Source organism: Python bivittatus, unplaced genomic scaffold, assembly GCF_059951505.1.
Source record: "Python bivittatus isolate LINGU-HERP-01145 unplaced genomic scaffold, Pbiv_v1 ctg000080_np1212, whole genome shotgun sequence".
Lineage (NCBI taxonomy): Eukaryota > Metazoa > Chordata > Lepidosauria > Squamata > Pythonidae > Python > Python bivittatus.
The window spans coordinates 23,698,117-23,758,587 of record NW_028277035.1 but is presented as its reverse complement, the minus strand read 5'-3'; the positions used below and the strand labels follow the sequence as shown (position 1 = coordinate 23,758,587).

General features: G+C 39.2%; 1 protein-coding gene across 2 annotated transcripts; it reads left to right on the top strand.

Annotated features, from left to right (window-relative positions):
* Positions 1-27,050: 27,050 nt before the first annotated feature.
* Positions 27,051-48,032, top strand: STC2 (stanniocalcin 2). Of its 2 annotated transcripts, XM_088133683.1 has the most exons (5): positions 27,051-29,271; positions 29,751-30,690; positions 32,787-32,929; positions 37,808-38,019; positions 45,183-48,032. In XM_088133683.1, the coding sequence occupies exons 2-5, from the start codon at positions 30,540-30,542 to the stop codon at positions 45,574-45,576; spliced, it is 900 nt and encodes a 299-aa protein (XP_087989809.1). In that variant the 5' UTR covers positions 27,051-29,271; positions 29,751-30,539; the 3' UTR covers positions 45,577-48,032. The 2 variants fall into 2 exon arrangements, with proteins under 2 accessions (XP_087989809.1, XP_007425945.1); XM_007425883.3 differs by having other exon boundaries at positions 27,051-30,690.
* The last annotated feature ends 12,439 nt before the right edge of the window (positions 48,033-60,471 follow it).

The following is a 60,471-nucleotide window of genomic DNA, read 5'->3' as shown; positions in this document are numbered from 1 at the left end:
AGAACAAATAGTTTTAGAAGACTCCATTAAAAAAGTATCAATTCACATGCTACAAAAACACACTGCATTATCAACCAGTTTGACTAGAAAAATATACCTTCATTCTCTATCAAGTTTTCCTGATTAGCTCTTCACTCACTAGTCTTTTTTTTTCTCCTCATATTAATATTTTAGATTTTGAGCATAAGAAAAATTCATCAGCTAAGTATTCCACAATATATTTGACTGAAGTAAAGAATAAAGAAACATATTTATGTTCTCTAAAACAATGTCCATAGCTCTAACTGATGTTGACTGGAATGGGAAATCTTTTGTTGGGTGAGATACTTAGCATTTCTGGAGCAGTGCTGTGGGCTACAATGGGCAAAGCCATCTGTGTGGCAGTTTCTATTCAATGAGGATGGCAAAATATTTACAGGTGACAAAAGGAAAGTCAGGGAAACTCAATAGATTGAGCAGGAAGACGTGTTCCAGCAAGTTTTTGTAAAGGGTAAAATGAACAGGCAGGATTACAACTTCAGACTGATAGAAACATGGTCAGGGAAAACCTACTTACTTTGAATGAGTTTAAATCTAGAAGTCATTCTAGGGTATTGATGGAACTTGCTGATGGTCTGATTGAATCCTTATCTTTGAGAACTCCTTGAGAATGAGTAATTGATTACATGCTATCAAGTTGGTGTTGACTCTTAGCAATCACAAGACGGAACTTTTCCAGGATGATTTATCCCCCTCCTGGCCCTTCAGGTCTTCCAATGGTGCACCTATCACTACTGTAATCAAGTGCGTCCACCTTGCTGCTGGTCATCCTCTTCTTCCTTTTTCTTCACTTTCCCAGCATTATAGAGTTCTCAAGAAAGATTTGTCTTTGCATAATGTGTCCAAAATATGATAATTTGAGCCTGGTCATTTATGCCTCAAGTGCAAACTCTGGACTGGTTTGTTCTTTGATCTATTTGTTTTCTTAGCTTTCTATGATATTCTCAGTTTTCTTCAACACCAAAAGTTCAAAAGCATCAATATTCTTTCTGTACTTCAGAGTCTAACTTTCACTTCCATACAGTCTCACAAGAAAAAACGTTGGCTGTATGATTCTAATTATGATTTGTTGATATAGATCTGTGGAGTCCTTGGGGTTCTCTGAGCTTGGTTGTTTTCTTGCAGACATTTCATTATCTGTCTAGGTAATGAAACTGATGTTACCTAGAAGGGTAACAAAACATCTGCAAGAAAACAACCAAGCTTAGAGAACCCCAAGGACTCCATAGGTCCCTGAGCTACATATATTCTCTTCTATCGATATAGATCTTCATTGCTATCCTAATAAATGCTAATCAGCAATATATGTTACTTGACTGCTGGTTCCTTTTGATAGTTGGTCCTAAAAGGCAGTAATGATCCACCTGTTCAGTATCTTCATTGTCAGTTCTAAGGCTGGTTGCTGTACCTGTTGTCATTGCTTTAGTCTTATTTATATTCCATTTTTTCCTTGTGCTCCTTGACTTTCATTACTACAGTTTCCAGATCATTTGCATTTTCAATTCTCAGACTAGAATCATCAGCACTGATATTTTTTCCACCAGTTTTAAAGCCACATTCATCTTCTTCCAATACAGCTTCCGTCAACATATATTCAAAATATACAGTAGTTTGAATAAATAAGGGGAGAATTTCACTTTTTTGCTGACCTAAAAGCAGTTAGTTTTGCCATGCTCCACCCAAATTGTAGCTTCAAGACATTCTAGGATTCCCATTTTTCTAAGGGCATTCCACAGTTGGATATAGTCAACACAATCAAAGGCATTTCTATAGCCAATGAAACACATTAACTTCTTTTTGATATTCTTTGGCTTTCTCAATTATCCAGCATGAATCAGCATAAAAGTCTCTTGTTCTGTGGCCTTTTCTAAAGCCAGCTTGAACATTTGGCATTTCCTTCTCCATCCAGGGCTCTAATCTGTGTTGGATGACCCTAAGCATTGTTCTGCTAGCATGTGAAATTAAAGATATTGTGTGATATTGTACATATAATCTGTTAAGTCTCCTTTCTTTGGTAGTAGTATGTAGACTGCTGTTCCAATCTGTTGACCACAGGGTCAACCTCCAGATTTTCTGGTACAGTTGGGTTAGAACTTTTACTGATTCTTCTTCTATTGCTTGCCATATTTTTGAGGATATTCCATTAATTCCTGCAGCCTTCTGACTTGATAATGTGTGGAGTACTGATCTAACTCTGTCTTCTCACACAAGGAAGTCTTGTAGGAAATATCTTTTAAGTACAGTGGTACCTTGGGTCACAAATGCTTCTGTTCATGACCAATTCAGGTCACGAACAGCACCATTCGCAAAATCTTGCTTCCGTTCATGAACTCCGCATCAGGTGACGAACAGGATCCGCGGCCATTTTCCCTGCTGTGACACGTGGTCGTGGCTTCCTGTAGGGAGGGGGACTCTCCCTCCAAACAATAACTGCCTCCCCACCCGCCTTCCTGTCCTCCACGCCTCAAGCAAGGTTAGCGTTCTCTCTCTTCATAGTGTACTGTACTGTACTTTGTGTCATATTTTTGTGACCAAATTTGTAGGGGTCAGAACAGATTAACTGTATTTACATTGAACCTTATGGGAAAATTTGATTCGGGTCACAACCAATTCGGGTCACGACCAGAGTCGCGGAACGAATTAAGTTCGTGACCCAAGGTACCACTGTATTTTGGATGTTGACATCTTTACTGTACAGAATTTCAGTATACTCTTTTCATTTTTGATCTGTGAATCAGTTGCTATCTTTCCATTGATATCCTTTAGCATATCACATTGAGGTTAGAACCTTCTTCTGAGTGTGGAGAATGTCTGTAAAACTTTCCTCCTCCTCCCCCCCCCCCCACATGTCTGTTCCATCTTTTGTCTTTACAGATGTCAGGGTTACAGTGCTTCTTGTCTCTCCTAACAGCTCTCTGAAATTCTTTATTAAATTCATTTCTGAGATCTTTGTCTTCCTTGGCTTTGGCATGTCTTCTCTTCTTGTTCTGACATCCTTCCATTTGTTCTGACATCAAGTTTGCTTTCTTCTATTTCTTGGTCCTTGGCAGTCTCTTTTCACATTCATACTTAACAACTTCTTTGATTTCATTCACAGTTCCTATGGTTCTCTATCAATGAGTTCAAAGCACTTTAGCACATACACATCTTGAAAATGGAAACTAGTGGGCTTTGTTTTTCTCCTTTAGCTTGACTTGGAGCTTGCACATGAGCTGTTTGTAATCTGTTCCACAGTCAGCCCCTGGCCACATCTTTGCTGTTATAACTGAACTCTCCTACCACTTTGTACCAATAATATAATCAGTTTGATTCTGTACACTCCACCTGGTGATGTTCATATATATAAGCTTTGTTTTGATTGTTTGAATACTGTGTTAGCAATGAAGAAGTCATTGGACTGATAGAAATTGGTAAGTTGTTCTGCTTCATTTCTGTTTCTTAGGCCAGCTACATTTTCTTTCTTACTATTTCCAACTTTGGCATTCCAAGTCTCCAGCTATAAACAACACATCTTGGTTGCATGTTCTCTCAAGTTGAGACTGAATTTGATTGAATTTGACCATAAAATTCATCAACCTTCTCTTCTGCATCAGTGGTTGGAGCATAAACTTAGGTAACTGTCATATAAAGCGTAGTCAACGAAGACTAATAGATATTATATGATCACTGTCTGCATTATATAATTGCAATATAATTCCAATTATTTATGTTTATCGATGTCTATCTATTGATGTGTAGTCTGTTAATTTCATATTTCCCTGTGTTGAGTTTTCCCATGTTCATGCTTTTTATGTTCTGTATTAGCCCTCTAATCAAGTCACTGCAGCTTCAGATTTTCTTTTCCTGCGTGGCAATATCAGCAACTAGATGTTCCAATGGCTTTAATCTAGCCACCTCATAAGTACCATTAGTACTCTGAAAGATCCTCAGCAAATCTCAGTAGGCAATCCTACTCTAAGGGGCTCATCATCTGGCACTATATCATCATTTACTTTATATGTTATACTTTATATATCAAAAATGGGGCTGGCTGGCCCCTTAGCAGCCTGGTGTAGCCTCTATCGGCCTCTTGGATTTTTTAGCCTTTTTATCTTTCTCTTTGTACTTTGGTTTTATAATCTTTTAATTATGTATTGCTGATTTTAGTTTGTTGTAAGCCACCCAGAGTTCCCCGTTCTGGGGAGATGGGCGGGGACAAGTCAAATAAATAATAATAATAAATAATATTGTACGTATATGAATATGGTTTTCTTAGTAAAGTACAGGAGTGGCTTTCTCTGCTCAGTAATAAGTGATGACATTGCATTGTCACTAAAGTGATCATTCACCTCCAGCATCTTCCTATATCACTTCTGCCCAACATAGGTGCCTGTTTGCTTTAGCTGGGCAGTTGGGATGACCTTCCTGACCCGCTTGGAGTACACTTCCAGCATCCTTTGCTCCTCCCTCCCAGGAACATCCCATGATGAATTTTTGGCTTTTTAAAAAACTCCAGTTAGTTATACAATCATGGCAGGAGCTGCCTCTCTTCTCTCTAGATCTATTTTTGTAGTGGCATCTTTCCATATGTTTAATTCCAGTAATTTCTTAATTCTTTTACAATTGGAAGATGCCCAAATGGAACGTGAAAGGAGAATCCTGAAGAAGACAGGAAGAGTCCTAAAAGGAGACAATCATTCCTACCAAGGTGGCTCTTTGATAAATGTTTTCCTCGGCATTAAAGCCAGAGAAGAAAGTTGATCACCTTGCTTTTAATGACAGGAGTCCTCACAAATCATGATAACAGCATTTGGCAGTGACTCAGAACAGATGCAACTGAGGCAGGATAGTGATTGGCAGATCTTATGCAGGCATTGTTTTGTACCAATTTAAAAAAGGATGAATAACACTTTGGCACAATAGTGGGGAAAGGCCCTATGTCTCAGTATGGGTATGGCTGGAATAACCTTTCTTTCTGTCATGTTTGGGGAGGAGCAGGGGGTTGCCTTTGTTTTTAAACTACAATAAGATTATTTTTGGTCTTACAGTACAGGTTTTTGTTTGTTCCCTCCCTCAAAATGCCAGAGAAGCACAAAACTTATTTTTGACAATCATGCTGTGGGTACTTAGCCTCACAGATGAGGGGTTCTAGAGTCAGAAAAAAAGGGTTTTAGATTCAGATGTCCACCCTTATAGGTGTTCTCAGAACAGAAGAGAAAAACCTTATAAACATCCTAGTCCTGATGATCCACAACCAGAGCACCATAGCAAAACTGTTAATATTTATAAACAGCACCTGAGTAACAATCTTCTTTAGATAACTAGGGAAAAGATTAGTTGAATTGAATTGATTAACTAGAAAACAATTGCTTCCAGTTTTCATGTAAGCTATTGGCATGCCACAACTTATTTAATAATGTTTGGTCTAGAGATTTTGAATCTTGGAGGTTCAAATTAATTATGATTACTTGGAGCAGGAAAGTGTTTAGGCAAGGAAGATTTACATATTATAGGCCAAAATGTTCAAGCAGGAACAAACTGGAGCTAAGTGGCACTACCACACCTGGACTACAAAAAATTAGAAAACATCTAAGTGGCAGCAAAGACTTCAGGTTTTCTGAATCCCTTTACCACCATCTACTGGTTGTCTGGATTTTAGCAGTCTTGATCTGGTCATCCTAAGGATTAGAGAAAGAGAAGAAAAGTACAGAAAGCCACCTCTGTTCAGAAGAGAATGCTGTTGCAAACATTTTGACCATTATACCTCTTCTAGTGGTTCTAGTCAAACCCCACAACTCACATCATTCTCATGGCAATATGTAGGAGGCACAGCACCTGCTGAAAAGCACACAACTCATGATAGGAGAGATGGGCAATACCCAGGGCAGCAGTGCAGGAAAAGGAAATGTTTCCTGTTTGGGTAACATCCAGAGTTCTTCTCAGAAGTTCCCAGTTGCCCAGCCGGGCAATAGTCACCCCTTCCTTCCTTTTCCAAGAGATGCTGAGAAGTTGGTGCTGAGTAATTGGCACAATTAATAGCAGGAAACAACTGGGGATTTTTAAATTTTTATTTTGTTTTATTTTTGAATAAAAGGTAAATAAGAGAAACCCAATCTAATCATAGCAGGAAGAGCAGAGCTGAGGAGAAAAACTTACATTCATACTGGTATAAATTGTGTATACACACACACACTCAGGTCTTCTCACAAAGGCTGTTTCATTTTGCCTGAGTCTTCTCTAATATATCTGAGAGCCAGTTTGGTCTAGTGGTTAAGGCACCGGGCTAGAAAGCAGGAGAATGTGGGTTCTAGTCCTGCCTTAGGCATGAAAGCCAGCTGGGTGACTTTGGGCCAGTCCCTCTCGCTCAGCCCAACTCACCTCACAGGGTTGTTGTCCTGAGGAAAATAAGAGGAGGAAGGAGCATTAAGTACATCTGCCATCTTAAGTTATTTATAAAAATAATAAAGGCGGGACAAAAAAAAATCTAAATCTAAATCTAAAATTTATCAGCAGCTAAAGGATAATCTACTCCACGCAAAATGCAAAATCATCATCGAAAGGATGTCATGGGTGATGGGGCCTCACAGAGATAACATCAGCCATTTGAAGTGACCAAAACAGCGTTTCTGGCAGGTGAAGCTCCAGAACTTGGCACTGGTAGTGAAATCCTATCAGGGAAATGAGGAGGACTCAATATGTTACAGGCAAGGAAGAACTCAGAAGGGTGAGTTCTCCCTGAGTGAGGCCTTCTACTAAGAAAAGCAACGAAGTATATATCTTCAGTTATTATACATACACTTAGTTATTAGTGTTCAAGTCTCAGGCCAATTTATAGAGACATAGTGTAAGAAATCTAAATCAACTTGCAGAGATGATATATAGAGAGATATCAGAATATATTAGAGATACAGTATAAGCAGAACTCCCATCTGAAGGCCAGCAGTGCTGCACTTTTGAAGTCTAGCATGAAAAAAAATTCTCCCCACGGTTGTTTTCTCTGCTCCAGTAAGATGGTCTTCTGGAAGCAGAGGTTTTTCCACTCCAGACAGCTACCAAACTGAATCCAGAAAGAAAAATCCAGCTGCGTTTCCTCATTTATGCCATCAGGCACAAGTAGAGCAACTTTTAATATTTCTTCTTTGCTGTTGCTGTAGACAACAATGACCATCTCCTTCTCTTGGAAAAGTGTGATACATAATTTGTACCCAAGAGATTCCTGATGCATGAGAAGGCTTGCTTTCACCAAAGGACACTGAAGCCCAGGGAACCAGCTAACTAATCATCTATCTAACGTGGCTTCATGGAAAAACAAAAGACTGGTTTTGGAAACAGTAGAAATGAAGTTTGATGGTGGGCATTTTGGACAAGGTTTTATCTCAAAACCTACTGATGGTTTAAATCACAGTAGTGGCTATGCAGGTAATAAAAAATTCTGTACTAATCAAGGGGAGATTCAGAATGAAAGAAACCTGATAGAACTGCAGGAGGTTGCTAGGTTAGATAACCTTCCAACAGAAGAAAACAGCAAAATGTTTGTCAAGCAAGTTTTGCCCCACATTCAGTGCAATCTGCACCAACACAACCAAAGTTCCAAATGTACAGAATAAGAATATCCTGCTAAGGCTGTTGAATGTCTTGTCTTGTCTTGTCTTGTCTTGTCTTGTCTTGTCTTGTCTTGTCTTGTCTTGTCTTGTCCTTTCTTTTCCTTTCCTTTTTCCAGCTGTCATATTCAAGAAGTGAGAGCAATAGAAATATATGATAACACTGATGAGCGTTTTTTGGAGGGACCAACATTTTACCTTGATGATCCTGCCAATCACGGGAAGAGTCTTTGCAAATCAATGGCAGTGCTGTGCTTTAAAAATAATAAAAGAATGGATGTACCTGGTTTCAGAATCAGTCTACAGAAGCTTCCAAGCCCTGCCTAGTTTTTATCAGATTACTTGGAGGACTTCGCAACAGGCGTTTTCATTGTTTTAGGATACTTTATATAGCCAGTACAGAGAAAAAGATTATGAGTTTAAAGTATATACACTTCATAATCAGATAAACAGTCTCCTGGGCCAAAAGGCATATGTGGACCTAGTGGGATTGTTGTTATTTATTAAACGTATATGCCGCCCAACTCCCAGCAACTGTGGGCAGTTGCAAATTGTTTAAAACATTAAAAACAAGAAAAAAAAGAAAAAAAAGAGTAAAGATGGATGATAAAACCAGATGGGAACAAAGGAAAACAACCCAATATAGTGTATTATATAGAACTCTGCAGGGCCTCTCAAAGAGATAAGCACCTTTAAGGTACCTCCAATAAGTTAGGGTTTAAGAAAGGAGCTTGGTCCCTATACAGATAGTCCTCACTTAATGACAGTAATTGGGACCAGAATTTCCATTGCTAAGCACCCATGTGCCTATGCTGCTTAGCGACAGCAGTTCCGGCAGTCCCTGGTTATCATTGTTAAGCAAGGACCAGGTCAGTAAGCGAGGACTTCACATGATCATGACTTCTGACTTCCTGCTGGCTTCCCCATGGACTGTGCTTGTGAGAAGCCAGCACGGAATGTCACAAATCACACATGACCACGAGATGCTGTGACAGCTGGAACATCAAGGACCACTCATAACTACCACTCTTTCAGCGCCATTGCAAGTTCGAACAGTCGTGAACTAGAGGTCATTAAACAAGAACCACCTGTATAGTCCATTCAGCCAGATTGGATTCATCCCAGTACTCCCCCTATTTAAAGGAGAATGAGAAGAAATAACCCAAGATGAAAGATGATTGAAATTATCAGTCCTCAAGTTGGCACATACCAACGGCATAGTGCCTAATAAAAAATGGCATGATTTGCATATGCATGGACATGAGACAATTATGAAAAGAGAGGAAGAGACCTCCTTCCTACCATACAGGACATTCTTTCACAGTATGAAGGTATTCAAGTATTCTCAGTATGATGTTCCCAGTGGATCTTGGCAGAGCCAGTTAGATCCAGATTGAATTATTTACTACATTTACCACATTATTTGGTAGACTGTTCTTTAAAAGAACATATTTTGGGATTTCCAGTACTTCCTAATTTTTCCAAAGAGAAATTCTTGTTTTACAGCTGGAGTGTGTTTTGATTTTCATGGATGAGAACTTCACTTATGGGCTTACTAAGAATGTACATGATCAGATACCACATGAAGTCCTATAACCATAAAGACCTCAGGTCTAAAATTGAACAAAAGCAAATGGTTTCTAATCTGAAAGAGCTCACATATCTGGGATATCCTACAAATGAATATGGAGTGAACCCAGATCCAAAGGAAATGGAATCTATTTCAGGAATTAATTTCCCAGAATCCATAGCTGAACTAAGAAAATATCTTGAAACATTTGTACCATAATTGGCAAAGATACAATACTTTAAATGAATGGCTCAAACTGATATTTGGCAAAGGGGGCATAAAAGGGATAAAACTTAGGAATGTCAAACAACTCTTAACCAAAATTAAGTGCTGGGATACTATGTTGTCCAACCAATGTCCTGTTGTGAATTATGATACTAGGAGCTTTGGAATAGGTAAAACAATGCTTCAAGATCATAAAGAAGAACTAAAGCAAATAGCCTGTTCTCCAGATCACTCACAGATCCAGCAACTCAGCATGTCCCAATTGAGATAGAGTGTCTTGCAGCAGTGTGGGCATGTGAACAGTTCTCAAAGTATCTTAATGGACTGGAATCCTTCCAGCCATGTATTGATTGCAAACTATGGTTCCCCAAATAAGATTGAAAGATTTGGACTGGAAGCCAATGAGATGTTAGAGACTTCTCTGGATAGTAAGGTGTGAGCTTCATGTTGAAATTTATTTATTTATTTATTTATCATACTTCTATGCTGTCTCAGTCGAAAAGACTTGGCAGCTTACATAGAAAAAGTACAAGTTAAAGCATCCACTGTAAAAAGTAACTACTAAAACAGTACAAAAGTAAACAACAAAATAAGATAAAGACAGTAGGGATGGTAACATTCACATCAGGGGACAAGCTTTCCAGAACAGCTCAGTTGTCAAGAGTTTCTGAAAGACCAGCAAAGAGGGAGCTAGCCTGATCCCTGCAGTGAGGTTGTCGTGCTATACAGTGCTGCTACAAGAAAGCTGTGCCACCTGGTCTCAGCCCCTGAACCTCCCAAAGCCCAGGATTTGCAACAGTTTCCCTGGTCTCTCTAAGCAGTTGGGCTGATTCTGACTGCAGCAAAATTCTTGTAGTGGCACGTATGTTGTCCTGACATTCAGTAAAGTCCCCAAATCCAGACTCAATTCAACTTTTCTCAATATATCATTCTTTACTGCAGTCATCAACCATCACAAATCCAACTTTTAAAAGGGTGGAGAAATACAAAGCAGTATTAGATGCCTCAGAAGCTATTTCCAATATGCATATATATCACTTTATTGCTTTTGACCTATAGCTAGGAGCAATACTGAACTTCATACAATACAGTTGGCCATAGAGTACCTATGACATTCAATCTACTATTTGAAGAAGAGGTTATAGAATTATAGAAATTAAATGCCCCAATATGCAGTCTTTGTCCTGCTCTCCAATCAGCTATGGACATGCTCACCCACATGATATTGTCTCAAGATATGAGCAGACTTTTTTCCCCCCTTTGGTAATGCCAGAAGTTGTGGACAGTCAATTTTCCTGTTGGTTTTGTTCTTGCTTTTCCATACATCCCAGGTTCTACATATAAGCAAACCCTTGTTCTTCTGCAACCTAGCTATTCTAGGGAAGAAATACAGGCAACCTTATCAGTGATCCTGATCTTAATACTTCCAGGCAGTTTTTCGTAAACAATTTTACAAAGTCTGTAAATAACTGCTTGGCTGGATTATATTTATATAACTGCTTATATAAATAATATACTCCAGACTCTTGCTTCACCTTCTATCCCACCTTCTGGGCTAAATCATTATTCACTCTCCCTTTGCATATACACATAGAGGTCCATAATACAACCCCCATCTGCAATTAGAGCTATTGTAACAAGTGTCTGGTGCAAAAATGCTCCCATGCATGTTGGTCTTCCAGCATCACAGCCAGCAGAATTTTTTTTAACAGAAATGAAGGAACGGTGTTATTACTGAAGGCTGACTTGCCTGCTCTCTTGTTCATGTATGTACTGTATGAATGCACGCAATCAGCCAGGCAAATAGACCCAATTGGTGCTAAAAACATAGATAGTGGGGTTGTAGCGATTTATTCTCTCTCTCTCTCTCTCTCTCTCTTTCTCTTTCTCTGTGTGTGTGTGTGTGTGTGTGTGTGTGCACGCACGCACAAGTGTGTAATAGAGGCAAAGGGATTTTACTAGCAGCTCTGGGGGTTGGAAACCTGTTTGACTCCTGATTTTTTCATTCCCCACTTGATCAGCTAAAAAGACAGTTAATTAGCTCAAGGTGATCCCTGCCTGTTCTCAGTATTTCAAGGCCAGGAATTGATCAAAGGTCAAATTCAAGGAGATTGGGGGTTGGAAATAGTGTCCTCAGTAATTAAAATATCTATGTCTTGGTGCTCTTGTCTTTAAAATGCCAGAAGACACACACACACACACACACATACACACAAAATGTACTAAGAAAGTTTCATTTAAGCACCAATAAATTCAGAGAAAGGGCAAGACTGTGGTGACCATAGCTATGTGAGAGTCTTAAAACATTTGTAGTAGACTGTGACTTTTTTCAAAAGAATAAACATCAGCAAAAAAAAAAAAATCATGGTGATTACATCAATGCTAGACAGACCCTAGAAGAAAATTGGAGCTGATAGATGTTAACACTAGGATCATAAAGATTGAGTTGTTATAGACTATTTTTCCAGATAACAACTGATTGTAGTTGTTAGATCATACAAAATTGACTGGCATCAATTGCTGAAGAAACATATTTGCTAGATGGAGATATCTTGATGAATTCATAAAAGATCATGCCCCACAATTTACACAGTTCGCAGAGAAATATAATTTTACTTATACTACAGGCCTTCAATCCAACAAGAAAACAGAAATTGAAGTTTGAATTGCAAGCGAATTCCTCTATAAAAAGGATCCATTCTTAAGTTGTCCAGCACAGCTAATTTTTTGGAGGTTGAAGCATTCTGTGTGTGCAGGTGAGCATTTCTGAAGGTAGGAATCTGACCTAAGCAATGATTAGTGAGCCAGGTTTTATAACTATATAGCAGGACTTATTGGCAAGTAATACATTATAGGGCTAGACAAAGCCTATCATCTAACTAAACTACATCCTACCAGGAGGTGACTCTGAGAGCAAAATCTTTAAAACAACCCATTGCTAATAAGTTGTTCAGCCATATCTTCCAATAAAACATTTATCCCATGTTTAAATTAAGGTCATCCATAACATCATTTTTTTCATGGGCAATAAAGAGTTCTGGGTCAATCTCTGGGTAAAGGTTTAGTAAGTTCATCTGCCAGCATCTCTTCTGATGAGTAATGGATCTCTTTTCTTGAGCCTGTCACACATAGTGGTATTTGCTGTATACATGCTTCAATCTCCTCTTCTGCAGCCTTTCTCCATTTCTCTCCTTTAGTGGTAGACATTCTTTCAATGTCCTTGAAAGTTCTGGGTATGTGATGAGGACCTCCTTCAAAGCTTGGGGTCTCTGCTCACTGTTTGCCTGGCCATAGGGAACCTCTTAGTCTCTTTTCCCCTTTCATCAAATTAAACAATATAGCATACTTTAATGTCCCAGTATTTAGAATCCTATATCCCATGCAACTTGTAAGTATCCATCACTTCTTCCTCACATCTGCAGATCAGCTTAGTTCTCTTTTCTTTTGGCATATATGCATACCCTTTAGAAGTGAATAGTTTTATGTGCCATAGGCTGGGCTACTTTTGTGCCAAGGCTCATAGGGTGTAGCATCTGTGGCTTTTCTTCGGAGCCTGTTCTGCAAGTAGTTGGCTGTGTTAACTGCTTCTCCCCAGCATGCACTTCATCATTTCACCAGGGAACAATTGTTCCTTTCTGCCATCCTATTCTGTTCTGGGGTATAGGCCACTGTAGTTTTGCATATAATCCCTTCCTCTTTTAGGAATCTTCACAAGTTGCCTGCTATATATTCACCCCACTACCTATACACAATATCTGAGGCTTTCTCCCAAATTTTTGCTTACTGAAGTTGCATATTCTGTAGATTTTTCCAGTACTTCATCACTGAGCAAGTTGAAAATTTGAATTTTGTATCTTCACCTATCAATGTGTCTTCCCTGGTGTTATGTTATACATTGGCCCATCCCTTCTCTGTAATATATTTTATTGACAGCAGACCTGATTCCAAACCTGGATTGATAAGGAATCTTTAACTGTTAAACTGCGCACCTCTCCCTTCCCTATCACATAACAGAATCTTACAGAGTCTCACCCAGCTGAGGTGATCTTTTGTCCATTTGCCAAGTAAATGTTAGATTCATGTTCATTCATTTCAATGAATTCTCTTTCTCTTAAATAAAGTTAGAGGCTGTGGCAAAATCAAAGCATATACCATCAGGTGACCCACTTGTTCTCACATTCATTGCTTTATCTCCTTCCTGGCCTTTTGTTACACTGGGCGAAGGTGAGTCATCACCTTTGGAATGCAGTGTAACTTGTGTAACATGACTCCCTGCTAGGACAACTGAGTTGTAAATGACCCAAACCATTGCAAATGAAGCATTTCCTTTCTTTTCTCCTGACCCTACAAGCCGATTCTTGACTGAGAATGGCATCTTGTTCTTGAGCCTTACACAAATTACAATCCTGCAAGCAATTTATTATGAAATTAACATCTGCTTTCTCTTTCATTTCTACTGCATGTATCACAGCATGGTAACTTCTAACAATGAATTTAAAACAAAAGCATTTCTTCTTTCCTAGGCATGTTTTGCCTTTCAAAGTGACTTGCAGTATCTTTGATTTGATTTATATGCAGATTTCAATTTATATCTTCTTCCAGATGCTTGTTGTGTAGTTTGTTGTGTGTTGACTTCCACTCCCAGAATTCTGAGCAACGACTACATTGGCTGGGGAATTCTGGAAATTGAAAGCCACATACTTGAAAAGTACCTAGGTTGCAGAAGACTGCCTAACTTTTTATAACATCAAACTGATCCAATAAAAATACTTTAGGAACAATATTCTGAATTTGCACTGCAGATTTTAAAAGCATTTAACCTTTACAAATCTAGGATCAGGGCCAGTGTTAGGCAATATAATGGTTATGAGCATACAGGAATTTGACTTTTTAAAACTATGCTTTGGTTTTCAAATAAATTAATAAATGGTTAACTGCAGTACTGCAGTACAAAGCTTTTGGCTCTGATATTTACAGTAATGTCTCTGTCCCTCCACCCACCCACCCCATGAATGCAGAGATTTTTTAAAAAATAAAATTGCTAAATTGTTGCAGCCCTGTGTTTGGAAATGGGTCCACCACAACCCAGAAAAAAAAAAAAGCACAAAGACAAGCTGAGGTTAATAAAGGCCACTCATTTTGGCTAAAGGGGGTGACAGGGATCAAGATAATGTGTTTGCCAGGGAGTTTTTTGACTTGCCAGATCCCCAGTGATGATCTGGGCAAACCCACATGGAAGGATTGTGTTTGAGTGAGTATCTACAAGTTTAAAAGTCTAATTACACCTAGCCTACTGTGAAAGTATTTATCAGTTCAGCAGTGGTGATTTTCTACCTAGTTTTTCTGTAAAATAATCATTGGCATGCATAGTTATACATATTATATGTGCAAATTCAATGTTAACTTTTTTTTTCCTTCCATGGTACCCCCACCTACATGTAAAAATATCTACTCTGTTCTGTGCTCACCATTCATCTGTTGAAGTAAATTCTTCCCTCCAAAAGTTCATGTTGCAGAACATCAGTTGGTCCTCAACATCCAGGAAGAATCCATTTCTTTTCTCAAAGCTTCTGAACATAACTAAGGTCCTTTCCTTGCTTGCTATTTACACTGACACCAGAACACACTGGCAACTTTTGATCTCATGACACTGATGTTATCTTGTCCCCCAACTCAAGAATGCAGATTATTTCTACTTTGGGGGAAGTATGTTCCTGTGAACAGACCAGCCTTGATCAATCTTTGGTAGAACTCCAGGAGATGCCTGTAATTTCAGAATCTGGACAGGCAACATCTGCCCTTAACTATTCATTGGCTATTCAGTTCTCTAAAAATATTTTCCCTCACCAATTAAAATAATTCATTTTGCTACCCAGGCAGGGCAGCAACCAGAAGCAAAACAAGATATCACTCTTCTGGCCAGCCATTACAGTATTTCAATAGAGCAAGAGCTAAGTTATGCAAAGGATCCTCCCTGAAGAAGATTCTTTCAGTCATTTTTATCACTATAATCTGTTCCCTGACTTAAAGGCAAAAGGTTTTTTTGCCACCTGAACAAAAGTTCAGCAATAAAGAGGTTGCTATTATGGACATAATAATGCATAATTTGCATTGTTTTTGGTCTGTAGGAGCTATCCTTAAAATAGCTCCGGTACAATACGTACATTCCCTCTGGTCCTTACTTCTTTCTTGTCTGTCAGGCTGAGTAGTAACACCAAGCATTCACTTCTCAGATAAAACGCCATTGATTGCATGGGTAAATAACCTGTTTTTAAAATATCACAATGCAGCTTCCTACTGTTCTAAATATACATGAAAAATATTAGGCAAGGTTTGACCCCTATAAATCTTTCAAACAGTTCATATTTTATCAAACAACTAGGCCTTAATATAAACCCAGAAAATAACTCCTCACTGAGATGATTTTTCAAATACTTGACCTTTACATAAAACAACTGGAGAAGGAAAAATGTATCCTGAGACACTTTAAATATCATTCCTTCTGCTTTTTCTTCCATAGCATTAGCTTTATTTCCTTTACTTTATAGTCATCTAAAAATAAAGTCTTCCTCCCACTTATTGTAAATAATTCTTAAACACAGTCTAAAAAATGGGGAAAAATAGGATATGAAAGTAACAAAAACGTAATCTTAGAACCTGGAACAATCCTTGTGGTTGCAGATATGAGAGAGAGAGAGAGAACACTCAATCCCATTTATACTATTCCCAAAGAATTATTTATTTTTTTATTTATTTTATTTATTAAATTTCTCCCCTGCCCATCTCCCCCCAATGGGGGAACTCTGGGCAACTCACACAGAACATTAAAACCATAAATATATATAAATACATAAAACATCAATTATTTATCATAAAGAGTATCAAAGGGAAGGTATTGGACTCTGCCATATCTCACAGATAAGGCTGATCTTTTCTGAACAGCCTCTCAGTGTTCACAGAACTACAGTATATGCAAAGCTATGAAGTTCCAGAAAAAAGGATTCAACATTAAGAACAACCATCAAAACAAAAATTTATGCTGGATCAGGTGAAGAACCACTTGCTACTGAATCTTACACCAGGATATGAGCATAATAATAGCCTTTTATGTGAGCCCTCCAGTAGCTGGACTTAAGGCATAAGGCTTCTGATCCTACAAGTAGCATATACCCATTCTGATTCATAGCCATTCTGGTAACTTTATCTCCTGTGAATTTTCCTAACACTTTTCGAAAGTCAGCAAACATGGTATCTGTCATCATAGCCTCTGATAAAGATTTCTGTAGTTTAATCACATGTCATTTGAAGAAGTAAAATATTTGACAGTATGATTCAAGCTTTCACAACACGTGTATACAACTACAGGCACATCTTGGCTTTCATTTAACCCTGAAAATAATTTCAGAACAAAGTTTACTAAGGCCCTTTCCCATCATTGAGTTAAAATACTATCTACTTATCTTGAGTCAACACAAAACAACACCAGCATAAGTTTTGCTGTATGCATTGACAATTCTTATCCTACCTCTATTGCATATGTTCTAAATCACTGCCAAACGGTATTGTCCTTTCTAATTTGTGAGTGTGCCACTCCTTACACATGAGTAATTTCTCTTCTGGATTTGCCACTGTTCTCCTTCAGCATATGACCAGCCAGCAGGGAAAACATTATTAACCAGTGGCCACAGGAGAGGAGACGTTCTTGTCACTGCCCACACTAGTCATTTGGATTGGAGTTGTTTGCCTACAATGAAATGCAGTGCAGCAGATACTGTAAAGTAGATAGCACCACTTGCTCCAGCACAAATCAGAAGACAGAGCAAAGATGGGTGGAGGTTGCCCTCTGAATGGCCTGGGGTTGTGCACAGGACAATATGATGCACTTCTGCTCATAAGAAATTGTAGGCCCTACAAGATAGACTAGACTAAGAACCCAATGCCATGTAGGTCAGTACTACTTTTATTGTAACAGTTCCAGTAACAGAATCTTGCAAGTCTGAATGTGCTTCCCCTTATCTTCATGTGAACCAGGGAGGGGCTTGTCTGGGACATTTTCTTAAGTTACTTTCTTGGCCCAGGCTCAGACTCTTCTTATCTGTCTGTTGCCTTGTTAGTGACTCTTCCTCCTGTCCTTCAAGGCCATTCCATCTTTCCTCTTCAGAAACTGTCTGTGGCCTGTAATTGCACTGGGGCAAGCTGGTCATGTGGATCAGCCCTAAGTCTTCAGTTACAATCAAAAATCTTGAAGGACTTTGCAGATGTCATCTCAGAGTCCCTTTCACAGAGTCCCTGTGATCTTTGATCATAACAGGGATAGTTCGAGAACTGGACAATGTTGTTTGTATCTTCAAAAAGGGGAGGAAAGAGGACCCAGACAACTACATACAAATCAGCTTGACAAGAATACTGGACAAAATTCTGTAAGCAATTTTATTATTAAGCAATCAGTTTATGAGCATTTAAAAAGTAATGCATTATCTGGCAGGAGTCAGCACTGGTTTATCAAAAATAAATTAGTTTAGCTGACCATGGGAAGGTGGACATTGTGTACCTTGACTTCAGCAAAGCATTTAACAAAGTCTTCCTTGAGATTCTGGTAAAGAAGATGACAAAATGTGGGCCAGACTATATTACCTGTAGATGGAAACAGAGTTGGTGGAAAAATGCATCTAACAAGTGCACATCAGTGGATATCAAACTGGAGGGAAATATTGAAAAATATACTACAGTGTTCCATTTTAGGCCCTGTACTCTTCAACCTATTTATAAAAGACTTGGGTGATGGGTTAAAATATGATTATCAAATCTGCAAATGACACAAAGGGGGATAGCAAATAACTCAGACGACAGTCTCAAGGAAGCCCTTTACAAACTGGATCACTGGGCAAAATCCAGCAAGATGAATTTCAGTAGGAATAAATGCAAAGTTCTACATTTCAGTGGGAAAAATCAAAGGCATGGGTATAGAATGTGGGAGGCAGTAATATGTACATCTGGGTAACGGGTTATCTGAGGGACCACCTCTCCCCGATTACATCAGCCTATCCCATTAAATCTGGCAGGGAAGGTTTGCTACACATTCCAGTGGCCAGGGACTTGCATTTGGTGGGTCCCAGGAGGCGGGTTTTCTCTGCCGTGGCTCCCTCCTTGTGGAACATTCTCCCACCGAAGTTAGGCTGCCCCTTCCCTGCTGTTGTTTAGGAAGTTCCTCAAAACCTGATTGTGTCATCAGGCCTGGGGTCTTTGGGAACCAGAGATACTTAGATGGCTCCACTGTAATTGATATTCTGCCGTCTCCGTGGGGTTTGTATATTTTAAAATCTATTTTTTAAAAATGTGTGATCATGTTTTTATTCTAATAGTAACTTTTTATCTTTTTATCAGGCCTGTTTTTATTCACTTGTTATTTTATTTTAATTGTTGTACGCCACCCAGAGTCACTTTGTGTGAGATGGGTGGCTATATAAGTGTGATGTACAAATAAATAAATAAATAAATAAATAAATAAATTTAAAAACTTGATGAATCACAAGCTGAACATGAAGCAACATGCAATGCAATGGAAAAAAAAAGAAAGTGCAGTTCTACACTACATCAGCAGATATGTAATGTCAAGATCAGGAGAAGTCATCACTCTTCTGTGTTTTTAAGACTGTACTTAGAATTTTGTGCCTCATACCAGGCACCACATTTTAGGAATACCAATGATAAATTAAAGTATGTCTAGAACCTGGCAATTAAGATGGTAAGGGACCTGGAAGGAAAAATGTATGAGGAACGTTGGAGGCATTGGGTATGTTTAACCTGAAGTAGAGAAGGCTGTGGGGAGACATGACTGTCTTCACTGTCTCAAAGGCTTTCATATAAAACATGGAGCCAGTTTGGTCTAGTGGTTAAGGCTCCAGGCTAGAAAGCATGAGTCTGTGAGTTCTAGTCCCATCTTGGGCATGAAAGCCAGCTGCATGACTTTGAGCCAGTCACTCTCTCTCAGTCCAACTCACCTCACAGGGTTGTTGTTGTGGGGAAAATAGGAGGAGGAAGGAGTGTTAAGTATGTTCACTGCCTTGAATTATTTATAAAAATAATAAAGGTGGGATAAAAAAAAAATCTAAATCTAAAATACAGAGCAGAATTCTTCAGAGTTGTTCCAGAAGGCAGCAAGAAATTAAAAAGAAATAGATGTTAGAAACAACTTCCTAATAAAATAGAAAGGCTGTGGTCACAATCAACATAAGAGCTCACCAGTAGTGTCCAGACACTAGAATACATGTCCTGATTGGCAGAATTTACAGCTGCCTCAGGCTGATCTTCTGCCTTCCCCTTTTAGTATCAATCATCAAAAACTTTGCAATGCAGTATGGCCTCAGGAGCCCGACAGCCCACCAGTATCTACAAAAGCCGTCACCTGGGACAGCATTCCTTTGATTTTGACACAGAGAGCTGTTTCACTTATTCTTAAATGTCTAGGAGGCAGGAATAAATACTTAACCACTGCTGAAGTACAAAAATGAAGGATTATGTAATCGTGCCCAAAATGCTCTGCATTTCCTTTACACAAGCTTTTGCATGAACACCGATGGATTCATAGTTTCAGGTAACCACTAGGGCTAGTAAGGAAACAAGTCCCGGGAAAGGCAAAATGCTACAACATATTACTGACACAACCAGAGGTCAGCATCCTTCTGACCCTTGTACTGATATGCCTCTCAGCCACATGATAATGACTACAAGGGCAGTAAAAGCTTGTATAGGTGTATCAGTGCCAATCAGGCATAGTAGCAGGTGCCATATGCCAATTGTACCATCTCCTCTGCCTCCCAAGCCAAAATGGCCACAGAGGGTAATGCTAGTGACTGGAAGGAGGGATAATTAATTAATTAATTAATTAATAAAAGAGCTACAAGGCAGTTTCACTCAAGGGCTGGGATGAGATCAAGATAGTATTGCATGAGCAAAAGAGATCAATGTCAGTGCAGATTTGCGCCATAGTAGAGTCAAGCGAGGACAGGGTATAAGACTGGATATCATCACCTTTCAGAGCTGACATTTCAGGAAGAAGGATTTGCATATGTCACAAGAGATGTAAATTAAAGATTGAATAACAGTCTGTAATGTTATTTGCATTACCTGCTAATTCAAGCCCTGACAAAAAAACCCTACAAATCTTTAAACAGAGAGGAATCATACTTGCTAAATGATAATTAAATTGTAGAAGTGTTAAACTGAGGAACAGGATCACCATCTCTCAGGTTTCCTCTGCCCATTTATTGCACTCTTTTCTGGCAGAACTGAATCTGGTTTCAGTCACCAAGCACTTTTAAGAATAACATTTATAATGTTCTTTATTTGGGCTTTCTCTTGAAAAAAAAAATCCAGTTATTCAAAGAGCCAGAAGATTGAAACTTATTATATTAATCTTTTACCAGCTTTAATAGCTGCTATATGTTTCTGGACACTGTTAACAATGTTTACTTTAAGTAACCTCAATATCTCAAGAACTGCACACAAGATTTCCTTGGTTATTCTGAGTTTGCCCCCACCCCAGCATCAGATACGTAGTAAATGAGCATTAAGAAAGAATTTTTGAAATAAAAAAAACATAATGGCCTCCCAAAAACGGTTTACTTAGCCCCATGGCTGTTCTCACTTACCTAATCAGAAGATGCTATTTATTTTAGGAGGTTTTTCCAAGATACAGCTTTTCTTTTTAAGGGTTTCACAAGATGCATTTTAACCACATTGTGAATTAAATTGTTTCAGTTGCTATTTTATTCCCATTGATGGTTGTTTTACTGTTTGTAAGCCACTTAAATACAAAAGTAGAGTAGAAATGTCAGATTGCTAAGAAATTCCTATTAATAATGAAATACAAACATGGAGCATGTCAAGATTTCAGAAGGGGTGAAAAAGAAGGAATTATGACAAGAGAATTCAACATTAATGAACCATTCCTGGATAATATTCAAGATTAAATTGTTGTGATTGTAGTAGTAGTAACATTCATCACACAGAAAGAAAAAGAAAGGGAAAGAAGTCTTGTCCATACTGTAGTTGCACTTAGCCATAGAACCATCATGAGACCCCAGGACATTGCTCCTATCTCATCCCTAGTTGATGAGTAAGACAGTCTTCAGTTATCCTAAGCTGTACCATTGTAAAAATAGTTTATTTCCCCCTTGAAGTTGATACTATCTCACCACAGCTTTAAAATGTGTACAATCTGAAATGCTTTGTCACCCATTCTCTTGGAAACAAGACCAGATGTCCTGTTGTGGATATGACTAAAGATGTGTTTTGGATGTTCTATGCAGATGAAGACATGGCCCCTTATCTCTCATTGCTAGCCATTTCTCCTCCATCCTCCCCATTACCTCTTTGTTTCCTAAGTTCCTTTTATATACCACCTCCCTCTGCCCCACTTCTGACACCAACTCCTCTCCACAGAGAAGTTTTTCCATAGAGGAAAAGAGAACAGATGCAGGTTCAACCCAGAGACAGCAGTGATCACACTTATTGATGATCTTTGGCAGGATCAAAGGTAGAGCAACTGTGACTATCCTGGCACTGCTTAATTTCTCAACAGCTTTCAGTGCCGTTAATCATGGTTACCTTCTTAGCTGTCACCAAAAGCTAAGAATAGGAGCACAGTGGTTCTCCTCCTTCCTAAAGGGACAATTCCAGCTGGTGGTGGTAGGGGGTAGAGATCAAGCCCTAGGCCCCTTAATTGGGTGCAATACTTACCCAACTCCTATTTCAGATTTACTTGAAATTGCTGAGTGAGATCATTCATCTACCTAGAGTCAGGTTTCATCAGTAAGCAAATGATATCCAATTGTATATCTCTATCTGAATAGGGGCAAACAGGTTGAGACACAATTCTAACAAGACAGAGTAGTTGTGGGTTCAAAGGCCCGCCAATTCCAGTAAGAGTCTATGATTAACTCTGAATGGGGTTACACACCCCTGGGCAGCATTGCTTCTCAGTTTGGTGCTCCTATTGGACTCATAGCTGCTGCTTGAAGAGCAGGTAAGGACTATGGCAAAGAGAGCTTTTGCGCAGCTCCATCTTGTGTACCTATTGCAAACTTTATTGGGATGGCAGGCATTACTCACCGTCACTCATGACTTAGTCACCATCCAAGTACAATTCCAGGTGTTGGTTCTCACATTTAAAGCCCTTCATGGTTCGTTCATCAATTACCTTAATTTGTCCACAGCTGATACATGAAATAGGCTGGGTTTTTTTCCTTATTCTAATACCATCCAAGGACAGGTTGAAGGTATATAAAACCTGTTACATTTTGCTTCCCCCGACCTTGGAGAGGTCAGCTGACTAATTCTTAGTGTGATCAGATGTATTTTACGGTGTATCAGTCTGGTAAAGGCACATTGCTTCCCCTCTAGCCAGCATTCACTATTGCTATTTCTCTCCCAACCATTGCACTGCCCATTAGTACTTTATTTTCTGAATTTCTTCCAGATCCATGACCTCTCCAACCCTCTGTTTTTGACCCCAGCTTCACTCCAGAATTCCAGCAAGATAGAAAAAAGAGCAGACCTCCACCAGTTAATATAGGAAAGAAAAGATGAATCAGTCCTTATCTCCCACTTTCTTCTTATCAACAAATAACAAAATATTCAGGTCTTTCCTCCAAAGTCAGATTCTTCCCATTCCTTCTCCAACTGGTGTAGTGCTCTAATTGGTGGGTGTTTTCCCTGATGGCTGGCGTAATTCTGAAGGGGGGCTTTGGCAAAATCAGAGGAGACAACCGATCACTATAACTATCACAAGTGGCATGCCCATAGTCAGGACAAAGCCATTTTGCAAAGACTCCGAATAGACCCAAAATAAAAAAGATAGGGGTTGGCAATGGGGACAGCTAATTTTATGTTAGTACTGTTTTGTGATGACTCATAAATGGAGAACCATGGGGAAAGACCGAGAAGAGAGAGGCAACTGAACTCTAGAAGTATGAGGATAAATATAGTCTCCACAAGCACTCATTAAGAATGGAGAATGGGTTTGAGCAAGATCTCACCATATGCCATCACATCTTAGTTTTGGAGAAGAAATTTAGATCTCTCCTCCAGAATCTCCAAAAGCAGCAGAGACAACATATTTAATAGCTGGCATATTCAAAGACTTCTTCCCCAGCAGTAAATTGAAAATAACGCTAATCATTACTGGAATTTTAGTGGGGAGAAGGATACAGCTACTAGGATAAGAGAGGAAGGGAACAAGAAAATCATTTGACAAACTTGTCCATGTAATTAGTTTACAAATTAAAACATACATTAATAATTGTACTTCAAAATGTTCTGAAAATTGTGTTTCTTACTTCTCTTACCAGCTCTGAGTTCAATTCTTGTCTTCTTAATCAAGACCTATATATCATGTTCCTGAGGCCTATCCATGTTCCATCCTCAGCAGTATAAACACAAGATCTCAAATCTGATGCAACGTTTCTATGACTCCAATTATAATAATTTTTTAAATGTTGAGAGTGTTTCTGGAGCTTGCTTTTAATATATCCTAGTAATTATAGTCATTTTTAAAATACAGGATCATTATTGTTTCATTTAATAATGTAATGCATACCTTTCACATATATTACCTAGTACACAGTAGAGCTATGCAATGGCTTGGATCTGATTCCAGAAAAGTGCTTCAGAGCACACAGCAGTGCAAATATAATACCTGTATGCATCTTTTTAAAACAGCTGCACAGTGCAGCTATGTGATCTCAAGAGTTGCAAACAGATGCTATGTTTATGTTCCTACCACTCCAAAGCACCTTTCTGGTATTGCATCTGAAGCACTGCAATGCCCAAGTGGGTAAGTCCCCTTAACGGGTAATGCCAAAAGCACTTCAGCATGTCCAAAAAACTTTCTGGCCGGAGACGTACGTAGGTGCTCCTGATGAATATTACTTGCATTTTCCCTTGCTGCAAAGGGAGAAAAGAAATTCAGCACATAAAAATGTATCTTGCATTCTCTGTATATAGTCCTCATTTACTTTCAAACTTACTAGTTTATATGTGACTATACACAGTAGCTCTGTTCAACACTGAACTAAGTCCTAATGAGGTTTGTAGGGTTTGGGGTTTAGTATGTTATATGAGAACCTGCCATAATAGTTTGTATACCATAGTTTATAGCTTGGTGCATTGCGAGAACCCAGCTGACTGCCCCCATTGCTTAATTTTTAAGAAACATATAGGCCTTGTGTTCTCCTGATTCTATTCCCCAAAATGTCAGTCACTAGAAAAGTGTTCCATATGTTTTAAAACACACACACACACACACACACACGCAAGAATGCTTTAGCTTTGCTATCTGAATTATATGGTTCCTACTGCTAGAATAACTACACTAATGTCCATGAATAAAAGCACCCTGGGGAACACTAATTTGCTAGAACATCATGCACTGCTTTAAAGTATTTTCAGCATTCATTTAAGATGAGATATGCAAGGTCTCTCTCCAGAACTAAAGGCATTTTTAGCTCTAATACATCACTAAAAGAAATGCAAAAACAGTATGTGAGAACCTAACTAGCTGTAGTCTGCACTTTTCTAACGGATATAAAAATATGTCTTGGGTGCAAATTTGAACACTGAATTTGAACATTCACATGTTTTGTTCCACTTGACTATTCCTTCCACACCTTCTAGAACAGAAAGCGTATCATGGTCTAGGCTATGCAATCTGCTGTAAGAGATTCTCAATAATTTGGGTACTTCAGGAACTGGAAGGAGGTCCAGGTCCAATACACTGCACTCTCCCTAAAGGCACATAAAGCCATAATCTCCTGGAATGCACTATTTCTGATCATATGAGGACTACATTTTAGAATGGTTCCCCACAGAATCCAGTGACCACAGTACATTGCATATGAGGGACATATCAGTGCAAATGCTAAATGGAATCTTTGTCTGTGGTATGCTAGCCTCCCATGTCCCCTGCTTCTTTATTTACTTATGGTTTTTTTTAATGCACAGGCATTTAAACATATACTATCTTACCTGCAATTTGTAGTTCACCTAGTCTTTGGAAGCCTATGCCATGTGCTCCTTCTTCCTATCTAAATCAGCGTTGGATCACACACAATCTCAAATCAAAAAATTTCAGCAATGGAAGAGGGAGGAGAGCAATACTGAATGTGCTACTTTGGAGTAAAAAAAAGCACTTCAAAGAAATTGAAAACAGAAGATGAGACTGGGATTCAGAGTTTATCCAGATGCAAAGGGCGCTCCCTAGCTCCAACAAAAAGGTGGGATTAAATTTAAAAAATAAGTAAGACTTTCTGTAGACTAGGGTCGGGGGTAATAGAGAACAGAAGTAGCAGAGGCAGGATGGGGACTGGCATCAGGGAACAGCAAATTTCATCCTGGTATAGTTTTCTGCCAGCTCATCAATGGGTGGAAAGCACTCAACTCAACAGAGGGAGAAGGCTCAATATTGCCCTTATTTTCTCTGCAGTGCATGAGGGAAACAGTCTTGAGTCATAATCAGCTCTACTGGCATAAAGGTATTTGCTTCCTTATTCCAACATCATCCAAAGTTAGGCTCAGGGTGTGCAAAACCTGTTATGCTTTGCCACTCTCTACCTTGAACAGGAGGTGGTTAACTCCTCCTATTTCTGCTATAGTGCCACAATTGACTGATCTTTTCCTGCTGTGTGGTGTTATACTTAAAAGGGACTATAGCAAAGTCAGACAAGAAAACCAATCATCTTAGCTATTACAACTGGTATACTCACTATTTAGCAATGACTCAACATAATAGGGACAGGATAGGAATTGACAATGGGAACTGCATTTATGCTGGTGTTATTTTATTATTATTTTATTGTTATTAAATATATTATTATTTTGCAATGATTCACAGATGGATGGCTCACGCTTTAGTTCAGCAGTGGAAACAGAACCTACATTATCGTTTGCTCCGTTGGAATGACAGTAGTATTTTGGAGGCACTGCTATACCTTGAGCTTCTAGAAGAAAGGTGGGAAATAGATTATTTGCACATACATACATACATACATAGTGACCAAGCAGTAACATTTTGCAAATGTTGAAGCTATGATGGGATAATATTGGCTAAAAGGTTAAAAAAATACTACTATTATCCAGTATAGCTAATGACAGTTCAGGGCCTTTCCATACTGCTGAATTAAAGTGCTATCCACTCATCCCTGTATCTGCAAGGGAAAAAAAACAGCATGAATTTTGCTACCTGCCTGCCAATCTCTATTCTGCGTCTGTTGTAACTCACTACTGAATGGTGCTCTCCTAATGTTGTGTGTGCACAGCACATGACAAGCACAGCTACAGTATTGGTTGATTCCCCCCAGTCTGCTTTCCTCTGTTTTGTGCCTACCCAGCCAACAGGAAAGTCCGCCAATCACAGCACTGCAGCAGGATCTTCCTTCAGGACTCGGGCTCTTTCCTGTGCCCCTCCTCCTATACCCATCCTGTCATCATGTAAGGTGGGTAAAGATAAAAAACAGACTGAAATCGTGAAGAGAGCTCAGTCCCAAGCACCGCCTTAAGGTTCTTCTCCTCTTCCATTCCTTTCTTTATAAAGACACCAAATACCAGTTTCCGAATTTCTCTGTGCTTTATTCAGAGGCAAAGGGGTGGGATGGGATGGGGTGGGGTAGGGGGTGTCCCATCACTGCACTCCTTTGTTCTTTTAGTCTTGCACAAAAGCAAGAAGGGCCACAGAGTTAAAGCACTTACAGTACTGTGCGCTGGGCATTCTGGCATTATCACGCAATTCTGGCAGGTCGTCAGCACAGTGTGCTGTGTTCGGCCTTTTTGGAGACAACCACCTGAGGCCAACCGGGGAATCGTTAAGAAGGAACCCTTCAACATCAGCCCAAAACACCCAGTATCTGTTCTGATTCCTTCCACTACCAGTCACCTGACTTTACCTCCAAAATGGCAAAGTATAAAAGATTTCAGACAAATGGCGGGTGCTGTTAGATGCTGGGAGACTGAGGGGGAAACCACTACTTTAACACCAGTTAAGTTCTTTAGAACTTAAAGCCATTTCACTCCAGATCAAAGCCAACATCAGGAGACAGGAAAAGGATGTTGTCAGGGCATGTTTGTACACAGTTAGACACGCATGAGGAATACCCTTTATCAGTAGTGGGCAAAGGCCCAGGAAGAGAGCGAGCTGAACTGCTTCAGAGCCTGGGAATAGCACAAACCATCTTATGTGCTGAAAAGGTATGGCAATAAAGTCAGAGGAGAAAAGAAATCACCCCGATGATAGTGAATGTCACACTCACAAATCAGGATACCACTTGGCAGCGACTTGGCAGAGGCAGTGACGGAGGGGCAGGAGTTGGGAATGGGAGGGCAAATGTCATGCTAGCATTGCTTGGTGCCCGCTCAACAGCATTTTAATTCAGTAGCAATACAAAGTCTTTGGTTGTGTTTTCAGTTAACCGAGTGAAAGCACTGAGTTCTAATGGAATCCAAACCTAAGCATACTTAAGAATAAACCACTGGAATCGATGGTGTTTATAGTCAACATTGCTTTGGTTTTTGTGAGTCTCCTCTCTGCTTAACCCTGCAAATCCTCAATTTTTCTCAAAATAATCCTCTTTAAATTCTGTTGTGCATACCTGTGACTGTGGAGCTATACTGCAATTGGGCGGTATGTCTAATCCATAGAACACAGGGCTTTTTCAGTGGTGGTGGCACATTATTTTTTGAAAACCCCCACCACCGGGATGAAAAATGCATCTTTCCTGGAATCCAAGAGCGTGTTAAAAAATTCTATTCCAGCTCGCTTTTAATTAAACGTTGCACACTGCAGGCTTTGTCTATTGTTTTAAAATGCTGCTGTACTGAGTGTTTGGCTTGTGGCATACAATAATTATTTTCGGCTTTTAATCGTCCTCGGGAAGGCTTTGTGATGAAAGACATGGCAACTATTGGAAGGAATGACACAGGATCCATCATAAATAAAGAGCCAAAGCCTACAAAATGATCTTCCCGAATTACCCGCCCCTCTCTTTTTTCTCTGCACAACGCTGGGCCTGGAAAAATCTTAACAAAGAAAGTTTGTGATGCTTTGTACAGCAGGCGGCTTGAAAGGAAACGTGGTTTCTATGCCCGGCGCTGGATGGAGGCGGAGGGGAGTGGAAGAAAGACCTCCATGGCTATGCCGCGCAATGTCACGTCTTCCTCCCAGAGCACCGTTTGCTTCTGGAGGTGTGAGTGGATTCTCTCAAGTGCATTTTGACAGCTGGGAGCAGGAGAATCGTGGCGGCGGCGGCGGCGGCGGCGGCGGCGGCAGCTGAAGACATTCCTCCCCGCGCTGCGCCCCTCCTCCTCCGGGAAGTCGGCTCGGCCCGGCCCTAACCTAGAGCGCCGGGACCCAGCCGTTTGCTCCTTCTCCTCCTCTTCGGCTCGCAGCTTCGCACTAGCCAGACAGGCCCGGGGAGTCCGCGTCGCGTTTCCCTCACAGTAGAGCGCTGGAGGCAAGAAGTTGGCGGCGCGTCTGATGAAATCTCCAAAGTCGGTTGCTGCAGCTTAAGTGCAGGAAGGAAGCCGGGGGGGGGGGGGAGAGGCGCGCCCCCGCAGCCCACCACCTGCTTTTCCCGCCTTCCTCCAAGCAAAAGGGGAGGCGGATGGTGGCTTATTTGAATTGATTATCGATACTTTGCAGTTAGCTGCCGCCGGATGACTCAGCCGGACGGCTTGCTTTCGGTGGCAATCCGAGGTGGGACCACTTCGCCGTCCTTGGGAAGAGGTTTCAGTTGCCTCAGGTTCCATGCGGAGCGGAAAAAAAGGAGGGCAGGAAGAGGGGCAGGACTTTTTTTAAAAAGCAAATCCGTGAGTATAAAGCAGAGATGATGCAACGACTGCGGTGGAGTTACAGAAGAAAGGGTTTCATGTGTTCCCGCCCCCCTCCCCAATAATCCGCAGGCCTGCAAAATGAAATCCTCGTGACTGGGAGCGCGATAGGATTGGGGATGGAGAAGGTTCAATGTGGAGTTTCAAACCAACTCTTTTTTTCCATTGGAACATTTTCCATCTTTATTTTTCCATTCAGCAAAAGGGCACAAATCCTTGTCTCTGAGTCCCTCCCACCCCGTATCAGGGAAGGGAGCAGGAGTTCTAGGCAGTTATAAACAGCTCGTGCTGCCAACTAAGTTGTGAAGAAAATTAATCCAGATCATCAAAGAACGTAGCCTGGTTACTAATATCAACCGGGGCGTGCGTATTACCCAATGTAAAGTCCTCTTGCTCAGACCCAGGAACTCGACTGGATCTCAAATGAAATCTCGACTGTCTTTTCCTTCCCCTTTCAGAGCAACACGAGCGGATTGCAAATGCTTTGGGATCCTCTTGCCACCATATGCTCTGTCTCGAGCGCCCATTCGAAATTGGATCTTCGCAACCTACCCTCAGGTCGCGCGTGTGTTACTTGCACCAGTTCAGTTGCAGTTACACGAGACAAAGAGAATCTTCCATTAGCGAAAGAAATCTCTCCTGAACTAGTGACCTTTGTCTACCTTGGCAAAATTATTGCTAGCATCCCCGGTGGTATAGTCTCCTGCGTACCTACAGAGGGGGTATACTAAGCCAATCTTGGGGGGGAAGTCACCCCAAACTTTCTGTTCTCACTGCAATAGCGTGCCTTTTCCCGCCGATCTTGCATTCGATTGTGCAAAACACTTGGCTTTGTCGTGATCTACTACTTACACGACCTCCGCTACTTGCTTGTGCAACCTGCAGTTCGATGCAGCAACTTCGCATCCCGAGCTATAATCGCGGCTCTCTCGAGTGCGTAGTAATACTTTGGAGAAGGCCACGCCCCCGAGCTGGTGTCAGAGTGAAATAGAGGCTCCGGTTGGTCGGGTTGGCGGACAACATCTGCTGGACTCCTTCATTCAAGTGACACCCGAGCTTTGAGACATATTTGAGGAACCATCGGTTGCCTTTCCGGGCCACTTTCAGTACTTCTATCAGCGCCGTTCACTTCGCTCTGTGTGCGCGTAGGTGGGAAGATCGGAGATCCCGGGTCTTTTGCAAAGAAGCGAAGAGAGAGAGGGGGCTTGGCGGCCTCCAGTCGGCGTGGTTAGGTACACACAAGGACCATGTGTGCGGAGTGCTTACGGAAAGTGCTGACCCTGGCGTTGGTCTTTGCAAGCGTTGATGCGGTGGTGGGCACCGAAGCCACCCACCCTCCGGAAGGTGTCCAGGAGAGAGCTCCTCAGCAAAAAGGGCGGATGTCTCTGCAAAATTCAGGTAGGTGATTATTTCTTGAGGTTCAAAACGCATCCGTGTGTTTTCCATTTCTGAGGCGAGGAAACTGCGTTTTAAGTCCAGAACCAGTTGTACTCCAATTTTTTGAGATTAGACTTCGGTGCGGCGTGTGTCTGAGACAGGAGATGCGTCGCTAGGTGATAAGCATCGTTCTTGTAGGCGCGGGGAGTGACAAGCAGAAGTCAGTTAAGGGAAGAGAAGCGCTTCCTGCAGCTTGGAAGCGCTGGCTAGCCAAGCACGTGTTCCACCATTTGAACTACTGTGCAGAGGCAGCCCTTCCATCTTCTAAGCAGGCAAAGAAAGTCATCGCACTGGGCACGCAGTACTGTAGTGAAAGTTAAATCAGATTTTCATTTTAATCAGGAGGATAGTGCTCCCTCCCTCTATTTCTCTGCTTAAAAATAAAAACCCACGATTCGAAGGACTTGCGGAACTATGTTGGTCTTTGCACGTCGTAAACTGGTCAGCTCCCATCCTTTAAATAAAAGAAAAAGGCGGAAGGAGGGAGGGCACAGGCGTCAGCGCAGGTTTAACATTTAATAGAGAAAGGGGAAAGCGTTCAGAAGTGAGTAGACCCGAGCCAAAGTGCTGAAAATCCTTTTTCTGCTGTAAGAGAGGCATCCAACCAGCAGGGGTATTTTCTCCCACCACTTTTTTTTAAATAATCTTTTAATGCTTTTAGTGCTCCTTTCTTGGAATCTTTTCGGATCTTTTGCCCAGCGTGCGTGGAAAGAAATTTGGGAGACCCCTTTCCGGCTGTTCCCCACTTGTTCACAGTAGGGGCGCTGGCTGCCCAAGGCTTCGAAGAACTACCCACAGGACAGGCGGGGATATACAGTACAGACGCTCCGTGCACCCGGGGTAGAGAACTGCTTCCTCACGTGAATCGCCCCTCGAGGCGGTTCTCAGCCCGCGGGGCCAGAGCGTATGCTCGGAACTCTTGCATCGGACCCGAGGCCAGCCTGAAGCGAAAGCTGCACCTAAATCCAAGCTGCACACTTACACAACGCTGGACAAAGAAACTCCTTCTCCCTCTTCGCTATGTGCAGCTTCCCCTTTATGTATAAAACAATGCAGACAGCCTTGCTGAGAAGAGAAGGCGATGTGGCGGCAATACAGTATCCCGTTTTGCTTTTTCAGGCTCCGGTCCGATCGTTTGGGTTTTGTTTTTGTTCTTTTTCTTCAAAGGAGGGGTTGGCTGCATATTTCTTTTGCACTGTTCTGTTTCTGTGAAACTAATCCCAGGATGGGCTTCTACTTGGCCTTTTAGACATTCCCATTTTCTTTAATAAATTGAAAGAAACCTCTAGGGTCTTCTGTGGCTTGCATACCCTTGGAGGGAGGGAGTTCCAGAATGTCTAATTTTACTGTTATTGTTGTTGTCAGGGATATAGGTTTCAGTTTGACACTTACCCCAATTAACACAGTGGTGGTATATGCTGGTAAATAGGTATGGAATAGAAATAGGCATGGAATAGAAAAAGCCCTGCAGATTTATCAGAAGCTTTGCAAATGATTTCATTAATTTAAAAATGTGCTTACTTTGAGGAAAGTATTTGAGGATGCTAGTTCAGATGAGAAGACCCAATAAATAGTTGCATAACTTCCTCAGATGCAGTTTTCCTTGAACTAGTATTGAATTTTGGACCGTAATTCATGAAGATCAAATCAACACAATATTTTTAATTAACTTTCCTTCCATGATGATCAAAGAGGTATACTTGAATCTCATCCCATTTTATCTATACAACAACCTTTTGAGGTAGGTTAGAATGAGAGTTCACGCAGTGATTTTCATGGCTTGGGTGGAGATTTTAACTTGTCTCCCCAGTTCAATGTAATAATTTAAACAACTGCATCATATTGACTTGTGTTAGTAAGTTAGTTTGGTCATGGTTTTAATAGTGACTTTCTGTTTTGATCATATAATTGTTTGCAAAGCAAGGGAAGTTGTTTATATCTCATGCATTACACTTTGTTCCCCTTTTTAAAGGAAGAAGTTGTTAACAAAGTAATCTTTTGCCTACAAGTATGTGTAATAGTTTTAGACATTTACTGTGGTGACTGTTCATTTTCAGCTGAAATCCAGCACTGCCTGGTCAGTGCTGGTGATGTTGGGTGCAGTGTATTTGAGTGCTTTGAAAACAACTCTTGTGAGATTCGAGGTTTACATGAGATCTGCATGACGTTTCTCCACAACGCTGGAAAGTTTGATGCCCAGGTAAGCAAATGCAACAATTTGAGGCATAGACAGCTAGATCCAGAAGCTGCTAATGTGGAAGTATAAAACAGTGTGGAGTTTGGTTAAAATTACTAGTTGATGTTTTAATCAAGCTTCCTATTTCAGAGCAAGCAAACAGGTTCTAAACTTCCTTGAACAGAATATATTTATAATGTAGAACATTAATTCTTCATAGATACTTTTATTAACCTTCTATCTCACCTTCATCACCTACACAACCCTCTTTTAGTGCCCCAACATATTTTGCAGCTCCCATTCAAGCTCTTCCAGTTAAAACATACATGTAATTCCACATTAGGAGCCTTTAGATCTGTGGATAAAACTAAAACAGATATGTATGTGTGAACCAGAATGGGTATTACAGAGTTACACAATACTGTGTTTGTACTACTGTATGTGAAATACCAAATAGCATCATCCCCTTACCAAGCGCTGATCAAGGGCTAGGTTAATATTTATGGGAAATAATTTTCATCCCCAAATAAGTGATAAGACTATATGGAGCAAAGCAGAAGGTCCCATTGCTAAAGAACACTATTGCTGAGTTTGAAAAAGAATTTACCTCTTGTATTAACGGTGTGTCACTGGCCCAGTGGAAGCAAGAGGTTTGGATTAATGGGTAGTTATTCCCATCTAATAATCTTTATTTATTTGGCACTGCTATTACATTTCTCATATAGTCTCTTTCTTAGGTAAGTTTACAATTAGAAACATCAAAATTATTAAAATACAGTGATAAATGCAAACAATATGAAGATGTATTCATTAAAGGGGGAGGGGAAAAGAGGATACAAAACTATTTATTCATAACATTCACATAGAGAAAGCCTGGATGAAGAAAAAAAATTCAACACATGTCTAAAAATATAATCGTAGATGCCTTGTGGATTTAGGGGAAGAGCACTGATTTGGAAACCTCGCAGTTCCAAGTATAAATCACTAAGTATGGCAAATCCAAGCCATAGTGACATTTTAGACAAATGAATTCCGGATGATAATAATGATAGAAGATAATGCAATAATATAACAGTGGGTCACCCCTTAATGTCATCCCACCCTTGCTGCTTTGGGGAGGAGCCTTCCTCTTAACTGAGGTGCTGGCATTGCCAATTTATCCTAAAAGTCTTTACTCCTGAGGCTGAGACTTTACTGATGTCACTGAGAGACACCAAGCCTTCTTCTTGGCATATTAAAATGGAAGGGGTTTTTATTCTGGATGCCTCAATCCATGGATGCCAAGTGAGGAATTCTCTTGCTCAATCTTGTCTCTGACTCCTTTTATATGATCAGACAAATCAATTTCTGCAGAGGAATACTGAGCCACAGTGTCACTGGAAGTAACTGTGTCTCTGCTGCTTTATTCAAGTGATTCCTTGGCAGCCCACCAACGTCAAAGTACATTCCTTAGCCAGAGTCTGATATTAAATTTGTCTCTTTCATTTTCTCTCCAAACTGTTTGTACATTGTTGAAGCATCCTGTTATTATGCTTTATACAACAACTCTCCCATTTCAGCAAAGAGAACAAAAACATTACAATGGTCAGACGCATTTGGCTTGACTGGCAGTTTACAGAATGTGCATATATAACTAAAGGTTTCAGCCATAACCAGTGGCACTTACAGTGATAGAAAGGAGAGCTGTTTTGCAGATAAAAATGCTCTATAATATTAGATCATAAGGCTGTTCCTCACTTTGATGGGTCTTAAAAACAGATTTTTGTAGAAATTTTTTATTTGCTTTTCCAGGCATATAAGGATATCTGTTTCCGTTCAAATTAATGGGAATTTTTTATCCTTTTCATTACTGTTTTAATGGCTTTGAAAAAAATTCTGCTTTGGCCTTTTCTTTCTTTCTTAAAAAAACAAAACCTTGTATTAGATTATCATATACATTTTTCACAATGGGATTTTTTTTCAAGTCCATAGCACATTTTCCCATCATCCTTTTTTATTTAAAAAAATTCTAAGTAACAATATATTTATTCAAGTGTCACTTTAATATTTTTCATATTCTTGCTGACTGTTCCTATAGACAAGATTATAATCTCTTACACACTCCAAATAATATTGAAGTTTCTTCCTTTGCTATTACAAAAACCAAACTAATAAATGAAATATTTTGTCAGTGATCAGCAGCGAGTATCCCTTCCCTTCAAATGCACTGTAGTCTTATAAGACAAAAACAAGTTTAATCTATCTGCTTCTTTAGAAAAGAAGGACCAACAGAAGAAGTTCCAGTTCTCACAACCACAGATACAATTATGCTGCCATAAAATTTGAGTAGGAATAAGAAAGGCAGTTAGCCTTTATGTCTTATTGATCAGTGAGTGCTCATTAGCTTGGATGAGTGGAAACTTTTAAAAATGGGAGGAATGCAAGAGTGTGGCCATTTGCTATCATTCAGCAAAAAGAATTGCTGTCCAGTTATTCAGACATTGTAGTTTATCACTGAAGTATGACTGACTTTCAGAAATAGGAAGAAAAGGAGGCGGACTAAGGCTAATAAGTTGCTTAGTTCTTCTTTACATGTGTCACAAATATAGTTAGAAGTGCATCAGACATTTTGTTACTTTTTTAAGGCTTCCATCTTTTTCCTAACTTTTGCGGAAGTTGAAAAAGAAACGATCACACCAATATATATTGATATCAGAATGCTATGAGACGGGCTTAAGGATGATCTTTTTTAGGGTTGAGAAGTTTCTCTGAATAGATATGGATAACAGGAAAAAAGAAGAGAGAAATAGGCTTTAACAATTACAGAGATAGAACCTCAGTCCTAGGATACACGCTTATCTAGCAACAAATCCCACTGAATTTAATGGACTTAGTCCATGCATAGGACTACTCCTTTTTATTGGGGAAGCATCACTGTGTTCATGTGGGTTTATTTCCAAACAAAACAGGATTGTGTCTCTGAAGACAAAAGCCATATTGCACTAGTTAACCTCCACAGTGGGGCAGAAGAATACTTAGGATAGCAAATCCCCAACGCCTGGCAACCAGAAAATCATTTTAATCTTCTCATGCCTCCTACAACTTCCATAATTTCTTAACAATTGCCACATGCTTTAAAAATCATCTGGCTAAAAGTACCTTTCAAGAACATACCGCAATATTAGCTGTGCTATCAATTTAGTATCAGTAGAATCAGGTTGGTCTTACCAGTTTAGCATTATCATCAAGGTTCCTCACCCTCCAGAGGCAGTGGAAAATAAATCCCTGTCCAGCTCTCCCTTTGGACCAAGCAAAAAGGGAGGAGGGTGAGCCTCACAGAGGTCAACTAATAGCAAGACTGTGTCAATTTGCTTTGCACATTGGTAAGTCAACTCCCAGGTTTTAGCAGAACTGTGGAACCTTTTTAACTCCAGATTGAGATGAAGCTTTAAACTCAGAAAACTCACTTTTTCAACATAGCCTCATTCCCTTCCATGACCATCATGAATGAAGTGTTTCCAGTTTGACTGAGCAACTCTGAAAAGTAGTCAAAATGAGCAAGTAAAGAGTCTTGGAGAGAATATACAAGTGGCATGGACACACTGGATTTTTGTTCTCCTTGCAGCCTCCATTTGTCTTAGTATCTTTTCTGAATGTTGTGGGAAGTAGATTTGGGAGACACTCATATGAGCAGGAGTCCTCTCGTGCAATATGGAATCAAGGTCTCTTCCTGGACAATCTACAGTAGCAGGGGGGTGGGGTTGCAGTGTGCTTTCTTGTGGTCCACGTGGCTTAACTGGCAGTGGCTGGCAATATTGCATAAATTGGATTTTCCACAGTAACCAGGACAGGATCACTCAAAAGACATTGTGGGAAGTTTAAAATGTTGCTTTCACCTGCCAGGCATGAGAGATTGGAAGCAGGAGACTAGGGCAGTGCAACTGTTGGCAACAATAACTACACAAAGAATGTTACATGCTAATGCCTGACTTCAGGCTATTCAAATAGCAAAGATGCTACATGAAGGGTACTGAGAAATGTCAACTTGGCAGGTCAGTTTCCAGAGAGCGGTGTCATAGCATAACAGTAAAAGAGTAATGGCAGGTCAGTATTTTCATCCCAAACCCTCTCACAACATAAGTCTCACAGTCTCATGGAGAGTTTTTAGGCTGCCTTCTGAAGTCTGCTGGCATCAGAATGAGGACTCTGTATTGCCATGAGAATAATGCGTATCACCATTGGTTTTGAACAATTTGAAATCAATTGTCTGCACAGGGCTATCGTTACAGGAAAGCATACCCAACAGCTTATGTATAGCTCTCCAAGAGTCCTTGATAAGAGGAGCAATTCAGCTCTGTCTTATGCTGTTTTCTGAAATTCTTGTATTGCTGGCTAACTGAGAATTTGCAGGGTGAATATAGAAGCAAGAAGACATTAGAAGAACTTCCAGGACCAAAACAAACAGCATCATGTTTATTTAAATTGTCCCCATGAATTACTCACAGCACCAGGGGCCCCTCCACCATCTGCCAGCGTGAGCCCATGTGGCGAGGACAGTCTCTCAAATTCAGCTGCAAAGGGGTTGCTTTCATCGGGCATGTTTTATAGCCCTGCAACTTCTCTCTCCCCCTCCACCCCCAGAGTTGCTCAGTTTAGGCTTCAGCAAAGGAAGGTTAGATATTAATGAGGATTAAATGTCTGGCAGGCACTGGGCACCTGCTACGACAAAAGAAGGAAATAATTATCTGATTAGGGTTAGAGCAAAACCTTTGTTATCTCACAACTTGCAAAAGTAAATAGGAAGAGCTAGCTTGTCTAAGCAGCCTCTCTTCCAGGTGTAAATAGAAAAATGGAGGTCAATCACAGGACATATGCTTAATGGAATTGCATTCAGTTGTGCTTTTTCTTCTTTTCTCACCTCAGGGAAAATCCTTCATTAAAGATGCCCTGAGATGCAAGGCACATGCCTTGCGGCACAAGTTTAGTTGTATCAGTCGCAAATGTCCCGCCATCAAAGAGATGGTGTTCCAGCTACAGCGAGAATGCTACCAGAAGCATGATCTCTGCTCTGCAGCCAAAGAGAATGTCCAGGTCATTGTGGAGATGATTCACTTCAAAGACTTGCTGCAACACGAGTAAGTAAACAGGGAGCACCTAATCTGCTTTGTAGGTTCAGGCCAAGGTGCATATCCCCGAATTTTATTCATCTCAAGTTTGTATGCGTAGTTAGAGGGAAGTTTCCAGTTCACAGCATTTAGTGATACAAATGAGCCATAGCGATCCCCTTAGAGATGTAGCCATGCTACGATGATGGCATTGCAGAACTAAGTTGGCCGTTGCCAATTTTTTAGGACCCTTCTATATAAATGGGTTGCCAGCTCTCATTCTTTTCCTTTTTGGACAATCTGATCGTTTTCAGAATTGTCCCTTTAATATACTCAGATATAATTGTGAGATCTGAGACTTATTTTATATAGTACAACAGTGGTATGAATTTACCATGTATATGCTTTACATATAAAATGGCCATTCTTTTTTCATGGTCATTTGCTATCAAAAAAACCCGCCTTCTAACGTATCGTTCAGATTCATGCATTAGGAAGAAAAAATATATGATTATCTCATGCACAGAAGTGGGAACATGCTCAGATCTGAATATAGATCTGCTCCTGTTATAATGTGAGTATTGACCATGGTGTAGAATTTCTGTGTAAAGGAAAAAAATTCACATTATCATATGGAGGAGCAGGGGCATCCACCAGGAGAATAAAAAAATCAAGATGGCAGGCATAACCATACTATTGAAGTCCTATCCTTTTTTATGAGCATGCAATGCATGTTAAAAAGGGGTGGGGCTTTGATCATTCTCACCATCTTGACTTTTTTTACCCCCATCTCTGTCCTTAAGTATTCCGTGGATGCTTCTGGTTGCTGCATCACATGTTGCATAATTGGCTTATACATCATGAAGGAAACTGCCAGTCCTCACCAACACACAACCTCTCAGTCCTTGCTGAAACTTAAAACATGTAGAATTCTATTGAAGCCAACTTTTTGTGAATGGTTGGCAGAAACCTTACTCTTAATATCTAACCTGCCAAAATATTGGTACAAATACTCCACTTAACTTCTCCAATCTCCCATTCAAAAGCTTATTTTCTCTACTCCAAGAATGACAACAAACAGATACTTAAAACCTATAATTACTAGCCCTTTAAATTCATTTTTTCAGTGAATTCTGTATTAGGTATTTGTTTGGATCAGAATACCTTTAAAAATAATGCAGTTTTGACAGCAATTTAACCATTAAATCTAGAAGCATTTTTTAATGTTTCTAAAATTAACTGAAGAAACAGCTTCCCTCTATAGTCTTTCTTACTCCATCTACAGTTCAGTACACGATTAATAGCATTGCAACTGCTTGATGTTGGAGCTGATGTAGAATTAATAGCTTTGCAACTGCTTGATGTTGGAGCTGATGTAGTAAAACAGAGTGTAAAATTCATCTCACTACATGGCAGCTAGGAAACTAAGTAGCTGAATCACCATGGGAGAGGATCTTACCTTCATGGTAATTTATGCAGTACTATTGACAACAGTGTTCCGCTCCACGTGCTGCTCTTTGCAGATGGAGTCTCCTTCCTTATCTGTAGTGGAGAATGCTCCATGTGTGGGTCTTCTTTGCTCCTTACAGAAAGGTTCATGCTGCAGAAAATGGAGTAGAATTTCTGCTCTGGAGTTCTTGGAGCAGAATATTAACCCGTGAAAATCCTTTTACAGACCTATACACACCTCTAAACTAGGAAAATAATGCCATTGTTGTGTGGAAACAACCTAGAAACTTGGGAGTGAAGTTGTCTATCCTGAACAAACTCTGTTTCTTCTATTCTTGTGCATAGCTTTTATAGCCTAGTACATTTGTATACTGCTTATGCTATTTATAAAACAACTTCTTTGTACAATGTCACAAATTATAAAATATTATCAACTATAAAATAGTTTGTGACATTTACTAAAGCACCTGGCAGTTTTCTATCTACACATTTTATTTACTCAGAAGGTAAAATTCAGGGCATATAACTACATCTCTCGAAGTGTGGTTAAATTCCAGGCTAAGTAGTGAGTTCTAAGATGGAGATATCTCAGAAACCTCTACCTTAAAAGAGGTACCGCTTTACATTTAAAATTCTCCATGCATGACTTCAGAAAATAATAATCTACCTTGTTACAGCCACCCAATTCCAATGGACTCTTCCTTTGATACAAAACCAAAAAATCCATAGAAACAGATAAAACATAAAATCACACAGACAACCCCAAATTTAAACAATCTTAAAACCAATACAAAACAAACAAAACAGGGGCCCCAAAAGTACAATACAGTAATACATTAACCCCAGACTTATTGATCTTTCTTATACAGTATATTTATTGGCAACAGTCTGCTCATAAATACCTGATCTTCATGCAAATGTGTTATTTAGTACAGAATTACAGCCATTCCATAGTCTTATTTACTGGTTATTCTTTAGCACCTGTAATAATGCATTGCAGTTACCTCAGTGATACCTAAAGGGCCTGTTTTATTTATAATCCTAGTGCAATAGACTCAAACATGTCTGTATTCTTGAATGTTTTGTGTGCAAGCAATGTATCAGTCAAGTGTGGATCATGTCGCATTATGCATCTTCCATAGAGGATATAACTCACATCATCTTTTAATGACAAGTAGGGTTGTGGGATTTTTTTTCCTTCTTCTGTAAGATGGAATGGTGCCAGGGATAATAAAGGCTTTGTCTCAGTTTCAGACTAACACTTGTACTGCATTGGAGTAGCAAGTCAAATAGCTCTTGCATGCTGGGTGAGATAATGTCTTAAGTAATTTTGCCTCCTTGAGTAATTCTGCCTTGGAATGCCAAGACAAATGCCTCTTGCATGCCGAGTGAGACAAATATGTCTTTCAGATTCCTGTGGGCCCCTTCCATGAAATTGACAACCAACTAAATTGTAAATGACTGGTAGTTAAATGTGATAGTTTAGTTCAGTGGTTTGCAGAGAGTGTTCTGTGGCAAGATGGAGAAACTGACAGCTTACCCATCACCACTGAATTTGCCCAGGAGACAACGACATGCGCCTTCCCAACTCACTCAATTTGATGGTGAGATGCAACAGCCTAATCATGACCCTTCCAAACAAAGCATGCACAATAGAACATGTCCCAGAATCCACAGCAAGTTTCCGAGGCAGAACTGTTCCTTGGCAAAAAGGCTGCTGCAAGAATTATTCAAGGAAGGAAGACAAATGTAGACTTAAATAGAGCAAAAAAAAAAAAAAAACTGGCCTCTACTCATAAGCTGTGTAAGACTGGTGCTGAATTTTGCTCTCCTGCTCTCATAATTAACCACAAAAAGGGAGGGCAGGTTTTGCCCATTCAAATTTCAGGCCAAATGTTCAACTTTTCAAATACTTGGCCCTGGACAACAGTAAACAAATTGTTCTTCCTTCAGCTTGACCTAGCGATGTAAAAATTCTAGAAAATTTGTAAATCTGTAGAAAAACAGGGGGGGGGGGTTCTAATGTTTTTCTAGAAGGGAACAGAATTGGGGAGGGAGAGTTGAAATATATGCAGTAGTATTTTTTTTATATCAACCTTTATAGCTATAAATATGTGGGTGCTGCTCCCAGCTTCTAGCTCGTTCCAGGACTTTGGGGCCCAGTGGAGGGCTAGAACAGCCATCTCTAGGTCAGAACTCAGTAAGAGGAAGCAAGTCCAAGAGTATCCTTCCTTTGCGAAAATAATTGTTAATGTACCCTGGAGTAAGAAATAGTATTTGACAATTGTATTATATTGTGTGCAGGAACTGTAAAGATCTGTGAATAGTTCTGTATATATAGCATTTAAGAAACCATTTTGGAATGAAATGCATTAGTGAACACCTTTCTTTAAAAAATTCTGTGTATCATTTTAAAAGAAAATATTAGGAAATATTTCATAATCCCTGATTGGGGGGTGGGGTGCTTAAGAAAAAAAAAACCTGGGTTTTTTCCTTTACATATATAGCTGGAGTTCATACTATGATGTGATCTGAATTGCCCTTCTTTTTTTTTTCCAAATTTTCCCCTCCCCAATAAGCTGTATCTAGACTATGCCTCTTATTGTGTTTTTAAGAAATAGCATAACTGGAAGTTCAGTGAGGATTAGTCACTTGTAACAACAACACGAAAAAGTGCGAAAATTCTCAGGACTCAACCAACCTTCTTCGGGATAGGAAAAGAAGCACCCCCTCCTCTTCCTTTTTTGCTTTGGCTTCCTGATAAAACCATGCTACATGGAAACAATTGGGCAATCCCTTTTACCTGTGTGGGGGATTTTCTGCCTGACCCAGGCCCGTAACCCAAGGAATAAGATCAAATCAATACCAGCACGTGAGTTAGCCATAGTATACATTACACATTCAAAAAAGTATCCAAATGCCACCTCAACTAAATAGCAATCCAAAATTTCCACTAATCATTATCCTAAACTATCATTACATATTCAAAATAGGCCAAGTGAGGCTGAATTCTATACTACTTCTTTACATTTTTCTCCAATGGTTGTCCATAGTATTATATAAAAGTACTTCAAAAAGCTTATTAAGCACAGTGTTCATACATTAGCTATTTGAAGAGTACTGGAAACTAATAACATAAATTACTGGCTGATTATTGTCTGTTTCACTGCTATGTCTTAGATTAATGAAAAATGTGGTCTTACACTGAATAATCATGCAATTACATGGCTGATGCTGTCATCCTATATTATGTGGACCTGGAAGAGAAAATATGTATTCATTATTAGCAAGATTGTGAACCATAATTCTAGGAAGAGACTCAACATTGGCATGAATTCAATTTTTGTCATTCATCTCAAAACCAGTAACTGAGCAAATTTCCAAGAACTGAAAAGTCTGAGACTTGTGGGCAAAAAAGACTTCTTGATTATTATAATGTTCTCACCAATATAAAATAAATAGACTTCACCAATAAAAAGACTTCTTGATTATTATAATGTTCTCACCAATATAAAATCTAAAGATAAACTGAGTACCTCTATAAAGTTAAAAGATTCTGTAGCAGATATAATGACCTAAAGGCAGTGATGGGATTACCTGCCACCTCTGTTTGCAGAAATTGAAACTAGGCTAGCCATTTAATGTATAGAATCATATCATGAAAAGTTGCCAACTTTGCAGAGATGGAATAGTGTCTTGTAGATCTAATTAATAACAGTAAGGCAAAAGACAAGTTTCTCAAAACACAGGATGCCCTCTAAACTGACAGAAAGAAGATTCTGAATAATATCAGAGAAACTGGTTGTTATATGTATCCAAGTTAGCCTTGCTATTGAATGTGATAACTTGTTGCTAGTGCTGAAGCAGGAAACAGAAAGTAACCCAAAGGAAAATAGTGGCTGTCTTTAATTAAATGCATGAATTATATTAGTAAAGTCAAGAATACATCTGAAGAGTCTCATCTTGAGCAGTGAAGAATCTATCTGGAAAACTTAACCAACTGTGATTTTACATAACTCTCAGCCATGCTAGTTGGGAATTGTTGGAGTTGCAGCCAGCACAGTTGGAGGACATCAGGGTAAGGAAGGCTGCCACATCCAGTTGTAAAAAATTTCAAGAAAGCATCTTTACTTTTTCATTACTTGTAATTACCACAGATAATAATCTCAGATATATAACTGATTAGCGGATGGAGATGTAATACTGCTTTTTTGTAGGCAGTTTATACTGTAATTTCTTCTAGAGACATGCAGAACTTTTGATGCATGGACTGTTCCATAAAGCTGTTTTGGATGGTCCATGGTCCAAATTGAAACTTGCCTTTTGGATGCTTTGATCCACATACAGAACAGAATAGGGCTGCTGTTATCAGCATATGGACCAAAATGCACTTGTCCTGGGCAGAAGTGTTTCAGGAGTGGAGCAAGCATGAGAAAAGGGATCAGCATTTGCAGATAGTTGTGGCAGTGGGAGGCAGGAGAGGGAGAGAAAGAAGACAGTGGGAAGATCAGGCTGGGTGAGGTATGCCATGCGGGAAAGCTGTTCTTTACTCCTGAGGAGTAAAGCACTAAGGAACAGGGCCACATGCCAGTATGTCAGCTGAGGCAAGGAAAGGAAGAGGCTGGAGAGATGGGAAGGGAGGTCCAGTGGGATATGCTGTGCTGGGGCATTGGCACTGGCTACTGAAGGGAGGGTACAGAAAGCTCTGGGAAGATAGGGCAGGAAGGCCAGTGCAAATGCCTTGAAGGGAAAGGAAGAGGTGGATGCCACACGTCAGTCCTACCCTATTTGTCCCATAAAGTCAGTCCAGATCCTTCAAGATTTTGTTTTGGCCAAAACCCAGAACAATAATAAAAGAAAAAATCCTAGATTTTGTTTCTGCTGATCTGCATCCAGTCTAAAACCATTTACCAGGATTCTAGAACATGATGGTATGCTCTGCATTCTAACAAAACATATTTCTTGTTTTGTGCATCCTGCAGCTCTGGTTTCTTCAGTGAAAGCAGTTCTAGATTTTACCGATTAATTCAAATTTACTGGATGATCATTAGGATGATATATTCCATTGAGATAGTGATTTCCCAGAAGTGGTTTAGAAGTAGCTAATCAAACTACATGGGGGGGGGGGGCGGGAATCAGAATTTCCACTTAAGGGGGAAAAAAAACCCCGATTCTTCAAACTATGTTCTTGTTAAATGAGCTCCAAAGCAAACATTGATGTTTTGTTTTAGGACTTGAGCAATGGAGATTAGCTACTGAGGGACAGTTCCTAATGCTGTCAATTTAAAGACCATCTATGACTCTTTTGTTTTTCTTTCTTTCTTTCCTACTCAATGAGATGTTTTGGTGCGCACGTGCATGTGCACACACACACTCAAAGATGGAATTAACTACTGGGGAAACAAGAGGGGGTTACAAGAGAAGTACGACAGCGGCTGGATCTCCTGTAAAATCCCAACAGAATAACTGTAAAAGTCTTCCTGGAAGCACTCAGAATTTCAAGACATGGAAGTCTAGTAATTATCTATTTGTCTTAAGCAAGAATAGTTTTTATATTCCTCCGTGTGTGTGTGTGTGTGCATGAAATATTGAACTCCTAATTAAAAGATGAGATATCAGTCTAATGGATAAAATAATAAACATATGGCTATTGGCTTGCACTCAGTTTGTGTCAATAGCATCCACCTCTTAATGGGGGTATCTGCCACTCATCCATAACCTTGTATTTTTTAATTTTTTCGCAGACCATATGTTGATCTGGTAAACATCCTGCTCACTTGTGGAGAAGAAGTCAAAGAGGCCATCACACAGAGTGTCCAGGCCCAATGTGAGCAGAACTGGGGAAGTCTGTGCTCCATCCTGAGCCTCTGTACTGTAGTTCCACATGGAGATTCTACCTTGGAACCTGAGAAAAAGCCAAATGAGGTCTCAAGAACATCCACTGGCCAAGGAAACCTTGTAATTCACCCTCAGTCTGGTACCAGAGAGAACTCTCAAAGTCCTAGAGGGGAAAGAGGTAGCAGGCTGCCTATGAATGCTCATACTCGCACTAAATCTGGGGGTCATAATTCCAAAGCAACTCATGAGACCATTGAACAGAGAGATGAACTGTCTGACTTCTCTGATATCCAAAGGTGAAAGGAATATACAACCCCCACCCTTCCCCCTCCACCAGAAACTTCCTCCGTTGAGTTCATTTTATCTAGGGGCATTCCAAAAATATATTTACAAGATAAAGGGGCTACGTCAAGCATAGGGCATTGCGGGTTATGGGGCAGCAACAGCCTATGTATTATAAGAAACAGAGGAAAAACAATGACTATTGGTTGCTGATTGTATCCAGCAAATTCAATGTGTAGGTGCAACAAAATGTCTTCATTTAAATCCTTTAATCTCTTGAAAAAAGTAGGAGATGCAGGTTTGGGTTGCCAATATTATTTTTAATTCAGGGATAGATTTGGTCAAATTGTTATTTCTCCATCAATGACTTAAGACTAAATTGTCTAGTTTAGATTAAATTCAACATGATTTTAAGTAGAAAATAATTCAGTCTCTTAACAGAAATTATAAGGGCCCAACATGGGCTGCCTTGACATTTGTAAGGAGTCTAATGAGTATTGTAAGAGGGACCTTCCAGCTGCAAACTTAGTAATCCTCTGAGCCTACATTATGTTCCTTTTTAAGTGACACCATCTGCCTTAAGTATCTCCTTGTGCTGATTTGGGCAGTTTACTCCTCCATCATTCCTTTGAAAATTGGTTGATTACAGAACCAGCTTCTGGATAAGTGAATGGGCCTTCTCAGCTAGTTCAGTATTATACTAGCCTCTTTTTCTTTTTTTAATACACCTAAAAACCCTATTCAGCTTCTGATTTAAGTGGGTTTCCCAAATAGGATATAGTTGCTATTGTAAAACTTGATCAGTCATGACATATTTCTTTGCAGGCTTGATGGAAAGCCTCTTCATATGCTATATCAGAAATCAGTATCACAAAGGTTACAGGGTTGCAGTATTTTTATGCTTTAAGGCCACCTTTATCTGTTAGCTGTTAAAGAAATGGTGTTGGTGAAGTTACGGCAAACCAAGCACTGCAGTTATTTAATCTGGTTAAATATGTGAATTACACACTTCTCCATACCTCTACCCCCATCACATTTTCTTGGAAATATACCCAAATTTGTCAAATTAATGGAACTTGTTTCCACTGAGTATGGTTTAGATTGCCACTTCCATAATCTAGAGTCAGTGTGCTATATTTCATCTTGTTTTTGACCATGTCTTTTTATTATTAGTTTAATATCTAAGATTACTCAGGATGTTACATGTTGAGACTTCAGTCATAACACTTTACTGGAAGAAGAAGGTGTTCCTAAAACTTTAAAAAACTGATAGACTTTTCTGGAAAACAGTATTGCCTAAAATACGTTGGGATTCTGATACCTCTGGTACCCATCTTTTCCAAACTGGTAAACTCTGGATGTGTTGAACTTCAAGTTCCAAAGCCAACTCATGTGAATGATCCCAGGTTGGAGAAGGCAAATTTTGGCTATTCAGGTGCTTAGAAGGAAAGACTAAACCTCAAGTTACTTGTTCACAAAGAATTTAATATCTAAGGTATTCCCAGTCAGTGCATCTTTGGGACAGCTGTGGCTGTTCACATGCATAACATATGCAAAGGTAATCTTGCTGTCACACTGACTGGGAAACTCATAAACTGCAGAAGTGGAGCAGCATAATGTAAATTATTCTTCCCCAACTAGCATCCTCTTAAATGTGCTGGACTTCAAATTCATCACTGGAAGTACAATGGTATCAGGTTCAGGTGTCTCTAATGAAACCCATTCCTCCTTGATGAAGGTGGTTAGAAAAGACTATAAGGACATTGCATTGTATCTGCAGCTCGGAAATATTTGCAACTTTTTTTTTTAGGGTAGTTTTTTGTGATTATGATGAGCAGTGAATCTAGTCACAGTCCTAAATCACCCTTTGAAACAACAAAATGTCTGAGGAGAGATGTAAGTACCCCTTTTTAAAAAATGAACTGATAGAGGGACAATCATGACCACTTCAGAATAAATCATCACACAGAGGTTAAAAAGCCCAAAGACCTTCCAGTATGATTCCCAACTTCTAGACTTCAGTCTATGCGAAGTCTTTTTTATCTATGGGAATCAAAACATGTATGTACCATTGAATGTCTCTGTCAGCAGATTATCTCAGTGTGCATATAATTTATCTTCAGTGATCTAGGGATGTTAATATTTGTTTCACTCACAAGTAACATTAAGAATTTGGGGAGGGGTAAACAGGTCATATAAGCCTAATTTTGTTCCTTTTTATCTCTGTGTGTGAAAATTGGATATATGTGTTCACCTACTGATTCCACATATTCTTTTATTGTAAATATTTAACATTTTTATTTATTATATTTTCTCCATTTAAAAAAATTGAACTGAGCACTGCTGGCTAAGGTAATTTAAATATATGTCAGGACCTGTGTTGTATATATTCATGCCACAAGTACATTTTTGTTATTGTTTAGATCAAGGGAAATATAATTTTATACACTCCATAAAGTTATTGACAGCATCAATCATTTATTTATTGATGTCATTCATTTCTAACAAATACAAGTGCATTTAACCTAATAGTTTTACCAAGATGTGTACAGCTACTTACTTGAAATTTTTTAAATAAAAATGTCAGCTGTCCACTAAGTAGCTTAGTGAGATCTTAACAAAAAAGTTATTTCTTTAAAATTACAGACATAGTTCCAAGCAAAACGTATCTTTCATGCTATATAGTTTTGTTCAGGCAAAGTCCCAGAGCATTCAGAACTTAACTTCCTTCCAGGAAAGCTTGCACAGGGTTGCTTTGCCATAAGCAAATGCTCTTGCTCAGTTCCACATGAGAAGAAAAAACTCCCCCAATTCTAGAGAGCTATTTCTTCATTGTGACATCTTCCCCATAATTTTGGTTGTGAGGGTGAGTTCCCATGGTGGGCTTTAGAGCACACCAAAATCAGTCACACATCTTTTCTATTATCTGTTATAAAAAGTAGCATAATGAAAAAACTCAGACTAACATGCATTACATTCCAAAAACACAGGTTTTGTGGGAAGAGCAAAGTCAGATCCGAGACCACTAAAAATAAGGGTGATTAATGAGCCTGCTCAGAAGCAATAAATGGAGGTCTAGTAGACCAAACCAAAAATTGTGGATCCCTCCATTAAAATTAGAGAGCATGAAACTGGAAACCTGTTTTGTTTTAAACTGAATAAGAGAGTTCTGTTCTTTCAAAACAAAACTCAAAACCACTCCAAGTGTTTTGTTTCAAACTTTAAAGGAAATTCTTAAAACATTTTTAGAAACTGGAACACTTGAAGCATCCCATTGTATTCTATGACTGGAGCATAGAATTGCCACCATTTGAAACAACAAAGGTTTATACCGAAGTCCAAACAAAACTGTTCCAATTTCAAAACAACTCCCAGAATATAAATTTTATTTTGAGCTTGGAACATTTGAAACCTTTTGAGTTCAAAAAGTCTTACGCCCTTTCAGAATTGATGAAAGTCCTGCAGCAAAAATGCATCTCAGTCATAATTCCCTCTCCCTGGAAAACTGAAAAGCTCAGAAGATCCTAAGAACAGTTGCTCTTGAAAGGATAATTTCAACATTCACTAAACAGGATAATTTCAAGTAAAGTCACAAAATCAGACTATAAAGCAGGTGGGTTTTAGCACAGATAAAAGTTACCATTTAAGAAAAAATTAGTTTTGGAATGATTTCTTGCCTTATTGATCTAGAATAATTATACTGAATGTTTTGTTTTTGTTTTTAATGCAGAATATAAAACCTTCAGTTTCCTTGACAGCATTTTTTAAATCTTGTATAGACTATGATCAAGCAAACTCTTGTAATTTCATCTGGATTTAGGTAAGACAGTTCTCCCTCCACCACTCAAACAGGATTAATGATTAGATTTTTACAGATCACTGTATTAGAAACAGGTTCTACCAAATCTTTGTAAAACAGCAGCATACACTGAAAGGCTTGCTAAAAGAAATTAGAAACTAGATAAAGAGGAAAGGCTAGATAAGTATGAATATGGGGAGGAACACATGTATATCCTGAAGGATGTTGATACTTATTTCCAGGGCTTGGCAGCCTTAACAAATCAAATAAATAAATAAATAGTGTCTGTACTTTTCCCCAAAGTTCCTTAACAAATGTTTTTTTGCAGAAGAAAGCAGGTTAGCTTTTGAAAGACTTATTTTTTATCTTTTTAAATTTTTTTATTTGGAAGTCTATTAGGATGGGAAAAAGAATAACTGAGCAAAACACTTTCATTGGGAAAGGCCTTCCACCTAATAATGTTAGTTAGGATGAAAAACTGATTAGTCTAAGGTGAGTTGTGTGATCAAGCACCAAGCTGGCCCTAGTTGAAAAAGCTAACCATGAATCCAAATTAGTTCAAACAAAACAAATCCAGAATTCTGATATTACTTGGGCTGCAAAAAATCCAGAATACCACTGGATTGCAGCAAAGAGAGACCAATCTAATTCTTTGCTGCCATTAGACAGATTTTTGCAGTCTAGATATGGTAGCACTGTGTACTACAAGAAAAGGCAGTGGGTAGCTCTAACAGAAGAAATGGTAGAAGATACAACTCATCACAATGGCTACCTTCAGGATAAAGCAACAGTGAGAAAACTATTTGTATTCCCGCCCCGCTTGTGAGTCTTCCCAGATCCAGCAATGTTTTTTTTTCATTCTTAAGCAGACACAGGATTAGAGTCTCCTATTAAAAGCTGCCTGGCCCTAAAGAGATCCATAGAGCATCTGTTCCTACTGGGACAGTTTGTATGCCTACAACTCTAGATGAAGTCTTCAAGATTAAAAACATTCCTGGTCATGTTTGTACAAATACATTTAAATCTCATGGTGTTATTAGATTTCTTCCCCCCATCAGAATGATCATCCAGAGGATCTTACTCATTTCTTTCACACCCATCAAAAATAGGTGTGCAGAATGGGGTGGTTTTCCAACATGAGCAATGTAATTTTGACAAGACTGTACATATCACATTTCAAGGCACTTGTAATTTACAAGTGAGAAATCACATAGCAAACTAGAAGCGCCAAACATAAATCTTAAATGCAGAGCTTTCACTTTCTTGTCCCCAAACCTGCCTCTGTGCAACTTCATGTATTGCAAGATGGGCTTCAGGGCACCTCCAAGTTAACAGTGGCACTGTTTGTAAGATCATGTTGTTCCAAGCATTAAAAACCTTAAAGAAGAAATAACCGTTTAGTTGGGTTATATACCAGCAATTTGGGGGGGGGGGATGTTTTGCTGAATTTTCTAGGTAACTTACTTTAATAATGATTTCTTTAAGGATTAGGTTTGAGAGTTGTGGGGTTTACGTTGTTTGGTTTTGATTTTGGTTATAATTTTGTGATTTCATTGAAATCTCACCTTGGGATTCAGAAAGAAGATAAATTCCACATATCCACCCACCCACACACTCAAAATCTGAAAATTGTTGATTTTCATTAAATCAACAATTAGCACAGGTATAGGTATGGGCTAGGGAGGGATTTTGAACATACTGTTCAGCAAGAATTATGCCTGCCTGAAAAGCATATTTCAGTGCTTTTTCTCTAGTATTTAAATATAGGTAATCCCATTTAAACCCTCGGAAGAGATGCAATTTTGCAAGCTTAAATTTGATTTGCAGGGATCTATGATCTGCAATTTTCTTTTTTAAGATGTGCTGTCATCCACAGTTTGCCATAATCCTAATGCAGATCAGCCACTGTTTCCTTACCAGATATGTAGGAAATGATTTCTTAGCCAAATAAGTTGGAAACCTGACCTACATGCTACGTGTAGTAATTACAACTTGGCTGAGGTTGTTGTTTTGCAGGCACTGGTTTGATATTGTAGGGCCAAACTGTTTCTTAAAAGACGCCGGGAGTGGCTCATTATTTTGCATCTCATCTCTGTTTTTCTCACTTTTTATGAGGAAATTAAAAACTCAAACAATGTGGTGTGATGTCACTGTATTGCACGCCTCCTGATCCCCACTTAACATAATTTGCGGTGGAGTAGGGACAGGGCAAAAGCATTGGGTAAGGATAGCACGCCACACCTTGTTATAAGGAAGAGAAGGGAAAGGCTCACAGCAGCAGCCGTTCTTCTAACACTCATTTTGACCTTTGGCCAAATGCCAGGCCATAGAAATCCTGCCAACTTCAACTGTTACTGCAAAGGAAAGTTATTACTGTGTGCATTCTACCTTACAAATAGCTAGACTTTCCATTTGTTGAAGGAGCCCAGCATGCAAAACAATGTGAGACATGAAATTACAAAAATATCAGTGTGACTGATTACACAACTTCATTCAGTTGTGCTTCAACAAATCCAGTATGTTAGCTTCCATACATTTTACAGAACTAATTTAAGGTGATGGTTCTTTATTATTTACCTTTAAGATTCCCAGAAGCTTCCCATATGGCCTGCCATGAGTAATCATGCTGGCACAACTATGCCCTGGAATTTCCTTCCTCCCCATGTCATCTCCAAATTCCCTCCACGTGCACCATTGCAACCTCAACTGTTCTGGGAAGAAAGTATATATTCTCCTTGTGTACTCTCTAGCACAATATTGCTGGAAGCACACTTGTGATGAGAATGTATCTCAGGAGTAATCTTTGCATGCCGTCTTTCTCAGCACAATCAAGAAGCAAGCATGCAGCGGGGGGGGGGGGCACAGTTTCGGTGGTGGTGAAGAAGATCCAAGAGGACACTCGCAACACTGTGAGCACCCATGTCAAACTACCAAGGGAGTTTCTAAAGACTGCCTGCATGCTGTGGGCCCAGATAGACCTGCTAATGAAAACCAAACAAGCCTATGTTTGGCTCAGGCCATTTCCTCACTAATGATTTACAGTGTTTTTATAGCATCACCCAGCCATTGTTGAAGCAATATAAAGCCTATTCTTATTACTCAGATTTTGGCACAAGAGTGGTTTTAAGTCACAAGTAGGGAAATGACTTCATTTGTGTGAACCCAAACAAACATGGCCTATTCCGTAAACAAAGCAATTGCAGAGAATAGAAATATTGTCACTGTGTCCAAGCAAAGCTTTTATGCAATATTTTAACTCCAGACTCTAGAGTAATAACACTATAATGGGTACTTATTTTTCTCCTTCAAATCAATATTAACGTGTCCTCAAGATAAAGCTGTCCATATTCCTTGTGTACTGCAAATTAGAACCGCCTCCATGTGTTCCATTTATACTGCAATATTCAGGGTTCTTTCTCACATTCCCAACGATGTCTTTTCAACTGCTGCCCTGACAGTAGTCCTTTTATCACATCTCTGTGGTGAGACAAGGAAGGTGCATGGGTTGCCTATCATTGTCTATCATCTGGACGAAGAAAATATAGGACTACATGTAGTAAAACATATGAATCTTGAAATAGACATGTTGAAAAAGTGGCAAATCATTACCTAGCAAACATGCATTCACAAGCATACACGCAGGTTGAGAAAAAGAGGGTATCAATAGATTTTTGTCTTCCTCTGCTGCTTGCCACATTTTCAAACCCATTTGGCACGTTGACTTCTTACTTCATTCACAGATCTCACTCAGCAGCCTCTCTCTGCTAATGATCTTTTCTATTTTAATAGGCATTGCATTAGGATGCCAAAATGAAAAGTCCTACTTAAAGAAATTTAGAGTAGAAGAGATCCCCTGGGTATCCTGCTTAGGCCATACATCCATAACAATATGGTACAGTAACCAGACTAAACAAACTATGATGGTCCAATGTGAAAGTAACAGGAACCAGTTAGAAATGCCTTTCACTTCAAGTGACATAATTTAATGAACTAACCGTGTATCATATAAAAGCTGCTTCTCTATACAATCCAGGTAAGACCTAAGTATTTCTTGTCTTCTTCTTTTTTTTTTTAGCAGTTACACTGTCCTTATGCTTCTTATTTTGTTATAAGATACTTTCTGGAATTAAAGACAAGGTTGGAAAAACCTTGTTTTTCAAACAAGGTCATAAGCACAAATAAATGCACAAATGGCTCCTAGGATGGACAAAAATGAAAAAAAAATGAAGAAAATGGGTATTTAAAAATAATGAAAGGCATATACTTTCTCATATAATACAAGAATGAGAGCAGGCCAAGACAAGCAAGATTAAAAATAGAAACTGAACGTGTATGCTTTCATGTTGTCTGTTTTATATATGCATCAGCATTTGCATGATATATTTGCATATTAGGGATAGGTGGAATGAATGTGCTCAAACAAGAAGTAATGTGTTGGAAGAATTCATCTTTAATTTATTTCTGTATCCCAGCTATTTGATTACTTGTAACTTGTGGTAATATCAGTGTTTTAACCTGGCCTCCATTTAAAGAAATGTCTCATTTCTGTTATGCAGGCAACTAAGTCTGGGGAACTGGACACTTCAGGAAAAGTGTACACTCATACAAAGTATTAACAAGAAGTCATAACAATTTGCCCAGCAGACAAGTAGGCCATTTATCCTGATCTCCTGGATAATTTGCTAAGCCAAGGTACTTCTACTTCAGCTGCTAAGATAATAGAGAGACGAGACTAGTGTCAGAGGAAGGTATAATGCACCATCATCCTCTCTTCACCCAACGCTCCTTGCAGATTGTTGTGGGGGAAATATAAATGTTTAAAAGAGATATAAATTTTAAAATATAAATGCAACAAATTCTTAGTACCATTGTTATTACATGCAGTGGGGCCTAATAGCAAAGGCTAGACATCAAGTTCCCCAAAGGAGCAGTGAACAGGCGACTGGCTCAGGGTCATATCTGGGCTGACGCGGGCATTCAGGAGCCCTCTGGAGACAACTCTGCCCATCACAGCATCTCCTTGTTTTACAATCTCTCTTAAAGTCATAAAGCAGCTGACTGAACATGCACACAGTTCCACATATTCTTGTTATACATTAAAATGATGTGCAGTAATTATAATTCAGAAGAAACTGTGCTTATTCTACAATAAAACGTGGTTGTCTAAAGAGGGCTGGCCATAAAACCGCTGAGCCTAAGCTCTAAAATTGCCAAACGGTGCACATCCCGCTATCATTAAGCCCCTTCGCTCTAGACAGAGTCTGCCATTTTGTCTGCCAGCTGGAGGGCACAGACGGGTTCTAGTTGCTTAGCAACCACACAACAACCAGCCTCCTTGCTCCTCCTTAGTGTCGTCAGCACTTAAATCCAGGGAGCCGAGAAAGTTGCCCCAGACTGAAAAACGGTAACATTCCGGTCTTTGCCGTACATTTTCTCCCAGTGTAAAAAATCCCTGTGTTAGCATAAGATATGGTGCTTAAATCCAAACCTCATGACCAGGAATTGAAAACCATGACTCAGGAATTTAAAGATGAAGCTTTATGGGGAAGCCACAAGGGACTGGAATTCCTACCTCCATCAAAGCCTTACAGCTATAGCCCTGAATTATAACATTTTCTACAAATACCAAGGTCTCTTACCAGAGAAATTGTGGCTTGGAACTGAGCAGGAAATTCAATTAAAAACAGAGCCTGTCTTCTTTGCAAAACACCATTGCATGTTTTTTCAATACAAAAGGGGTCAGTGCCTAAAACATCTCAGGTTGGGGAGCTTCAACTTCCTTGTACGCTGGAAAATGGAGACTTTTATCTACTCAAATGGGTAATAGTTGGGCATTCCAATATCATGAACTACCCTGCCCCTTCAGCTCTTCCAGCAAAAACTTCTCAGGCCAATTTTGAGACCCCTGCAGTCCAAAGAGCAGGAACCCTTTCCTGTTTGTGACCGGAGACTGTAGCTCTCCAAGACTGCGTTCTCTCCTGCAGTCTTTCCCCAGCAGCAAAGAGATTTCCCCTGTGTATGGTGATGTTGCAGCCTGCCTCTGCCAACCAGAAATTACAGTACACTGGCCAAATTATAGGAGTTATTTCAGAATATTTGGAGGGCATCAAGTCCAACATCATAGCCTTAGCCTCCTTTCAGTCCTTCACAGAGAGATCATTCACACAGATGGCTATAAACAACAATATCTCTCAGCAAACAGTACCATTCCAAAACGCTTCCTTCATCGGCTATCACATCTTTAGTGATGTGTTTTATCATGGCCAGTCTTCACAGGTCAGTACTGAGTACCCTGAGTAGATCAAACCAGGTTCTAAGAATAGCTCCTAAACCTATAGCATCTCATTCACAGCTATCAAAGAATATATACTTGCAAGGGATGGACCTTCACTCCATGAAATTTTTGTCAGTTGAGATATTGAATGGGAATACTCCTACATGCTTCTGTCCTATTTCCTCCAATCCAACTATTGCAACCATTTCATTGTCATGGCCCGGCCCAGTCAGCTTTGTCTGATGTTGCCACTTGGTTGTACAAATTTTTGAAGTCTACCAACGAGAGTGGGATTTGCTATTCCACTATCCAGGTAAAGTCTGCATGTTGAGAAAAACTGCATATGGAACCAACTTTTATATTATGAAAAAAAGTATAAAGAGCTGCTTTAACAAAAATACTTCAGGAAATGGACTTGGTCAGTACTGAACTAGCTCAGTTCTGCTTCTGCTTCAAGTTCTGTGTAGACTGCCTTTTAATTTGATCTGTGTAAAAACCCCAATTATTTGAATCAATCTACTTAGGAATGACATTATCAATCATATTTACCTGACATGTCCTGCATATGATTACACTACTGAGAGCAACTTTCCTGACTGTCCTTTATATGAGAGAGAGAGGGAAAGAGAGAGAGAGACCAGACTTCTGCCTCTTCTCTCTTTCAGCACCATGACTACATCCAGCTGGCTGGGAACTCTGGAAAATGCAACTTTCTCAGGATGCTTGTCTAATATGCCCATCAAGCATTCAGTGGTAAGTACATGCCCCAGTCATCCTATGGATGATTTTAGTAAGATATGCTAAGCTGCAAGAGAACGGCATCCTTAATGAGAATTGGAACATTTATTCAGTGAGTACTGGAATACTTAGGCAGTGAGTAAAACTTTCCATATATAAAAGTACAGGAGGGATTTAAAGCAAAGAATTTTCAGTTTTTATCCACGAATGGACAGGTAACAGGGGTGGTGTAGGAGAGGAAGACAAAGATAAAGCACACATAGCAGTCAAGACAGGCACCCCTGGCTTCAGGCAGCAGGCATCTCTGATTTCTAAAGGAAATGAGGGTATTTTTAGCTGTTCTCTACTGACAGATCCAGTTCCTGTGGACAGGAAAGAGGCTGAATATAATACCATCCCTCGGGCTAGGTAGACTTACGAGATATATAGGCCAGGTAGTGCAGCTGAGTATTAAACATGGAGTAACAATAGAAAGAGGTGAGTGAAGGAAGGGAGTTTGAATGAAATCAGTCAGTGGGAGGGGCTGTTTAGAAAATAGGCTCAGGCACTCCTTTCGTTAAGAAATACTTCTTAGATCTGTTTTCTAGGCAGCAACAAGAATTTATAAAAATAGCCTTTCTGTCTCTCTCTCTCTCTCACACACACACACACACACACACACACACACACAGAGGAGAGAGAGAAACACCATTTCTCCATGACATCTAGCATCTTCTAGAGTCATCTGACCATCATCTATCCTTCACCTACTATATAAACAGCATCCAGAGCAAAATTCCAGTTGAATGGTTAATGATGATGCACTTCCTGAAAATTGAAAAACTGGAATGCCAATTAGATTTGTAAATGGTTACATACATCTTTTAAATTACATTTTCACATATGCATTGTTGATTTTACATACGCTTTATTGTGAGTCTTACACCACTCACAATAAGAGCCAGAGTAAAGATTTAAGCTGAACAAAGCATTGCCTTTCAGGAGTTTCATATCCATAGAAGTCCCTGGTTGCTTATTAATATACAAACAGCAAAGGGAAAGAGTAGGATTTAATTTCAACTTCTGTAAAGAAAAACAGTGGCTTTTGCTAGATTAATGTAGTACCTCCCTAGGTCATCCAGTAATAGTTCTTCATGTTTCTCTCCTACCTTGTGAAAAACTTTTAATATTTGACATCAGCATAGAAGACGAGAAATGCAATTAATAAAGCATGACAGGTAACAAATAAGGAATTCCGCCATTCCACCCTCCACCAGTAGAGGGAAGTGTCAAAACTTGTAATACATTATAAGATTGTTCTTTTCATTAAAAAAAAAAACCAAAAAACTAATGATAAGGTCCTCTATCCAAATATCTTTTAATGTGACTTTATTTTAGCTAAGCCATAAGCTAACCAGTTATAAGAATCCTGAAGTATGCAGTCAAATTTTCATGGAACATATATTTCTACATCGTAGACAAACAATAATTTATCCTCAAATCATCCTATGATTCAAAAAGAGTCTTCCCTTTCACTAAAAAACCCCTATTGCAGAATCAAATACACCATATTAGCATCAGGATCAATTTGAAAGGATTATATCAATAAGTTAGCATAATTTAATATACACAATGACAAATTTCTAAATCAATATGCCAAGACTTCACTGGTAAAATAGCTGCATAGTCTGAGACAAACATGTGAGAGGGCTAAACAGCCCTACTGAAGATACAAATGCCTCTTGGGATTCTGGTTAATCTTCCAAAGTAATAGTCTTTCAAATTACTTACCTAATAATTGAATATTTCTTGTTCTGACTGAGAGTCACAGACAGATAATGAAATAATATAATATTTTCTGAATTATGGAGTACCAATTTGTTTAACAGTTTTAATTAGCATTTATTATGTGCCATCAAGTCAGTGTTAGTAGTCTCATTGAGGTACCTTTTCCAGGAGGTTCTGTCCCCAACCTGGCCCTTCAGGTCTTCCAACAGTTCACCCATTGCTGCTGTAACTGAGTAACAATAGAAAGGGGTGAGTGAAGAAAGAGAGTTTAATGAAATAAATCAGTGGGAGGGGCTGTTTAGAAAATAGGCTCAGGGCTCCTTTAGTTATCTTCTTAACTTCTTAAATCTGTTTTCTAGGCAGCAACAAGAATTTATAAAAATAGCCTTTCTGTCTCTCTCTGTCTCTCTCACACACACACACACACAGAAGAGAGAGAAACACCATTTGTGCATGACATCTAGCATCTTCTAGAGATGCTTTGGGTTTGGCTTCCTTTTCTTCTTGGCAATTTCCACCATTTGTCTAACATCCAGTTTGCTTTCTTCTCTTTCTTGGTCTTTGGAAGTCTTTTTTCACATTCATCTTAACAACTTCTTTATTTCATTCCACTTTCTCTAGTTCCTTATCAATGAAGTTCAGGGGTTCAAAGCAATTCCTGATGTTCTCTTTGAAAATGTTGGGTATATGCTTAAAATCATATCATGGAAACTGGTTGCTTTCTTCTTCAGCTTTAGTTTGATTTGGAGCTTGCACATGAGCAGTTCATCATCTCTTCCACAGTCAACCCAAGCCACATCTTTGCTGTTATAACTGAGCTATTCCACCTCCTTGTACCAAAAATATAGTCAATTTGATTTCTGTGTACTTCATCTGATGATGTCCATGTACATAGACATGGTTTGGTTGTTTGGAGACTAAAAGAAATGAAAATAAATCATTTTCTTGACAGAAACTGGTAAGTCATGCTCCTGCTACATTTCAGTCTCTTAGGCCCTATAACACTCGGTTTTCCTTCTTACAATATCCAACTTTGGTATTCTGATCTCCAAGTACAAGCAGCACATCTTTGCTTCCATGTTCTGTCAATTTCAGGGTCAAATTGAACTTGATCATAAAACATATCACCCTTATATTCTTCTGCATCTGTGTTTGGATCATAAACTTGGATAACCATCACACTAAAGGGTTGTTAGTGACATCTGATTGATATTATTTGATCATCACTTGCATTGTACTCAAGTACTGTCTTTGCTCTATCCTTCCTAACTATGAAAGCCACACTGTTCCCTCTTTGTTTTTCATGTCTCAAGTAGGAAACAGTATGATCTTCTGATTGAAATTGTCAAATTCCAGTCCATTTCAGTTCACTGATGCCTAAGATGTCAGCATGTAATCAGTTCATTTCATCTTTCTTTTTTTGTTGTTGCTAATAATTTTATTGAAGTTTTTGATAAACATAGTAAAAACTAATACAAACTAAACTAAAAGAAAAAGAAAAGTTCAGAATGTGCAGGAAAAAAAGAAAAGGAAAAGGAAAAAGTAGAAAAGAAAAGAAAAGGAAAAAGTAGAAAAGAAAAGAAAAGAAAAGAAAAGAAAAGAAAAGAAAAGAAAAGAAAAGAAAAGAAAAGAAAAGAAAAGAAAAGAGCAATAAAAACAATAATAAAGTAATATACTAACTCTTCACCCTCTTTTAAAGTTACTAATAAAAAAAATCTTCTTCCCATAGCCTAATAAATAGTCCAACTTTATATTCCTTCTTTTTGCTCTGCACAATCTTGACCTTTAAATTATTCCTATGGCATTGCAGGATTCGATCTTTTATCACGCTTTGGCATTTAAAAGGAGTCTTCAAAGCTTTCACCAGCCTATTTTGTAAATCCCATTAAGAGGCATCATCCATGATTTCTTGTTGCAGCTCTTCCATGTCCAGATCCTTTTCTTGATTTGTCTTTTGTATTCCCATTTTGGTAATCTGAATTTTGTTGTCTTCCATGCCTTCAAATTCTATAATGTCAATGTCAATAGTTTTTTTTAAAGTTTTTCTTATCATCTTCTAAAAGTTATCCATTGAAATCTGTATCCTTTCTGAGATATTAGTTATTAATATTTCAGTCCATGTTTCAAAAAACTATTTAAGTTATAGCTGGCTTATAACTTTATTTAAGTTATAGCTGGCTTAGCCATTTTAACTCTTTTCTGCCTGGTCCTTTAGTTCCCTCTAGTGTCCATTTGCAACGTTTATCAAGCCTCAGTTCCTAATATGGGTTTAGTTCTGTTTCAGTTGTTTCCCATGAGTATACTATTTAATTATATACTTGTTTATCAAATCTTA

Coding starts and splice junctions, on each gene's coding strand:
- STC2 (XM_088133683.1), top strand. CDS start 30,540: ATGTGTGCGGAGTGCTTACGGAAAGTGCTGACCCTGGCGTTGGTCTTT. Junction 30,691..32,786: donor GATGTCTCTGCAAAATTCAG/GTAGGTGATTAT, acceptor GTTCATTTTCAG/CTGAAATCCAGCACTGCCTG. Junction 38,020..45,182: donor AAAGACTTGCTGCAACACGA/GTAAGTAAACAG, acceptor ATTTTTTCGCAG/ACCATATGTTGATCTGGTAA.